Source organism: Sinohyriopsis cumingii, chromosome 16 (genome assembly GCF_028554795.1).
Source record: "Sinohyriopsis cumingii isolate HCF-2022 chromosome 16, ASM2855479v2, whole genome shotgun sequence".
Classification (NCBI taxonomy): Eukaryota; Metazoa; Mollusca; class Bivalvia; order Unionida; family Unionidae; genus Sinohyriopsis; species Sinohyriopsis cumingii.
Window position 1 is genome coordinate 13,554,975 of NC_142976.1, and position 72,089 is coordinate 13,627,063.

The 72,089-nt window shown below is 38.6% G+C and overlaps 1 pseudogene; it reads left to right on the forward strand.

Annotated features, from left to right (window-relative positions):
- The first annotated feature begins 25,712 nt into the window (after nucleotides 1–25,712).
- LOC149779966 (uncharacterized) lies at nucleotides 25,713–30,183 on the forward strand (annotated as a pseudogene).
- The last annotated feature ends 41,906 nt before the right edge of the window (nucleotides 30,184–72,089 follow it).

The following is a 72,089-nucleotide window of genomic DNA, read 5'->3' on the forward strand; positions in this document are numbered from 1 at the left end:
TTGTGAAATATGAAGGGGATTGTGTAAGTAGTGGACCTTAGACAGCTTAGACTCGTATGTTGTGAAATATGAAGGGGATTGTGTAAGTAGTGGACCTTAGACAGCTTAGACTCATATGTTGTGAAATATGAAGGGGATTGTGTACGTAGTGGACCTTAGACAGCTTAGACTCATATGTTGTGAAATATGAAGGGGATTGTGTACGTAGTGGACCTTAGACAGCTTAGACTCATATGTTGTGAAATATGAAGGGAATTGTGTAAGTAGTGGACCTTAGACAGCTTAGACTCATATGTTGTGAAATATGAAGGGAATTGTGTAAGTAGTGGACCTTAGACAGCTTAGACTCATATGTTGTGAAATATGAAGGGGATTGTGTAAGTAGTGGACCTTAGACAGCTTAGACTCGTATGTTGTGAAATATGAAGGGAATTGTGTAAGTAGTGGACCTTGGACAGCTTAGACTCATATGTTGTGAAATATGAAGGGAATTGTGTAAGTAGTGGACCTTAGACAGCTTAGACTCGTATGTTGTGAAATATGAAGGGAATTGTGTAAGTAGTGGACCTTAGACAGCTTAGACTCATATGTTGTGAAATATGAAGGGAATTGTGTAAGTAGTGGACCTTAGACAGCTTAGACTCATATGTTGTGAAATATGAAGGGGATTGTGTAAGTAGTGGACCTTAGACAGCTTAGACTCGTATGTTGTGAAATATGAAGGGAATTGTGTAAGTAGTGGACCTTAGACAGCTTAGACTCATATGTTGTGAAATATGAAGGGGATTGTGTAAGTAGTGGACCTTAGACAGCTTAGACTCATATGTTGTGAAATATGAAGGGGATTGTGTAAGTAGTGGACCTTAGACAGCTTAGACTCATATGTTGTGCCAATTGTGTTTCTCAGATTCTTTTCTAGCGTTGATAAATTGTATAGGTGTAATTACACCTGACATACCTTCACTCGCTACTTGTAAAAGCTAGAGTTGGTTGTAATTTTGAGTTGTCAGAAGCTTTCAGATAACGTACTCTTCAGTGGCACTGTTCAGCATGTTTGAGATTGGTAAGCTAACCTACCCTATTTACCATGTATGTTGGGACACCATAAATTAATTTTGAAAGTAATATTTTTGTGTACTATATGTTCTGGTACACATCATTTTTTCGCATCGTAAGTTGTGGGACACCTTTTAAATCATTTGAAAATTACATGTCGGAAAATGCAAACCAACTGAATTTTTTTTTAAAGCTGTGTACTTGAGATAACACTCTTTAATCCACTGCAGCATCACCTCATCAACACAACCCTTTTGCTTCACACATACGATCCATTCTTTCAGTGCATGAATATTTTATTTAGCTTTCTCATACCATGAAAAATTATCTTTGGAGGCAACATGTCACCTAAAACAGAAACTGCAAGGACTAAAGTTGGATTTTTTTTCAAATCTGCACCAGTCATGTTAATTCTCACACTTTTTACCCCCATCTTATCATCAGTCCGTCCAGGAATGCGATCAAAGTACGCTAGAATTTCATCCATGTTAATAATCATTTTGTCGGCAAAATCATCTGCTTCTCTTCTGGCCGTCACATATTCATCAAATGATTTTATTTTCTCCAAATCTAATGGGGTGATGTGGGGTCATCAGTGTCCATGCACGAACATTATATTGTGTCACTTTAAAATTTTTTCCATTGTTTCGTGTATTTTCAAAATTCCCATGAATACCAGTGAAAACGAACCAAAGGTAACTAAAATATATCAGCCATCTTAATAATTAAAATAAAAATTCCAAAAAATCAGCACACTTAAAAGAATCCAAAGTAAGCTTCCAAGATCAGCTTGCTTTGCAGTAAAGTAACCTTTGTATTGATATCCTTTATATAAAAAAAAGACAGACTTAAAAGCATCTAAAGTCGGCTTCCGAGGTCAGCTTGCTTTATAATGAAAATAACCTTGGTCTTTGATGCCCTGTTGGTAACTTCAAATAATGAGTTTACTGCTTTCTTCCAGTTGTGTTTATTCATCACCCAGGCTTCTATGTGCTTGGCATCTTTAGTTATATTTAATACAAACAGGCAGTGATGGCTGTGGGTAAATAGTATACACAGTAATAACTTACTTTAATGATACTTTAGTAACCCGTGCTACCAAATAGATTATCACTTGCACTCAAGTGTTTGCAAATAATGATTTTATTTGTGAGATACTGTTCTATAGCTCACCTAGATATAATTCAATTTTGGTTATTTTGCACCTAACACTGTGTCAGGTGTTAATGGCGGTTGTCTTCAAGATATCAGTTAATTATTTCCCTCTCATTTGTGATTTTGTTGGATCCACTTTTCAGTTGGATAACATATTCAAACCTTTGACCACAGCCAAACGCGATTTGTTTCTCAATGATCATATCAATGAACAATGCATTGTGTGTTATCAGACATAAGTGATACACGCAACAGCATAGAAGCCTACGCTACATACTGGTATATGGAATTTGTGGATATATTTTATTCTTTAATGCTCATGATAAATAAAAAGGAATAAATGATATCAATACAAGGTTAGTTTCTTTCTCTTTATTATCAGATAAGCGTTTTGTTTATTTTATTGGAATGTGGGGTGGGTGGGCGCAAATTCAATACAAATTTATTTCATTTCTTAAGTCTTGAAACATATGACCGAGGTGAAAAGGTTTCAACATAAGTTCTGGGACAGGAAAAATAATTATTATTTTATTGTGTCCCAATATATATGGTTGTTTTTGTAGGGTTTAATGCCATTTTTCAGCACAAGATAGGCTATATATGGCAGCCAGTATAAATGGTGGAGGAAGAACTCTGGAAAGAACCACCGACCCTCAAGAGGCTACTGGCAAGATCTCTCACATCCCCACACTGGCTAAATCCGAGAGTCGATCCCATGCAGACAGGTGAGATGTTGTGGGTTAAGGCAATCCATGCAGACAGGTGAGATGTTGTGGGTTAAGGCAATCCATGCAGACAGGTGAGATGTTGTGGGTTAAGGCAATCCAGTGTTTATAGTAAGTAAATAATATCTGCTACTATTACGTTGCCTAATTCTTCCAAAATGGGAAGTCCAGAGTTCAAGCTAAATATTCCCTCTTCCAATTAGTAATTGGAGGCCTACAATTAAAACTACACCTTCATTATCATATTTAAATGATTCTTAATTGTCATATTTAAATGTCTCTTCATTGTCCTATTTAAATGTCTTTTTATTCATTTTTTGGTCAGTTCAGTGCTTTTCTCCCTGGTTTATGTATTAATTGCTTTTAAAAATGTTTCTTTTGTTAATTTTGATATGTTTTTGCACCTTGCTATTTTTTCTTTTTCTATTTCTGAATTTAACCCTTTCCAGAATGGACAGAGTTCCAGTCAATCATTGCCGTTTCATATGTGATACAAAGCTGGTTGTATGTTCACATCATTCCATCTACCACTCACTGAAGTGTCCATTTAACCATAATGCATCATTCCATCTACCACTCACTGAAGTGTCCATTTAACCATAATGCATCATTATTTTATGTATACTCTTTTAAAGGGCAGAAATAAATAAAGAAGGTACACAATGCATCAGGTAGTGACAGCATGAGTTTTAAAAAAATGGTAAAAATTTAAGAAAAGGAATTTTGAAGCGCGAAGATCAAAATGCTGATCAGTACTGAAGAGACAAGTGATGGCAGTGATGTGCTTGCAGAATTATTTGAAAATATCTAGTAGACAATTTGGTGCTGAAAATCGACATCTTTCGAAGTGCAGACAGTGATCTTGACTTCGATGAAATGAATACAAATGTTAACTGGTTAGTGGAAAATTTGATTTAAAAACTGAATGTTAATGTGCAGAGATCCAAACGGTCAACAGTATTGACGTGGCAAGTAATGACAGCAATGTGAATGCCAATTTTGAAAGTACAGGCAATTCTTTGTGGGGATATTTACATTTTAGCCAGTGATGATAATGATTTTGACCATATCGAATTGGACTGATTGTAATGATGACTAATTAATTGATATTTTTGAATCAGATAGTGACAATGATGGATACGTTAATGGTTTTCAAGCTAATGGGACATTTTGAGTACTTTGCCGTTCATAAATATTGCCTATATAGTGAGGTTGGATGTGTGCATAATAATATTTTATCCTGCATTCCCGGAAGTGCACCACAAATTCTCCCAGCAAAACTCTGATATACTTACTGTATCAAAATGAACAGCTTTGTGAGCTTTCGAATAAGGATCTGTTCTGCTTGCTGTCCAATTCTCATGGAAAAAAAAGTAAATTTAATAAAATAGTAAATACCTTTTCATTCTAGATAGATTTTTGTTAGTTAGCATATAATTCTCCAAATTTCATACACTGACATATATAAAGGCAAAGTGAATATTGCAGATAGAAAAATTGCATTGAAAGTAAGTTAATTGACTTTACGTAACTTTAGTTTCAACTGAATTGTTTGCATTTGAAAATTTTCTAATATAATATATGACTGTAACGAAATTTTTATATCTTTAAGAATGGTATATGTTAGAAACATTATAAACAAACCTTGACCTGTAAAGCCAGATAATGTCGCTGCATTATCTTGTACTCATGTATCACAAACTGAACAAATTACTAGTTTTACAAAGCTGTCTGTCGGATTGGGCTTAAGTATAAAATTTGTTCATATTTGACCTGGTTTGGTGAATTGCAGGCATAAAGGGTCCTGTGGGACATGTCAGTTCACATCATGTACAGTTTCTGCTTGCACAGATGGTTGTCTGATATGCTGTCAAATGTTGGACTTGGTGGAAAGACGTTGCTCCTATAGAGAGAATAGGAAATACCTCACTTACTCCTCATCATCATAAGATAACCCCTTCCATAACCAGGTGGGTGTCTGGATCCCCTCCCAGGTTAGGGAAGTCAACTCCCCCTGTGGTGCAAAAGCAAGGAGCGATCTACATGGTTTGGAGACTGTTGAAAAGCCAAGGATTCTTCATGTGATGCCATCAGTGCCAGTGAAGGATAGATCCTTTACCCTTTAACCCACCCAGGGGAGGAAAAAAGCTTGAGAAAGATCTGGGCCTCGGCAGGAATGAGTACCAATCAAGCTGTGATAGATATGAGGCATGCTTTTTGCTGCCAGACTGTTCTTTGCCCAATAACCAATTGCCAGGCACAGATAAATGTCATCTTCATAGTCACTGGCATGTACTTAGGTTCATGATTCAGTTAGCAAATGAGGCAACACCAAATGTCATTGTTGTCTTTTGGCTTATTTGTCTAGTTTCTCATTGTATTAGTGTGATCGTTTCATCTTGATCCCCAAATTTATTCTGTCGACACACCCGCGTCTGATATATATTTAGACCTTCTCATCCAAAGGGTATATTCATTCAGTTTTCAGACTATGCAGAGGGTGAAAGAGTCAAAAAGAGATTCTCTTTCTAGTTAGATATTTATAAAGAGTAATTCGAAAGTATACTTTTGATAAGACAAAGGACTAATCTTCATGAGATGGAAGTCAAGATACCCATTATATGTCAAGAGAAAGGACATTGGGCTCCAGAATATCCACAACATCATAGCAAAGAGAGACAAAGAAAGATACCAGTTATCACTGTAGGAAAAAGGACATTGGTCTTCTAAGTGTCCTAAGAAGAAAAAAGCAGGAAGAGAAGGGGGAGGAAGAGAGTTCATCAGAAATAGAAAATGACATCTAGAAGACATTGGAGAGGAAAACTATGACAGTGAAGAGATTCAAAAGAAAGCATGTAAAAGAGAGAAAATGGACTTTTGTGATGAAAGAGAAGATACCAAACAAAACATAAGTGTCATTTGTCTTGATTTTCAAACTATCGATATAAAACTAGCGTTTTATTTTCACTGCCTTTCTTCTGTCCTTCACACTTCAAAGGTTTCCTACCTTGTTTTCTTTCCTCTTTGTTTTGCTGACGATTAAATACTTTTTGCTGCTTCTTTCTGTCCTTGTAAAACAAGTTCTCCAATTCTTCCCTGTCTCTTTCTGAAATCATCCACCAATGGTAATGATAGAGAAGGAGGTGAAGATGGTACTGCCTTTGCAGGCAAACATTCGACAGGATATCAGCCAAAGCTAAATAAAAGTCGTACCCTTCTGGAAGAGGGATGCTGTTATAGCTGCATTAGTATAAGTCATTGTTCTATCACTTCCAGTATACGAGGTATCCACAGCAGATGCTCTGCAATACATTCGCTTAATTGTTTCCACCAGAGGTATGGTACTCTAACTGCTGCAATGGTAAGCTGTACAAAAGCTCGTGCACCTATATACTGAATATGATGTCATGCAGTCCAGTCTATTGTGATTGGAAGAGAGACCCCACCCCCTGAATGAATTTTGTAATGCGCTTTGGATTGGTGGAACATTTCAATCCGTTTCGAATAAGCTACATGTACTAGTGCATGATCCCACTGTTTCATCAAGACAACTTAGATGTGGTCTGCTGTAGAACGGTTTGTGCTGGTTTCGAACTTGTTGTTTAACCGGAGTACTTAGTTTATGTGAAGGCATCTATTGTTATAAATCCTTGTTGGGTAGATTGTGGTTTTGAAAAAACATTTCTAAACTTAAATCATATCCATATTCCATAACACTATGTTTGATGAATTTTTCGCAGAGTATGTGTATCAACTCCATTAATAAGTGGATATGAGAAGAAAAAGCATGCATTAGATAAAAGTAAGACTCGGGTGAATATTAATGATCATCTCTTGTTCTAAAATACTTTGAAACGTAAACTTGGGCTGATGACAATCCAACATAGGTTGACCCACGGATCTCGCCGATCAACATCGGATTAATTCATACACACGTGAAAAATGGCGGGGTTTCTCTTTGGATTGCAAAATTACATAGCTCATAATGTGATGAAGCGTCAATATTATCCGGTTTTAAAGGAACCCAGTGATGTTCAGGAATAATATCTTTCAAGTTTCAGTATTATTCAGAAGCAGCAGAGAGGGTGAATAGACCTTTTGCTAGAACGTCATTTTTGAGAAATTAAAACTTCCTACGAAAATGAAAAATATAAGGCCAATAACGCCAAACCAAACCTTGTATCCAACCGAGAGTTTCTCTAATTGGTTTAGTTTATTTAGTTACTTTATCGCTGTCGTTAGTGGGTTTTTTTAAAGTATGTGCGCGTGTTCACCCACTGCGACGCTTCACTGAGGTCGCACCCCCTCTACTGCTACAACTGTGTAAGTAATTAAATCAGTATCTCATCCAAAAGTTGTATCAAGACTTATTCAACATCGTGATCGAGGAGCATGTAAATTTATTGTTATAAATCAGTGTGGAATAGATTGTGTTTTTGAAAAGAAGTTTTTAAATCTGACTATATCCATATCTCAGCTGCATCGGGTCTGATGAATATTTCGCAGAGTATGTGTATCAATTTCGTTAAATATAACTAAAATATTGCAGTTATCACTGATCACTTATGGTATTTGTGTTTATCGCTGAGTAACATAAATCATGTCTGTTTTTTTTTGTCTGCTCGAGAAAATATCCGAGCTGGATTTTATTGTTTGTCCAGCATCACATCTTCATATACTATGAGATTATTAATAAATCCATTGAGGTCATTCACAGATGGGGCTTCATCAATATCAGTGATAAAATCACTACTAGGTAATTTCAGTACCATCATCGTCGAACAATTTTGCATTTTCTTTAAAATCTTTAAGCACATCGTAGCATCTCTGCTCATCTACATGTGGTGCCACTAAATATAACTTATCCCACTTGAGCCATCTCATCAGATTAAGCAACAATTGCGTCTTACAAGACCCAGATGGACCTATGATAATTGCTCTAATAGAATTTTGTAGCGCTAGATGATGCTTGACTGGCTTTTGCATTCATGATGCTGAGAAATCAATGGTATCCATGTTGTACAAATATAATAAATAATATGGATTTCTATTGTGTTTGATGCAGAGCACTCACCCCCACTAGTGGATTAACAACAATAATAATGAAAATAATAAGAATGAAAAACATGCACTTACAGGTAAGTGTGTAAAATGTGGTACAAGCGAATACAAATTTATCTCCGGACACAAAGTGTCTGGTGGTGATATCGCTGCTTCACTGGGAAAATTACCAGAGCTCCATGGGGTAAGTATCCAGGAGAAAAACATCTTCCTGGATATAATTATTGTGGTCCTGGAACCCGACTTGATATTCGACTTCACGAGTAAGATCAGCCAAGACCTGGAGAGTATCCAATAAATGCGATTGATAAAGCATGTCACGTTCATGATGTAGCATATAAAAATAAGGATTTACAACAACGACATATTGCGGATGTGAAGTTGATTCCTCGTTAAATTAAATAAAAAATAAATCTCTCAGAGAAAATTTGCTACCTTCCTAGTAAAATCCACGATGAAAGGTAAACTAGTATTAGGGGCCGGTAATTTGTAGCAGGGACTTTTGACATGATTTAACTGCTTTCCAATTTTCTAATTTTGTACAGTCATGTTGATTAGAATCCACATTTCAAGAAATGTTCTGCTTCTGCAGTCCCAAACAATACAAGTAGAATCTTTATAGCACACTCACCCCATGGTCTTATGCACATTAATCATTTGGTTTAACAGGTCTAGCTCTATGGTCTATGTAGTGAGAACAACAGGCATTTGTGTTTATGCAAATTAATTAAATAATTATTTACAGGACTTGGTTTTAGATTTTGAAAATGCTAATGATATTAGAAACAATATGGTAGATTAGGTTTCTCTAATTAGCAAGAGTATCTTATACAAAGATATTAAAGAAATATATATTTTATACTTGAACTCAGACAATCTTTGCCAACCCTTACACATAAACTAGTTTTTTAACATTTATTTTTTGAGGGAGAGGTTGAAAGTGAGTGTGAGTCTGATCAGATATAATCATTTATGTTTTCAAATCAACTTCTAGGCAACTCATTAGTGAGATTTCAAATGTTTAGTTTAATGAATGAAACACAGATCTGTGTACCAGAAACAATCAAGCCAGTTATAGAAATATGATATCAGGATGTCTCCGCTAGGCGAATACATATTCAGAGGCAGACAATGTTAGAGGGAACTTTTGAATTTGGTACAGTGGAAATAAACCATTAAAGAAATATGTAGCCTCAGATATTTGCTTGTTTGCTCTACCAGCAAATTCCCCAAATTATCTGCCACCTACCCTACACAGCTACAACAAATTAATCAACCAGTTATTATTATAATGGAATCGATTTATTATTGCCCAAGAGGATATTGGAGGGGTAAAGCAGTGATTAACAAACTTACTGATGCAGCAAGTGTCACAGGTTCTGTTGCTGCAAATTGGTTAGTGCGACAGGCAATATGACAGATCTATATATCACCATCTAAACAAATTCAGTATGCACATTTTGATGTCAGCACTCATAATGAAGTTCTTCAAGCAGATTTTTTATTTTTATGTAACGACACCGTTAAAATTGGTAGACGTCAATCACGCACATATAATTACGCATTGACTTTCGTTGACGTTGCAAGTAGGTATAAAGACTGAGAAGTAGAACCACTATCAACTAAAGCAGTAACTGAAGCGGCATCTGCGTTTGAACGAATTTATCAATGTGGTGGTCTACAATGGCTACATTTACTACAGGTTGATCCTAGCAAGGAATTTCTTGGTGCAGTATCATCTCTGATGAAAAAACATAACGTCAAAATCGGACGAGAACATACCGCAATTCATCGCGATCAGGCAATTGTTTAACGATTTAATCTAACAGTTGCTTAGCGATTGTTTGGATATCAGTATGCGAAGGAAATAATTTCGAAAGACAAGAGTCGTCGTGTATAGGTTGCAAAACTACTAAGTGTAATAGCTGCGTTAAATAATGAAATTACTCGTGCAATTTCTATGAAACCTACCAATGCGATCACAAAAAACACATACCAATACAACGACATGACTCCTTCTAATAAACCCAGTAATAGGCAATGTGACTGTAAGATATCAACCTGGTGAACTTGAAGGTGGTAAAAACAGAGCAACTGATCCTATTTGGAGTGTGACGATACATACAATATCCAGTGTGGTAAGATCCACGGTTAGACATGCAATCTACAGATTAGATTCAACTGCTCCTCAACGTGGATTTGTACGCGAACAATTACAAGTAATTCCTGAAGACATACAATTACCACCGCATTCGCTTTTGTGAACTGGCGCCTCGACGTCGATTACACTCAAGACAGGTGAGCATTACATTTTTGCGTGTGTGACCAAGACTACTATTAATTCTATCAACAGTAAACTGTCTTGGATTATTATTTGAATACTGCCACAACATTACTGTATTACAGCTTGCACAATGATTATTCTGTTGTTGTTTTAATATATCATGATAAATTCAGATCAAAGTCACGATTATTTGTTTATCACACTGTTTATAACTATTATTTTCTTACTGCATCATCGCTGTTGCCATCCTGAATTTGATTATTATTTTCTGGGAAGTTTATTGAGATAAACAATTTTATGTCTGGTCACAGGATCATATATCGATGGTGCTGATGACAATTTTGAAATTTGATTATTTTTGTAATTAATATCTTTGATTTCAATGTCGGCAGATTAAGAACTACTAAGTCTCTTGTTTTATTCTCCATCAGCCCAACGATGCACCAGCTCCAATATGTAGTTTTTCTAGCAAACCTGTAATTTTTTGCATTGATATAAAATGAATCTGTGCCGACTCTAACAGCAGCATCAGAAAACCTATCATCGACAATAAATTAACGAAACATACGCAAGCATTGAAGATCTTAAATGAGTAATCTGCGGACCCTCGCCATCAGTGTTACTTACAAGTGTACCTAATTTAGTTCCTTCCGATAAGTTAACATAACTTCGACTTGTAAATGTGTTTCTCTCCGTTGTATCTGTAGTCATAAAATCAATTTCAGCATCATCTATAATTAATCTTGTATAATGTCGTTTATGATCGCATGATCCTCCATGCGTTAATTTACTAAAAAAAAGGTATGCCAAAATCTTTTGCGATTTTATTCTCAAAATCAGTTATATCAGGATTATCATCATTAGAATATTTCTTTTGCTGTGGTAACCAAACTTGTTTTTGCGAATTATATAATTGCTTCACTTACTGTTAACAATAATGATAGTTTTACATCAAGCATATATCGTAATAAAACTATTAGTGCCCACATTTTTTCTGATAAGCTTTTGCCAAACCAGACATAACAAATCGGATGAAGATTTTCGACAAACTTAAATGACTTGATACAAGGGAATCAAGTTAGGTCAAAGTCCAGTAATGGTCCGTTTATTGCAACTCTGGTAATTTCATGTGCTGGATAACCGAATCTCTTAAAATACTCAGAACGTTATCCCATTCTGAGAAAACCTCCAGGATAACATGCAACCATATCAACTAAAATAACATCATTATAATCGTATTTAGTGTTTCATAATCCGCCGTGTCCATATTCGATACAACTGAATTTTCCTTCTGCGCAAAATGAGCAGCAACTGACGGAACGGTAAAACAATAATTCATTAATTGTTCGTCATCGTCATGGGTATATTTGAACGCAGTATTTTTCATTTCAGCTTGGGAAGATTCTGTGCGATAAATATCTCCATTCGGTCGTACAAACTGATCATAGTTTCCATCAACAGAACTTTGAAACAGCCACACGTGGATATAGGATCGCTTTTACTTATATTTCTGACGAAATCAAACATATCATCGTTATACAACTTAACAGCTCGATTTCGTTGAAATATTGTTATATCCGATGTCCACGCATGCGCATTATGATCAATAATATTTATCGGAGCTCCTTTCGATTTATATTTCGATTCGTACAAAAGCTCTCCGGTTATTGTTTTTACCATTATTAAGAATTTTAGTTTCTTTTCCAGGATCTTTAACTCATCTGATGCCCACTCATTTATTTTTTTACGTCATAGATCCGTTAGTTTATTTCCAGTTATCGCGTTTGTGAAGTGTTCTGTAACTCGTTCGGTTACACAACTTTTTTTCGAAACTTTCATCGGTTTGAAATCATGAACGCTAGGTTTATCATTTATTGGATATATTGCACAAATAACTACAGGATACACTCGTTCAAAATACGGTTCATTAATACCAGTCAACATTCCTGGTTTCGAAGTTTGATTTACCGTAACAGTATTTCCAGTGTGAAGACGGACAGGGTCATGTTTGTTACGGATAATCCAAGTATCGTTTAGCTACGCAATAAATTTTACCTTTGGAAAATATCTGTGATTCTCGAGAATATTATTAATCGACGCCGCTCGTTGGTCATTCATTGTAGTATTGTAGCATTCGGTGCTGCGCATGATTCTGAATGTTGAACACATGAGATGCACCATCACCGCGAAATTCTTTCTTGTCTCACGAATATTTCTGATCAGAGTTTTCGTCAGATCAAATAGATCTCTCGGCAAGTCAATGGTTCTTCTGTCAAGATCGAATATAGCTTTAGAAGGTTCGATTGTAGATAATCTCTCAAACTCTTCCAAATTATAATTAAATTATAATTAAGACAAATATAAATTTAAATTGAAACCTATATATATATATACAGTTGCGAGTGCAATATGGTGGTAAAAGATACAGAGAGCTGAAATGATATCATAATAAAAAAATTAACGCCAATGAATCTCCCATAAAACAACACTGACGACTATCTCGCCAAATTTTCAAAACAATTATTTAGACAAATAATGTTATTATATAAATAGAGCAAAATGAATGTGTGAAACATCCTATTATCAAAAATTATGGGGCATCTCGTTGTGATGTAATTAGGAACTGTCGACTAAAATAACCAGTCGGTTTTGTCACTAATACTGGTTATCTCAAATTTACTTTCGGGGAAGAACTTTATTTCTGTCATAAATTCGTTTACGAGTGTTTTCACGGATTAATCAAAAAGGGTCTTTTGATCGATCACATTAATTCAGATCCGAAAGATATCTCCTTGCGCAATTTAACAGTTATTACACAAAGTCAAAATTCCAAATTAGGTGAAATTAGTATGCATAAAATAATTGCAAGGAGGCTTATAAAAACTGTGAATGTGGAGACTGGTGAAGAAATAATATTTCAATCAATGAAAACAGCTGGAAAACATTTTGATCTGAGTATACTATGAAGTGTCGAATTTCGAATTACAGCGAACTTTAAAGTTGAATGCATTGAGTATTAAAATCTTATCGCATTGAAGCCAGAAAAGTCTTTGTTTAGTGTGACTTCGACCTTTATCATCTCCCCCATGTCAGTGTAAACTTAAAAGGGACAACATTCCGACTCAGTAAAATTGACTGGGGTATCTTAACACGGTCCTTAGAAAGTAAACATTTGAGCTACCAACCCTAACCGATTGGTAGGGACCTATGTCCACTTATCATTTTGTCAAAGGGAAATTGTCATGCACAGTCGTTCACAAATTCTGAGCTGTCTAAACCTGATGAAAGGAATTATTTCTTTGGGAAACATTATTGACCTCTGCTACCTTGGGCAAAATAAATTAGGGCGTACACTTTAGAGCAATCAGACTTTAAAGTGACGACCTTAGTCGAAATTCTTTAGTCTGAAAATTTCCTAGAAGAAGAAACTTAGTCTCGACTCCGAGGAAAGCATAAAGAGATTAGTGCTTTCCTCTTGAAAAAAGAAAGCGACCAGATGGTCGTCTTGTAAAAAGAAAGAAATATTTAGTGCTAGGAGCACAAATTCTGAAAGAGAACATCAATAAGGTATGCAATGTTAGTTTCACGTCATATTATATTATTTTATAGTTTGTTCTATGCAGGTGTGTTTGCTATGACTAGGTTTTCATATTATGTATCATTTATTCAATTCATGGAAATGTGTTGATGCTAGAGTTTTATGCAATTTATTTTATTCAATTTCATGGAAAGTGTTGATGCTAGAGTTATTATGCAATTTATTTTATTCAGTTTCATGGAAATTATTATGCAATTTACCTTTTAATTATACACTTATTAGTTCATTGGTATAATTGATTTCATGGGATCAAAATGTTCATATGTGTAGGATTTCATAGGGTTATATGAAATAACTTCCTTTGTTTGTTAGGACGATACAGATCATCGCGAGTTGACGATAATTACCTAATTATATCTGATTTTTTAATGCATAGATAATTTTGTAGATTAAGGATTGCTGTAAGTTACATATAGTGAATTTCATGCAATAGTAATCGAACATGTAGTAGCATAAATAAAATAATATTTGGTAGACGTTCACGTGGTAATTTAAGACTTGCTGTTGGAAGCGAGGTCAATATGCTACCGTACTAAGTCAGAATTTACGCGGTGTGCGGATAGCAACATGCTTTGAATAACGCATTGTATGTACCTCTAGGTGGGGTTTACAGAATTATGGGGTAATCTTGTCTTTTAAGGAATATCTTTCTGAGAGAAAGACGGAACAGTCTGGAGTCAGAAGTGCGGGGAAAGAAAGAAGGACGAGGTGGAATAAAAGGACCAGGAAGTCCATGAAGGGGCAAAGCATAGAGCTTAGGAAGGATGAACTAGGAGACATTGATATACGGTCAAAGTGAAGGAAGGTGATGCAATCAATCGTGGGCACTGCGCTCTTTTCACCTCTCGTTATGATGATGAACTAAATCCAAATTAGACACACCTGTTAAATTCTATTGATATAATCTAACTTGAATTGGAATTGCCGTTATTAATTTGTTCTGATTAAATTTGTTATTTCCTTGTCAAAAGGGGGCTCGTATTGCTTTATTTCACCCCAGCATTCTCGCTCAGTTCTCTTTTGATATTCCATTCTTCTTTCACTCCCGCCGGGCTATAATATCGAGGGAGGTCATCCATTAGATAACGCCAGCCAAATCCAATTAACCACCTTTCTTATTAAGAGAGCGACGTTACACATATGTTCGGTTCAACGCATCGCAGTTAATATTACTATATCAGCATTTTCGAAGAAATATAAACAAAAAATATTTCAGTATCTCAAATTGTTAGATATATACACTCTGTATGAAGGGAAATAAATTTGTCTGGTAAAAGCTAGATCGATTAAAAAGTTATCTCGCCTGTATTTTACAATAGTATTCGCTTATAAATAAATTACTATTTTTTGGGTAATTTTTTCCCATCGTGTTGCAAATAATATAACCAAATCTGTATTTTCAAAGAAATACAAACAAAGGTATCTTACTTCAGAGTATAACTCTATTGTAACACAGGGAAATTCAACGTCAGTGACTTTATTTCAAGACAGAAATTCAACGTCAATGACATTGTCATTGGACTAAATCAAGGGATATAACTCTGACAGATTAAGGTAGAGTCTGTGTATCTTATAAATAATTTTTATTTTCTGATGAATAATGTTTTTGGTTGGCTTTTGCGATACGTTATCGTTATTTTTCTGAATGTGTCAAGTTTCTTTTTTCCTCAAGATTATGTCAGCGATAATATTTAAGAAAAACCAACAACGAACAAGCCACGCCCATTTTTGAGCTACTTTTTGATTACCAAGTATTGCTTAGCTTATATAGTATAGGTAGCGTTTTAGCAATGGGGTCTATCCATTGCTCGACTTTTAACACACAAAAATACACCAACACACCATGTTACCACGTTGTGGGTGCTCTTTTGTACTCCCCGGGATTGATTATGAGGGAGGGTGTGCAGAAATATGTTGAACGTAGAGATGGCCCCGTATATGCACTGTACCGTCTTTAGAATTAAGTTTTAGAATAAGTTAGTGTTGTGCCGTCCTTAAAATTAAGTTAGATAAGGTATACGTTGTGCCGTCCAAAATATGTGATTATATGTACTGTGCCAAAGAACTAAGATTGTATATACTGCAAATATGCTACTAAATATACTGCGTCGCCATATAATTTGCTAGAATATCGTTTGGATAGGAGTTTACATGGGGATTGTGCCATCCTTAGATCTAAGGTTGTAAATATATATCCATCTGAACTTGCTAGAATATCGTTTGGCAATCTAGGAGTTCACATGGAGGTTGTGTTGTGTAATATTTCGTATCACCCTCCTAATGTGCAAGAATGTCGTTTGGCAATCTAGGAATTCACATGGGTGTTGTACTGTCTATAAATTAAAATAGTGTTGTGTTCACATTTTTTTATTTTAAATAAATTCTTATTATATAATTATTTTGAAAATATTAATGATATTATTTCTGGAATTCAAAAATTAAAACGTGATGGTATAAAAATATCGGATGAATTGAATCCCGAAGGTTTTTTTTTTGTTTTGATTTTGAGTCATTACAACAACGACAATTAGGAAATGGATATACACTACCAGCAGAATACCGATTCATTAAGCTGATTCAACAAGCTATGTTCCAATCCTTGGCGACAGTCTCTTTCACGCGCAGTTAAGAAATGAAATCACAATTATATCATGAATAACAAACAAAAGAGATTGTGAATACACGCGTAAGACAATTGAAAAAATTATATCAGATCACGAAAATGAAAACGCTGTCAATGACCTCAGTGATTGTGAACGTGAAACTAGTAAAACGTCAGTTGAGGGGATTGTGGAAGTAAACGTTATAGCAATAGCGAGTGTTTCAGCTTCGTCTGGTGTAACTGATTATGATAATGAAAACAATAACAAAGTTACTAGCGATTGTAAAAGTGTTGACAACAAATATTATTTATTCTGATTCAGATTTATTTTTGTTAAGATTATAACATGTATTCTACTTCACATTTATTTTAATTCTGATGATATTTTTTGATTCAGAAATATTTTTTGTATTTTAAAAAAAATATTATGGAACTTTCTGTTTTCAGTAGGATTTTCATTATTTTGAATTTCATTTACCCCAGCAAATTATGAAATCTGTCATATAATTATTACTTCAAATACCATTTACCTCATCAAATTATAAAATCTAACTGATTTTCACAATTCTGAGTACCATTCACCCCATCAAAGTCGACAATAAGTGAAGAATAAGATTAAAATATTTATTCTAATAATAATATTTATTCGGATAATAATATTTTTTCAGATTATAATATTTATTCGGATCAGAATATTTATTCAGATTATGATATTTATTCGGATTATAATATATTTTTCGGATTCAGATTTATTTTGTATTAAGATTGTAATATTTATTATGTAATATTTTGCTTTTAGTCGGATTTTGTCAATTTTGAGTATTATTTACCTCAACAAATTAGACAATCTGACTGATTTTTACAATTTTGAGTACCATATACCACATCAAATTATAAAATCTAATTTATTTTCACAATTTGAGTACAATTTACATGAAATCTGAATGATGATCATTACAAAAATAAATTCTGTTATAATATATTTATGAAATTGTAACTATTTTTATTTTTATGTTTTTCATAGGACTTTTACAATTTTTAGTACCATTAACCCCATCAAATCTTAAAATCTGACTGATTTTCGTTATTTTGAGTATCATCTACCCAATCAACATATAAAATCTAACCAATTTTCATTTTAAGAATAATTTACCCCATCAAATTTTAAAACCTAACTAATTTATTTTGAGTAACATTTACCTAAAATCTGAACGAGAACCAGTATTTTAAAAAAATTCTGTTATAATGTATTTTATTTACCCTGATTAGGAATCAGGACTGAAAATTAATCATGAAAGTGAAGATTAATGATCTTACATATAGATTTAAATTCAAAACTTTATGTTGCAAATCAAGCAAGTGTCCAACCTGGTCAGTAAGTTTGAAATGTATCCTTGATAATAGCGGATTATAACATCGCAGATAAACCAGATTAATGGGTTCTTGTACGATCAAATATCCAGGAGGTACTTGAGGTGTATATAAAATAGATCCCTGCTAAGCCTCACTCGAATTTTCAAGATCAAGAGCTGAAATTCATGATTGATTTGTTCCATTTGATATATACCTGTGGGAATATCAATAAGTTGCCAATCTGGAGTTCCATCCGGTTTATTTTAATTTGCAAATGCCAGTGAATTATTTTCTTGTGAACTCAACGTATTAATTTGATCTAATATTTGGCTGACAATGATATACTCGTAATTGTGCTAGTGCTATTTCTTTCACTGGAATTGCAGTCGGAAAATTTCCGCTTAACTCGGGATTGGTTGAGCTTGCTGATATCACTGGTCAACAGTGAAATCATTACTGACTTGAAAAGGCCCTAATCTGTAGTATTTTGGTGTGCCGAACACGAATATAACCGTGAAAAATTTGTATTGGCTCTCGTTTTGAAGATATTCATATACCTCATTTTCTATGTTTCACTGTGTAAATTTCTCCAGTAGGACTGCAGCAACATCCGGAATAATGATGTAACATTGCATAATACCATCATGCTCGCATCATCCACAGTTGATTGCATCATTTTCTGATGCAATGCAATACTAATGCCATGCGGCTGCTGAAGTAAGTTGACGTCAGCAGTGTACTATACATGTGTAGGCCTATTATACTAATGCCAGGCGGCTGCTGAAGCTGACGTAAGCAGTGTACTATATAAAGCCCAATCAGATAGGTTCAGCATTTAAAATATTTTAGACATTGTGCGAGACAGTTCAAGCTACTGTTACATAAAACTTATTATTTTATCCATTTACGTACAATAAAGAACAGTAATGCCTCGAAAGTGTGTTAATACCGCGGACAATTTTTGCTATATTTGTGGGGAAGTGACATTTGCCAACCAGAAGAAAAGTATCAATTCTCAAGTGAAGAAGGCATATCATCTTTACTTCGGATGCAAGGTTGGTGACCAAGACAAGCCTTGGGCTCCGCATATATGCTGTGCTACATGTACAACACAGCTTTCACAGTGGTTGAATTGCAAAAGGTCATCAATGCCGTTTGCAGTCCCAATGGTGTGGAGAGAGCCAAGCAACCACCTAAATGACTGTTACTTCTGCTTGGTTCCTCCTCTTTCCGGCGGAATAACGAAGCGAAAGAAGTCGAGAATAGTCTACCCAAACATTCCGTCTGCATTGAGACCAGTTCCACATGGTGAGGGACTTCCTATTCCAGAACCTCCAGCAGAATATTCTCTTGATTCATCTGACGAAGACAAAGGTGAGTCGACCTGTTCTTCTCCTGGTCCATCAGCATGCAGTGATCCAGATTTTCACTGTGGTGCATCATCAACCCCACACAGAATAACACAGGAAGAACTAAATGACCTGATTCGTGATTTGGACTTATCAAAGAACAAGGCAGAATTGCTAGGATCAAGACTCCAACAATGGAATCTTCTAGAAGAAGATGTCACAATTACTGCATATCGAAAGCGCCACCAGCAATTGGAGCCTTTCTTCAGAAAGGAAAGTAATCTGATATTCTGTTCCGATATTGAGGGCCTCATGAATGCTTTAAAAATCACTCATGACCCACAAGAATGGAGACTATTTGTGGACTTTTCGAAACTGAGTCTCAAGGCTGTGCTTTTGCACAATGGAAACATTCTTCCATCTATTCCAGTAGCGTATGCTGTCCACATGAAAGAGACATATGATAACTTAAGGCAGCTACTGAATTCCATTGAGTATAACAAGTACAGCTGGCACCTCTGTGGTGATTTGAAGGTAGTTGCCCTTTTAATGGGACTGCAGCAAGGATATACAAAATACATGTGTTTCTTATGCGAGTGGGATAGCCGAGCAAGGGAAATGCACTACATGAGGAAGGAATGGACTCACAGGCAGAATGTAGCCATTGGAGAGAAGAATATCCAACACCCAGCTCTGGTTGAGGCTCAGAAAATCTTGCTACCACCCCTTCACATCAAACTAGGTTTGATGAAGAACTTCGTGAAAGCCATTGACCGGACTTTGCCAGCATTCCGATACCTGCATGAAAAATTCCCTCGACTCAGCGAAGCAAAGATTAAAGAGGGAGTTTTTGTGGGTCCTCAGATTCGAGAGCTTTTCAAAGATGACCGGTTCAACAACTTGCTGGAAGGTGACGCGAAACAAGCATGGAATGCTTTTCGCCTAGTTTCTACAAACTTCCTCGGAAATGTTAGGGCAGAAAACTATAAGGAACTAGTAGAAGACATGTTGATGAAGTATAAGAAACTTGGCTGCAATATGTCTCTAAAGATTCACTTCCTTCATTCCCATTTGGATTTCTTTCCTAGCAACTGTGGTATTGTTAGTGATGAACACGGCGAACGTTTTCATCAAGATATCGCAACAATGGAACAAAGATACCAGGGAAAATGGTCCACTACAATGCTGGCTGACTACTGCTGGACACTCCTCAGAGATGCTCCCGAACAGCTGTACAAGAGACAGGCGAAGAAATCTAAGATGTAGTCAATGACTTGATTTTTTATAGGTAGGCTATTACAGTTGACCTTTTACTATTGGAATGCATTTCGTTATGTAAACATTAATTTCTTGCAGATTACAAAAAAACTAGAGCCAATTTTGCAATTTGACTGTCATATTCGTGTTCAGCACATAAAAATTGATAAGAATTGACTAATTTTATTTCAGTAACATGACTTTTGTAAAAATTTGTTGTCCAGTGTATCATCATTGTTTTTGAGGGATTTGTATTAGAGATGATCTGTTGCAGTAATTCTTGCGATGATGACATTATTTATAACTCCTGATTTTAAATCACGATTTTAAACCCAGATTGTCTAAATCGGACGTAGATTTTGACACAGTCGTAGCCTATTTTTAAATCTTAATCATCTCTGTGAACTCAGTATCTGATATTATTCCATCGATAAGGCATGATGATATCAACGAAGATAATTTGTAGTATGCTAGCGTCGCTGTGTGCAACTTTATTGTATACTCATGTAATTTTGTATTTGTACATGTAGATATTTTTGCGATGATATTAAGAACACCATCAATTGTTGTTGCAGCTGAAACAGAAATTTTTAAAATTACTGGTGATGTCATTGTTATTGTTGATATCAATACTCCGGTTCCAGCGATAACAGAGAACGCCGAATACAATTATGTACACGACAATTACAAGTCTTTGATATTTTTTTAAAAACTTTTACTGCATACTCGTCAACGATATTTTTCAGTTTGGTTTGCCACTCACATACTTGATTGTATCTGTAATGTTGAACGTCGATTGGGGAGTTCGTTAAATTTTAAGTAGGTGGTAGTTAAGCGACTAATTAAAGGCACCAATAGTACAACACGGGGTTGCCGTTTTCTTCGGATTCCACTACAAATGTATGTTACTTCATCGTTTTGATATAGTACTACTAACAATACAGAAGGTCAAGATTGTTGAAGACGGCGTAAAATTGAGGTAACTGCCGTAAATTTTTATCTCCGATTGCTGAGAACCTGTATATACCGGTAACCTCAGCTCGATGTTTGATGGATTTATAAAGCGGTGTCCATAATGTAGATTCAGTCGCTACCGTTTATACTACCCAGTCGGTAATTTTTTTTATGTCAGAGAGAGAAATGTCGAAGACTGGTAGACTTCCCAAAAAATAATTGATGACTCTATTTATGTTTCTACGAAAATTTTAAAACAATTGTACATGATTAGAATATTCAGATCTAAATGTAATCATTCCATGATTAATTGCAATAAACGAATTCATCCTCGGAATGATGATATCATCGCCATATTTCTTCGTTGCAGTGTCATCACTTGATTCTGGTTCTCCAAGACTAGTAATTTTATTATTAGTCATATTGAGAGAACCAGTCATTGTATCACTTGAGGTTAATAAATAATCATTGATCTCAGTTCTGATCCTGTTGTTGTTGCTGTCTAGATATCTTGCTGTTGCCACATCATCATCTGATTTTGGTTCTCTCACATTAATAATTGTATTTTTACCCATATTAAGATCGCCATATATAATATGCCCAATTCTTCTCAAACGTGCAGCAATTTCTCCCATGATTGAAATAATTGATTCCTCCGAGTTTTTAATTTTACCGTTTTTAGTAAATACCACTAAGTTATCTTCGGTCGTATCTGGAAATCGCAGAATAATATCTTTCAACGGGATATTGCTCGTCTTAAATCGTACTTGTTTATCTTGAAAAACAACGACTTCATTTGGTCCACATTTGCAAGACTCAAAATATTAGCGAGTTCATCATTGACCTCGTCAAGGGTTGCATATTTAGATAAGTCGCCTTGAGGTTTGCCATGATATTTACTCTGAGCAAGACTCAGAGAAGCTCTTCCGTAAATATCTACCATTATACTTTAAGATCTGTTTAAAACGACGGTGGATACCGTTTACTTGTATATTTGTATATATGAGTACAGCAATTATTTCACGGCCACATATTGGCGGATCGGTTATTGTCTGTATTGGCAATGTTGAATACCAGACTGGAGTATTTTGAAGATGAGTGTTCTCTGCTGACATATTTTAAAAATTCTTTTGGTGGCGCCAACCCATAAGAATCGAAATAAATAATTCCACGTTGATCAATCGAGTATGCAATCCAGTGAGTAAAGGGACCAGATCTTCCATCTAGATTAATGATACCGGTTGCAACATGGCTTGGTTGTTATGGTAATTGGTCACGCATAAAAACGGCTCTGAAGTGTTTTATGTTTCATTTTTCAACAGCACCAATAAAATCAAAATTGGACATAGGAAGGAGACGCTTTACTTCCAAACAAGTGTTTCTAGAAGTATCAGACCTTTTTCATACCAGTGAGGGGTTCCTGGTAATCTTAGAACCTTTCCATTTTTTAGAAGCATTTATTCCTTTTCCTGTTGCTTTCTTTAATGTCATTCCCGCAGCAGTTCCAAATGCACTAAGTGCAGCTGCTTTTGCAACAGCTAGGGCCACAGCAGCTATTAACATTGGTATAGTTGCAAGAAGCGAAAATATACCACCCGTCTTGACTGCGTTTTTAGTAGCACCCGCTGAAAGATGAAGTTTAACGCCGTTTTTTTTTTCCTTTGGCTTTATTGAAGTGTTTGAGTTGACGTTCTGACAATGATAGTTTATTTTGAATACCTTTGATTTGTTCCTTTGTTAGTGATATTTTTATCCTACAGTTCTTTCCTGATTTCAATTGAAGCTTTAAAATCTGACCTGAAGTCAAACTGAAACTAACATTATAACATCATGAGCGATTTAATTACATGTTTTCCACTGTGGAATCAATAACTCTCATTCGTCCACCAACATCTTCAAGTAGCATTGTTTTGTCTGAGAGTATAACAGCGATTGCTCTGTACTCAGCAATAGCTCCTCTTGTCACACGAGCTCGAAAGTGTATATCAACGACAGATTGTCTAAATAAATGCAGGTGTTCGAGCGAAAAGTAATAAATCGGATACAGTGTTGTAAAATCTAGTTGTGATATTTGTTGACCAGAATCAATATTTTGATCACGTCCCATAAATGTCATCAAACGAAGATATACATGTGCAAAATGATTATTCTCAAAATTTAATAACACTTCCTCAGATGGCACTTGATATGCATTTATTCTTAAGGAAACTTCACTAACTCCAAGTTTGTCAAATATCATTGGACTGTGTTCTGGAGAGTTTAATCGTGTAGTATCTTGGAAAGCAATAACTATATGTCTTAGTGCAGAAACACCTTGCCGTGATGCTATATGCCATGTGAATAAACCGTTAACTACGCTTTGAGTATTGTCTGTGATCAACGTCAACCATGACAATGTTGATTTACCGGCCTGACTCGTAAAAGAAATTAACCTTTGTTCTTTGTCGATCGATGGTCATTACTGGCACCCCAAATGAAAGTTTGAATAATATTACTTTACCGGCCGCGCCACCTTTGCGCCGGATAGCATCATTATCATTACCCTTTCTCATAAGTACAAATGTATGCTTGGCCCCTAAAATGACCTTTCTGACATTTCTGCAAAATCCAAAGATATGTGACAATGGAATTACACACGAAAATCTTTTACGTTCACCCTGTCACAGAATTAGGCAAAGAAATAACTTGGTTTTGTCTTAAAAACAATTAGACTATTTCTCCTTGTACATGCGTACAACGTTATATAGGGTGAATGTGTTTTTCCAAGTAAGCGACTGTATTAACATGTACCTAGCCACAGATTACTTGTGTCAGGTATCATGACTAACATGATATGCACGGGTATTCTACCCCGACTTGTACTCACTCTCCTATGGATTTAAGTAAGACGAATCTCTAAAAACCACACTGGTCGTTTTTGGATCACGTCAAGGAGTATACACTCTCCTTTTTTCTCCAGCCATAGGGGTAAGTGTTAAATTTACATTCCTTTTATTTGATAGGCGAAGCTTATTCGGTTTGTACTGTGTTATCGCGTAATAATATGTTTATTACAACGCAGATTTAAAGTATTATCATATATCTAGAGATTATACAGAAACTATTATGTCCAATTTGGTTTTATTGTAGCTGTTTCTGACTGTGTTTGAAGATGTTTCTGACTGTGTTTGGAGATGTTTCTGACTGTTTGAAGATGATTCCGACTGTGTTCGTAGCTGACTGTTTGTAGCTGACTGTTATAGTAGCTGACTGTTATGGTAGCTGACCGTGTTTGTAGCCGTGATTGTCTATGAAATGTGATTGTGAATATGACTAGAGCGGTCCGAAGCTGTACGAAGCCGTCTAAAGTTACTTGGAGTCATCTGGAGCTTCCAGAACAACGCTGTCTGTTGTGATAAGATTATCGTGAATCTTTGTTGTGATAAGATTATCGTGAATCTTTGTTGTGATAAGATTATTGTGAATCTTAGTTGTGATAAGATTATTGTGAATCTTAAGTTGTTTCAAAGATTATTTTGAACCTTAGTGGTGTCAAGAGTATTTTGAATCTTATGTTAAGATTATTTTTGAATCTTAATATAATTTTGTTCGAGATTTTGTGAATATCTTGTTGAACAAAATACCGTTTGAGGGGTATGTGCAGTCCATGAGGGTTCTTGGATCTGCACTTCATTTTATTTAATATTTGTTTTGTTTATTTTCGATTGTATTTTTACATCATATATTTATCATTATTAATTCATTCATAAATTTCCATCTTTCCCACATTGTGTTTGTCTTGTTTATTTAGTCCAAAAACCCACTCGGTTACAATTCTGCGACGTGACCGAGTGGTCTAAAGCGCTCTTCGTTACGGATCATTGCCATCTCACCTCTGTCTGCGGCGGTTCGAGTCTAGGATTCAGCCAATATGGGTATGTGAGAAAGCTTGCCAGTAGCTTCTCGTGGGTCGGTGGTTCTTTCCGGTGTTTTCTCGGGTTCTTCCTCCACCATTAATACTGGCCGCTATGTATAGCCTATCGTGTGCTGAGAAATGGCGTTAAACCCCACAACAACAACAACAACATTTCTGCGACAATGGTGTCAGAAGTGGGATATTTGGATTAAGTGAATCGTCATTACATTGTTTGTGAAAGTAAACTCTTATTGTTTATATTCGTGTGTGACCTTCTTGAGAAGATAATTAAGTAGGTTTTTATTTTGTTTAGTAGTTCTAGGTCTGTGGGTCTAGTATAAATACTTATTCATTTTTGTTTTGGTTGCCTTCATTAGGAATAGTTTCGTTTGCTAAATTAAATTTGTTTTGTTACTATTAATCATGTCATCCCTTAAGGACTTGGTCGCCTTAGGCAAAGAACTTGGGTATGAGGGAGAAAGTTTAACGGAATTTATTATGGAAGAACAAGCCAGGGAGAGGGATGAAAGGGTTAGGGCGAGGGAATTAGAAAAGGAAGAACAAGCCAGGGAGAGGGATGAAAGGGTTAGGGCGAGGGAATTAGAAAAGGAAGAACAAGCCCGGGAGAGGGATGGAAGGGTAAAGGAGATGGAAATGACCAAACAACTTGAAAGGGAAAAAAAGGAAACAGAGGAAAGGTGGGCAGAATTAGAGAAGGAAAAGATAGAACTAGAAAAACAGGCCGAAAGGGACAGGATAGAATGGGAAAGGGGAGCTGTGAGGGAGAAGATAGAGTTAGAAAATCAAGCAAGGTTAGAAGCGTTGGAGGTAGAAGAAAGATGAAAGCAACGAGATCATGAACGTAAGGTAGAGTTGGCAACAGCTAGAAAAGGAGAACACGATTCTGCCTCTAGTAAATTAAAGAGTCCCAAACTACCCCCCTTTGAGGATGAGAAAGATAACATGGATAGTTATCTTCATCGGTTTGAGCGGTATGCCGAGAACCAGAAGTGGAGTCGAAATGACTGGGCACTGCATCTCATTGCTTTATTAAAAGGTAAAGCGCTGGATGTGTACTCGCGACTTCCTAGAGACGATGTGTTTAAATACGACGTTCTGAAGGAAGCACTTCTAAAAAGGTACGAGCTGACTGAACATGGTTTTCGTAAAAAGTTCAGGTGTAGCAAGCCCGAGAAGGGAGAAACCTTTGATCAGTTCATCGTTAAAATAGCGAACTATTTTCAGCGGTGGATTGAATGCGGCAAAGCGGTGAAAACGTTTGAAGGGTTGACTGATTTCTTGCTCAGAGATCAACTATTGAACACAGTGGGGCGGGAACTAGGTCAGTTTCTGAAAGAGAGTCTATTCAAACGTACAGGATACGGCTAAACAAGCCGATTTCTATGCCGAGGCTCATGGGGGAACCCAGAACGTGGTTTCAAAAGATTTTAAGTCTGGAAACCAGTCTACGAGACCGATGCCTAGGGAGCTTGTGAAATCAGCTGAGGCAAGTAGGTCAGTTAGGGACACCGGTCGTCAGGGTATACAATGTTTCTTGTGTAAGGAATGGGGTCATATTCAAGTAAAATGTCCTAAAAGAAAGGGATTTATGCATAAGGTAGCCGTGGCTATACAGAATAAAAGTGTATCTGATAATATGGTGCAGGAAGAACCAGGTATTCATACACTTGGCACGTGTCTTTTTCCCGAAGCGCGAGTACCAACCGCGAGAGGTTTCGTGAACGGTCGAGAAATCGTAGCATTACGTGACACAGGTTGCACGGCTGTGGTGATCAAACGTAGTCTCGTGCAGGATAACCAAATGCTCGGGTGGGAATCCCCATGCATGCTACTCGATCAAATGATCGGTCGCATTCCCGTAGCAAGGATCACGGTAGAAACACCTTTCTTAACCGGAACTGTAGATGCCCTTTGTATGGAAAACCCTATTTACGATCTGACGATCGGTAATGTTGAAGGTTCTCGTCTTCCAACCATGGCAGATTTCAGGATACCTTTGGCCCAGGCAGTCGAAACGCGAGCGCAAACCAGGCGAGAGGAAAGCGCGTTTCAGAAATTAATAGTCCCTGAATCGATCTCCGGAATTTCGCGTGATGAATTCAAACGAGAACAAGAACGTGACGAATCCATCAAGATTGTCATTGAGAAAATCGCGTCCGGCGCAATTAGACACTGCAAGGGTGGGGGCAGCTCGAGATTCGTTCGTAGGAACGGGCTAATTCATAGGGAATTTATCACTCCGGAGGGTAAAGGTATTGGCAAGTGGTCGTACCCCAGAGATACAGATCTCAAGTACTTAGGGTGGCCCTTGAGTCTAGCATAGCAGGACACCTAGGTAAGGCGAAGACCACCAGTACAGTAGTCGCTGAATTCTACTGGCCTGGTGTTAATGGCGATGTCACACGGTTCTGTAGGTCTTGTGACGTATGCCAGAAAACCGTATGTAAGGGAAGGGTTACAAGGGTACCCTTGGGACAGATGCCATTAATAGATACACCGTTTAAAAGAGTGGCGGTGGATATTGTAGGCCCAATACAACCAGTTACCGAAAGGAAGAACCGGTATATTCTTACTCTTGTGGATTACGCAACCAGATATCCCGAAGCTGTAGCGTTACCAACTATTGAAACAGAACGGGTGGCTGAAGCATTGGTTGACATCTTCAGTAGGGTAGGGGTGCCAGACGAAATCCTTACGGATTGTGGTGCCCAATTCACCTCCGACCTCATGGGTGAAATAAGTAGACTGCTATCAATCAAACAGCTGAACACTACCCCATACCATCCGATGTGCAGTGGACTGGTAGAGAAATTTAATGGAACCCTAAAAAGTATGCTACGAAAGATGTGCGCGGAACGTTCGCAAGACTGGGACCGTTATTTGAACGCGGTTCTGTTCGCGTACCGTGAAGTACCGCAAGAAAGTTTAGGGTTTTCACCCTTCGACTTGCTGTACGGAAGAACAGTTCGAGGCCCGATGCGGATACTACGCGAACTGTGGACAGGTGACGTCGCGAGCGAGGAAATAAAAACTACATACCAGTACGTGTTAGATCTGCGAGAGAAACTGGAAAGTACATGCCGGATGGCACGCGACGAATTAATGAAATCGGGACGTAGATATGCCAAGTATTATAACCGCAGAGCGCAAAATAGGAAATTTCTTGTAGGAGATCAGGTTTTATTGCTTCTTCCTACTAGCACAAATAAATTACTAGTCCAGTGGAAAGGTCCCTACGAAGTTAAGGAGGTCATGAATGACATGGACTACAAAATTGACATAGACAGTAATTTAAAGACATTCCATGCTAACATGCTTAAGCTGTACATCAAGAGACAGAGCGACAATGTAGAAAAAGGGGTCTTGAATGTCGTTTGTACGGCAGTCATCGACGACGACTTGGGAGAATCAGAACACGAGGTTCCCCTTGGGTGTTGCAAGGGAAGGGGTAGATGAAGTCGATGTGAGTGCAGAGTTGACCAAAGACCAGCGTCAACAAATTAATGCGCTTTTGGTTAAATACTCTAATGTATTCACCGACAGACCAGGTTGTACAACCTTAGTAGACCTCAAAATTAAACCGAATACATCTGACCCCATTAGAATCAAAGGTTATCCGGTACCATACAACGCACGAGAAGCTGTGGACGAAGAGGTGAGTAAAATGTTAGATCTGGGGGTGATTGAACCCTCCAACTCGCCATATTCTTCTCCCGTAGTGCTAGTCAGAAAAAAAGATGGGACGAACCGATTCTGTATAGACTTTCGGCAGTTAAATAAAATCACTGTGTTTGATGCAGAACCAATGCCAGATATGGAGGGTCTATTTGCGAAGTTGTCGGGCAACCGATGGATTTCCAAATTAGATCTGTCCAAGGGATATTGGCAGGTTCCCATTGTTCAAGAGTCCCGTACATTGACAGCATTTGCGGCCCAGAAAAGATTATATCAATTCAAGGTAATGCCACTCGGGTTAGTAGGTGCCAGTGCCACCTGTTGTCGGTTGATGCGCAAGTTGCTAAGGGGTTTAACAAGCGTTGATAGCTTTGTAGATGACATATTTGTGTACACGAATACTTGGAGTGAGCACGTGTCTGTCTTGGGGGAACTCTTCGATAGACTCCGCAGAGCGAACCTCACAGTCAGACCCACTAAATGCAGTACTGGCTATACAGATTTAGATTGTTTGGGTCATAGGGTCAGTGGTTTGGGTCATTTGAAACCTCACCCCAAGCAAGTGGAAGCGATTGGGAACGCACCTAAACCGGACAATAAAACGCAAGTTCGTTCGTTTCTAGGTCTAGTAGGGTTTTTATAGAAAGTTTATGCCAAACTTTGCAGTCATTGCTAGCCCACTGTCTGATCTGACAAAGAAGGGGCAACCCAACAAAGTAGAGTGGGGACCACCACAGGATATAGCTTTTTGCACGCTGAAAGAAAAAAATAATCAGTGCACCTATATTAATATTGCCAGATGTTAGCAAACCCTTCATTTTAAGAACAGATGCCTCTGAAACTGGGTTGGGAGCAGTTTTACTGCAAGAACAAGATAATAATAAGTTACCCGTAGCTTACTTGAGTAGAAAATTGCTACCCATGGAGAAAAACTATTCAGTTATTGAGAAAGAGTGTTTGGCCTTATTGTGGGGAATTGGGAAGTATCATGCATATCTTTTTGGGAGAGATTTCGTTCTCGAAACTGATCACCAACCCCTATTGTATTTAAACAAGGCCAAGGTCACTAACGCTCGATTGATGCGTTGGGCGCTGACACTACAACCATATCGCTTCCGTGTAGAGGCAATAAGAGGGGTTGAAAATATAGGGGCAGACTACTTGAGTAGGGCATGATTGGAAATTTGGATAATTTTTTTTTATAGAAAATCCAGATTGCGGTATTACCGGTGTAAATAGTGTAACATATCGATAGTAGTTATTTCTCTTTTATTCTGTGAGGGTTTTTATAAAAAAAATGTGTGCATTTTTTTTTTCTCCAGCCATAGGGCTGTTTCTGACTCCATTGTCGCAGAATTGTAACCGAGTGGGTTTTTGGACTAAATGAACAAGACAAACACAATGTGGGAAAGATGGAAATTTATGAATGAATTAATAATGATAAATATATGATGTAAAAATACAATCGAAAATAAACAAAACAAATATTAAATAAAATGAAATGCAGATCCAAGAACCCTCATGGACTGCACATACCCCTCAAACAGTATTTTGTTAACAAGATATTCACAAAATCTCGAACAAAATTATATTAAGATTCAAAAATAATCTTAACACAAGATTCAAAATACTCTTGACACCACTAAGGTTCAAAATAATCTTTGAAACAACTTAAGATTCACAATAATCTTATCACGACTAAGATTCACAATAATCTTATCACAACTAAGATTCACAATAATCTTATCACAACTAAGATTCACAATAATCTTATCAAAATTAAGATTCACGATAATCTTATCACAACAAAGATTCACGATAATCTTATCACAACAGACAGCGTTGTTCTGGAAGCTCCAGATGACTCCAAGTAACTTTAGACGGCTTCGTACAGCTTCGGACCGCTCTAGTCATATTCACAATCACATTTCATAGACAATCACGGCTACAAACACGGTCAGCTACCATAACAGTCAGCTACTATAACAGTCAGCTACTATAACAGTCAGCTACGAACACAGTCGGAATCATCTTCAAACACAGTCAGAAACATCTTCAAACACAGTCAGAAACATCTTCAAACACAGTCAGAAACAGCTACAATAAAACCAAATTGGACATAATAGTTTCTGTATAATCTCTAGATATATGATAATACTTTAAATCTGCGTTGTAATAAACATATTATTACGCGATAACACAGTACAAACCGAATAAGCTTCGCCTATCAAATAAAAGGAATGTAAATTTAACACTTACCCCTATGGCTGGAGAAAAAAGGAGAGTGTATACTCCTTGACGTGATCCAAAAACGACCAGTGTGGTTTTTAGAGATTCGTCTTACTTAAATCCATAGGAGAGTGAGTACAAGTCGGGGTAGAATACCCGTGCATATCATGTTAGTCATGATACCTGACACAAGTAATCTGTGGCTAGGTACATGTTAATACAGTCGCTTACTTGGAAAAACACATTCACCCTATATAACGTTGTACGCATGTACAAGGAGAAATAGTCTAATTGTTTTTAAGACAAAACCAAGTTATTTCTTTGCCTAATTCTGTGACACACCCAGCAACATTAATTTACGTGTTCTGAACCCTAAGTTGAAATTTGGGTTGTCTCCATGAACCACCGGCGACACATCAGCGTCAGCATTGGCGGCATTGTTCTACGTGGTCTTATATTATACGGTCTGCCATCAGGTTGGTCAAAATTGACCTTGGCAAACATAATTGATGGACCAGCTGATCTTGTATAATCATCTGAATATGTTGCTAGACCTAATATCGTTGTGGCAACGTCAACATTATATTGAATTCATTCAATCTCTTTTTCATCAATCATGTATATAGCAATTCTGAATAACGCCATGATACCATTATTAACAAAACAAACTCTGATATCAGCTCCGTATGGTGTATTAGCGACTACATCTGTTACAAGTTCTCCTTCTACTTCAATAATGCTTCAGCGGTAAGAAATATCTGCTTGTATCATCAACTTGCAGCTCAGTTCGACAACGCTGATTTGGCTGTCGTGCTTCATAAGAAAAATACTGATAATCACGCACAGATTCATCTTTTGAGAACGGGTGCGTCCATGTCAAACGTTGGCTCTGATACACGTTTAAACATTTTATTATATATATTTTCGTCTAAAACGAAGACCATATCTTGCTTTCAGACTTGAATTATATTTTTGTTTCGTTTTCTGATAGTAGTATACCAGCCAACTCTGCTAGTTTTTTTTGTTTTAATTTGCAGCCTGATTTATTATTTTACCAACGTTTGCAGGCATAACTTCATAACTGGCTGTGGTTTTCGTCGTATTAATCGTACTAGTCTATCCTTGATTGCTGAGAATGCTTTACTATAAACATCACCAACAATGCCAATACCTTTATCACGAACAACATCAATAGCTTTCATTGATAATTGTTTTGCAATAGGTATTGATTTTGGGATCATTCTTCTAAATAGATCCTGAACAACATCACCGAGTCCATCACTGTAGATCGCTTTATAGCTTGGTAATCGCGAATTTATCACGCTGACAATGATCGGTCCACGTTTGTCATTATGTATGATCATCTTATTTTAGCCATTATATCTAATTGTATACCCTCAATCACTGTGATAATCATCAATGATTTCATCAATAAGAGACCGATAAAAATTAATGTCCATGATACCGCCTGTAAATAATCGTTGACAGATATCAGCTGCTTCATTAACAATATCTGTGGAATTATTACCGGCTCGTTTTCCGCCAATCAGAATTTCTGGTCTTTCAACATCGGCAAGGAGGATGCTGGGACATGGAATAAGAAGACTACTTCCTGAGTAACATTACCACTTGAAGTTCTTTGTTTTGCTTCTTTCTTACTTGGCGAACGTAATTCCTTCCTTCGTCTAATTTCTTCAAATCCAAATATTCTTCTTTTTGTTTCCTTGCTCGTTAAACCTCTTTAAGTTTCGACTTTATTTCTTTTTCCTTTCCTTTCCTTGTTGCTTTTTCAAGTTGCTGATCCATTTCTTCGTATCTTTATCTCCTTCCTTGCTTTACTTGTTCAATATACTCACATAATTTCTGGTTAAAGAGGGAAAAACTATAAATATCTTCCCCAGATCTGATTTGCGGAGTATTATTAGCGGTGCGATATACATCCCTATTCCAAACGGAATCTTTTAGAGTTTTAACATATTCGGGTTTTACATACGTATCTCTATCACGATATCCATACGCGGCATTATTAAGTACTTTGTATGGGTCTTTGATAGCGGCAATACCTTCAGGCGTTAATTTATCTGTAATGTTAATTCTGACTCTTGGCAGAGGTTGTGCTTGAACTTCAGGTTGTGGTTGAGAAGGTTGCTGGGGTGATGGATGAGCTGCTTGAATACGGCAAACAATATCAACAGGTAATGTCTCAAGAGCTTTTTGAGCCGCCTCAATTGCTGTAACAATTTTTTTGTTGGTTCTACAATTTGTTTAAATAACTGTTCTGTACCCTCAGCAAATTCCACTTGCGACTCCTGACGCGCTTATAGTTTCTGCTTGACAGCATCACGAACATAGATATATTTCTTAATTGCCTCAAGTCGCTCTCTAGCTAATCTAGCTTTGCGAGATTCCATTATTGATATAATAATTATTTAATTACGCATACACTACAGCAGCAGGGAGGGTACGACCAACAGTGAATGTCCGGGTGGGTAAACAAAACTCACATTCAATTTTGTAAACAAGAGCGACTAAAATAAAGTAACAAAATGAGCTAACCCAATTAGAGAAGATCTCTGTCGGTTAGAGGCTTCGGTTTGACATTACTAGCCTTGTATTTTCTTTCTTCATTTGAAGCTTTATTTTCAAGGATGACTTGTTCCAAAATTGGTCTGTTCACCCTTCTTGCTGCTAAAGCCGTGTGGTATGTGTTAATCAACTTTAGTTAACAAATCCAACAGCCCTTTTCAGTGCCACCCAAATATCTAGAAAAGAGAGATACTAATCTTAATCCCACTACCCATTTTTTCTTTTATGTTTTGTGTATGTTTGTATTTATATACGTGTATGTTGTTGACAAACTAAAACTTAAAATCCCTTTCATATTTCTTATTCCATACAAACTATGGACTAGTTTACCCGTCCCCATTTTAGTATTTCCATTCCTTTTGACCCTTAAACATGTTTGACACCTAAAACATGTTTAACCCATAATACATTTCCCATATTAAACGTATGGGCGCCAATCCAATTAATATTTTACCCCCAGGAGGTGATCCCATACAAGTCTATGGGTGACTATCTAATTATGATATGACCTCCAGCAAGAACACTATGCGTATACAAGTCTATGGGAGCCTATCTAACTCTGATATGACCTCCAACAAGAACACTATTCATATGCAAGTCTATGGGAGCCTATCTAATTCTGATATGACCTCCAGCAAGAACAATATTCATATGCAAGTCTATGGGTGCCTATCTAATTATGATATGACCTCCAGCAAGAACAATATTCATATGCAAGTCTATGGGTGCCATCTAATTCTGATATGACCTCCAACAAGAACACTATTCATATGCAAGTCTATGGGTGCCTTTCTAATTATGATATGACCTCCAACAAGAACACTATTCATATGCAAGTCTATGGGTGCCTATCTAATTATGATATGACCTCCAACAAGAACACTATTCATATGCAAGTCTATGGGTGCCTATCTAATTCTGATATGACCTCCAACAAGAACACTATTCATATGCAAGTCTATGTATGCCTATCTAATTATGATATGACCTCCAACAAGAACACTATTCATATGCAAGTCTATGGGAGCCTATCTAATTCTGATATGACCTCCAGCAAGAACACTATTCATATGCAAGTCTATGGGAGCCTATCTAATTCTGATATGACCTCCAGCAAGAACACTAATCATATGCAAGTCTATGGGTGCCTTTCTAATTATGATATGACCTCCAACAAGAACACTATTTATATGCAAGTATATGGGTGCCTTTCTAATTATGATATGACCTCCAACAAGAACACTATTCATATGCAAGTCTATGGGAGCCTATCTAATTCTGATATGACCTCCAGCAAGAACACTATTCATATGCAAGTCTATGGGTGCCTTTCTAATTATGATATGACCTCCAGCAAGAACACTATTCATATGCAAGTCTGTGGGTGCCTTTCTAATTATGATATGACCTCCAACAAGAACACTATTCATATGCAAGTCTATGGGTGCCTATCTAATTATGATGATGCCTATCTAATTATGATATGACCTCCAGCAAGAACACTATTCATATGCAAGTCTATGGGTGCCTTTCTAATTATGATATGACCTCCAACAAGAACTCAATTCATATGCAAGTCTATGGGTGCCTTTCTAATTATGATATGATCTCCAACAAGAACACTATTCATATGCAAGTCTATGGGTGCCTATCTAATTATTATGATGATGCCTATCTAATTATGATATGACCTCCAACAAGAACACTATTCATATGCAAGTCTATGGGTGCTTTTCTAATTATGATGTGACCTCCAACAAGAACACTATTCATATGCAAGTCTATGGGTGCCTATCTAATTATGATGATGCCTATCTAATTATGATATGACCTCCAGCAAGAACACTATTCATATGCAAGTCTATGGGTGCCTTTCTAATTATGATATGACCTCCAGCAAGAACACTATTCATATGCAAGTCTATGGGTGCCTTTCTAATTATGATATGACCTCCAACAAGAACACTATTCATATGCAAGTCTATGGGTGCCTATCTAATTATGATGATGCCTATCTAATTACGACATGACCTCCAACAAGAACACTATTCATATGCAAGTCTATGGGTGCCTATCTAATTATGATGATGCCTATCTAATTACGACATGACCTCCAACAAGAACACTATTCATATGCAAGTCTATGGGTGCCTATCTAATTATGATATGACCTCCAATAAGAACACTATGAATATGCTTGCCCATTGTTTAATTAGAAAATATATCTAACCTCATTGAATTTCAAATGGGAATCGCAAAGGCACTTGAAATATTATAGGATATTTGAATTATATTAATTATTTCTCTACAGTCAATGTTCATCTCGATCGCTTTGTTGAAGTAAAGGCAATTAATTCGTTTACTTCAAACAACAAATAGATAATATGTAAGATGTATATAATTTAGCAGGACAAAATGTTTTTGACAATTTTTAAAGGTTGTAAAATAAAATAGGTTTTTAAAAAAATTTAAAATTTAAAAAACTAAACTATCGTGATATTCTTTAAAAGAAAATAATCATACTTCAGAACGTGTTGTAGATTTATAGTGTTTTAATGTGTGTGTATCTTGTACAGTCCAACAATGCACTATCTATATATTCAGTGCGCTAAGGAGGTGACGACTCGTCAACAATATGTGGAATGTGACTGTTGTCATCAATGGCAACACAGAACATGTGCCACAGGTGAGAATAACTTATACATTTTGTTACCGAAATATTTGTTTTCATTTTCAAATGAAAATAGTATGTACTATCATAATTACATATTTAAAAAAATACGTTTTAGTTTTGCAGTAGATATGGACAAAGCAAGGGATTAAATAAAGATCGAAACAACATAGTAGAAACATGGTACAAATTATCTTTACTCTCTTATAAGCTGCTAAAATTGTATCTACAGACGTGCAATGATTATATGCGTCTGAAGGCGTGTGTCCGTGTGTGTGTCTTTCTCTCATATGAAAAATAAAATAAATGCTGAAAGAGAGAAAGTGAAACAGAGCAAAATAAATCTGAGCCCGTATTCATAAAACTCCCCAGCTTGAGTGCACATACATACATACATACATACATACATACATACATACATACATACATACATACATACATACACTTGTCCGGCTCTAAAATGTGTGTTTCTTTGGTTCTCTCTTCATTTTATATCTCTGAAGTTGGATTAATTATTTTATTCATTTGTGCATAAATGATTATATACAGGTAGGAAAGGCATATAGGGACTTATTTTTTACACGTGGAGCTATTTTTCACAGAATTTAAGTATAATGAAAATGTCAAGTAACTGGGGTTCCCCAAGGTTCTGTGTTAGAGCCTTTACTATTATTTTTATGTTAGCGATAAAGCAGACGAATTCAACTAACAAGCAGTACTATTTGCTGATGATACTTCTTACTTCTGTTGCGAATTCTTCTACAGACACGTCACAAGTACAATGGATTATAAACAATGATCTTGATATAACTCGCTGCATGGACTAACGACATGCTTTTTCATATATATATATATATATATATATATATATATATATATATATATATATATATATATATATATATATATATATATATATATATATATGAGTATTTATTTTGAAGAGGAAATTACTTGTTAAATCTATTGTCGGTTGTATTGTTGATTTGGGTCGAATTGTCTTGGGTCGAAATGTCCAATACCCCGTAAAGTTAATATGTACTATTTTTGTAAATCATGGGTTACGTGTGGAGTAAACAATGGTGGATGAGAAAAATTGTCCCTAAAAAGGTAATATCGGTTATATTAATAATAGATCTTTCTATATAGCCAATGTTTGTCTTAACCATTGTGTTGAGGTAATCTTAGTCATTTTAGGTTAAAACACCCTTTGATATACTATTACGTTTGTTAATGTGGCTGACCATTATTAAATTTGAAAATTCTCTTATCTCCTTGATATTCAAATGGGAACAGCAAGGTAGCGTAACGTAATATTTTATAATTGAATCATAGCTGAATCACTGTGTTAAAGTAAAGGTAATTTGGCAGTTCTTGGTTTCAGATTGGTTCTATGCCCAGATTAGTTCCATGCCCAGATTGGTTCCGTACCCTATCAGATAAATCTTTGCAACAGACCTAAAAACAGACTTCCAAAACAAAGCTCTAATTTACATTGAACTAGGATTGATCATTGTGAATCTTGGTAAAATCACAGATGCGTGATAAGCGTTTGTTTCATATTGTATTCACAGAGAGATGTATAAATAATTCATTCTAAGAATCTAATGGATATTGAAAATTTTATGGAAAAGATCCTATCTTATAGTAATAGTATAACAAATTATTTCTGCTCTCTATATCACATATGTAGTTTGAATACTGCAACCTCCCTATCATGGATAATATAGGTAGCTTTAAAACTATTCCCTATACACCAACTTTTGTGTTCCTTTGGTACATATATTCTAGTTTAATAATTTTGTTCTTAAATGTCCAATGTACAAAAACTTGAAAAGATATGATATTCTTTCAAGAATCTTCATCGACGTTAATTATTTAAAGTTTTAAAAATAAACTTATGCAAAGATCTTATTACAGTTACAATATCTTCGATACTTGTATTGTATTCCTGGCGAAATCGTTGAAAATTAGAGAACCACTGTGTTATTTGTAACATAATGTCCGAATGCCTTAGTAGCAGATTTCATTTTATTCATAACAAACTAGATCTAAATAATCAACTTTGCTTTGAGGACAAATGAATCTAAATTTTACCAGCGATTTTCTAAAGATGTATGCCATATGAAAGGAGATGAAACTTTTATATTGATGGTAACACTCCAATTTTGATGATATACGTGTGTCTTAATCTTTATAAAAACGCATGAAACAAAATCGTTCATCAAGCATCTTGTGCATTCGTATCATATTTCCGAATGTCCTTTCACACTCTAGCAAATTTTGCTATTGTTGTGTGTGTGTGTGTCTGTGCGTGTGTGTGTGTGTGTAGTTGGTGTAAACTGAGGACATTCATGAGATTACACACCAATGTACCGAGGACACACCTCCAAGCTAGGACGTCCTCGGTTGGAAAAATGGTAAATTCTTGCTTCTACCAACTATTTTAGCCTAGGCTGACGAAAAATCATGATTTGTAGGAATTTCCCCGTTTATACGCTTGGTGCTTGTTCGCGATTTTGGAGTGTATCTTTCTTCCAAAGCTGACCGCTCCGGTGGCCTAGTGGTTAGAGCGTCCGCCTCGGATGCGGGATGTCGTGAGTTCGATCCCCGGCCGAGTTATACCAAAGACTTACAAAAATGGTATTAACAGCTGCCTCGCTTGGCGCTCAGCATTAAGAGGTTAGTGTTAGGACTGGTCGGCCTGGTGTCAGGATAATGTGACTGGGTGGGACATCATGCTACATGTCTGTAGCATGATACCCCAGTGCTAGACATCACTATAAACTGCCACATTGCAGACATTGTAGCGATATGACTGAAATTTGTTAAAGCTACGTTAAAAATCCAAATCACATCACATCACTTCTTCCAAAGCTGGAGATACACACGCTCGAATCCATGTCCTCGACTGCCTGTTGGAATACTTGTCGAGAGATCTCCGCTATCAAAGTACACGTTGCAGAAACGTATTATCTCCTTTTAGACCCAATCATCAAATATCAACTACTTAGCTAAACTGTAAGAAGATAATCTGGTACATATAACAGTCCCTGATATTTCTTTTTAATATGTCATGCATGTGAGACAACTGCTTTGGGAAACTCACGATACATTCATATCATACACGTCCAATACATGCATATAAACTACGACATGTCCGAAAGAAGTATATCAAAATGCTATTGAAAATACGCAAAAATTCATTGTAGAGTTGTACCAAAATTGCCTAATTATCTGACCCATCTGTAAAGTTAAAACGTCCTGTTTGTGGCAAGATTTTACACACGTAAAGCTATAGAAAAGACATCCTTGATATGCAAAATTTATTTTATCATTATTAAATGAGCTATATCCGCCCCTATTTCATCGTTTGCCTACTTAGTATACAAACAGGAGAGAACATATGTGAATCAAGTGAAATATCCCGCTAAGGCGAGATCGAGTTATCATTAACCGAATTTGGAAGTTACACGCACATAACTTCAGTAAATATATAGAAAGATAAATATATTATATAGAGGTCAAACATTTATCATCAAGGTGATCATTAACAAAATGAACCATTTAATTACAGCAATATGTTTTTTATTATCGCGCTCTTAAGACCTGCGACTTCACGTGCAAGCGATCATAAACAGTTGAATGCATTCAATGTTCTTTTAAATGTATATGCTTCCTTCAGTTGGTGATTTGATGACTTTGCTAAACATATCATGAATTATGTTTGTATCGATAGTTCTGTTGTAAACGAAGTCTTATTAAAACAACACACAAAATGTAAACACAAGGCGTCAATCTATATTGTTTTTTTTTTCCAAATCGAAAGAGGGTTTTAACAATAGCCAAAATGCTCAGGGTGTTCTAGTGGACCAGCTTGTATTTATAACTTGAAAGAACATTTATTTAGAGCAGCATTATACTGTAATATTCTTACTCATTTAGTCTTTTTTCAGTATTTTTACACAGAAGGCGACGCGGGGAAAAAACTGTTTAAAACTTCCAATCAGCGATACAAAACACCTTTACAAGGTACCTTGTATTAGAAAATGTATTAACTAAGTGCTTTGAAGGTGAACCGTGAGAATGAGAGAGAGAGAGAGAGAGAGAGAGAGAGAGAGAGATTCGTACGATAAGATATTACTCTATTTTGTCAAAACGAATAGACATCGCTGAGCAAGGCGAATTTCCTGCCATAAATGCTCAAATCCAGCCAAATGGTACTGTTACAATCCAGGGGTGCTTGCTTGACACATCGGTGTCAAACCCTGGCGCGATTCCGCTATAAGTCATACGTTTGCCCCAAATTTCCATAGACTTCTATACAACTTGTAAATTTGAAAGCCCGAAGTGTCCATCCTATACATAAATTTTTCGCTAACTGATGAAAGACCACAGATCTCAGAACTTGCCAAATATCGATCAACCGCACATCTGCATGGTTTCTCTTCATCGACTTTCCGTACCGTCACCAGTTCACGCCGCAGAAACTATACAACCATCCATCAACATGGGGAACTATTTTTAATATGCCACCTTAGGCCAGTCAATGTATGGTTTCAAGGCAAATTTCGCCAGTACAGCTGCATCAGATTTTCCACCATGGCGACATAAACGGTATCTGCCGAGTCCCTTCTTGTTTATTCCTTTGTGAAATTTACCAGTCTCCTACCGTAAACACTGCCACTGTAGTCACGCCACCAATGTACAACACTAGGTTTTAATAGGGACTATGGTACTCCAGAGACACTGGCGATTTTGACCCGAATTCACCAAAAGTCAACCAAAGCATCATGGAAACTCACTAACACTTCACATCGTGACGTTTGCTCCTACTAATTGGCTAATTATTTCTGGCCAAGGAATATTTCCATTGCACCGAGTTCCAATGATCAATAAAGGTATCACACAAATCTAATAATTCCTTACAACGGGGATCTATAACCAAATGAGCATACTCCAAATTTATTACATTATGATCTCCAAAGCGTAGGATTAGTCCTTAGCATGTTATGTCCTACTAAAGTCTAGTTGCAGGAAAATCAGTCAATCATTAAATTCATCAGTTTTTCGATAACAATATTCTATAATAAGGTAATTTTCCTAAAGACGAAACCCTTATGGGGGTTAATGTTACTTAATACTGGTATGTGATTTGGATTTGATTTTAGCGTAGCTTTAAAAAAATATCGGTCATATCGCTGCGATGTCTGCAGTGTGGCAGTTTAGAGTGATGTCGAACACTGGGGCGTCACGCCGCAGACATGTACCATGATGTCCCAGGCAGTCACATTATTCTGACACCAGGCCGACTAGTTCTAACACTAACCTCTTAATGCTGAGCGCATGGCGAGGTAAATAATAATAATAATAATAATGAGGACTTTGTATAGTGCCTAATCTTTAGAAGCTCTAAGCGCTTTACAACATTAGACAACACCTATGACATAAAAACATATAATGATGTGATTCCAAACACAAACACCATGAAATTAGAAAACAGAAAAAACATGCTGAGAATATTTAAGGTAGGAAACATTATTAGGTCTTTAAGTTTGTTCTTGCAGTGGAAATAAGTGAGTTTTGAGAGCACTCTTGAATGGGATCACTGTGTCTTTGTGTCTAAGTTCAGTGGGCAATTCATTCCACGTTGCTGGGCGCTGGTATGCAAAGGAACTCTGTCCATATGACTTTGTTTTCATAGTCTTAATAATGTGTATGTTGGACTAGAGTCCGTCAGTGAAACGTAGCACAGAGATCAAATTTTGTGTTTGATTCTGGATCGAATGGATACCCAGTGTAGGGTACAGAGCAGAAGGGAAGTGTGCGTCAGATCGTGGTACTCTAAGTATGATCCGAGCAGCTGTGTTTTGAACTTTTTGAAGTTTTTGGAGTAGATATTGAAATGAATCAGACAGAATTGAGTTACAATAGTCCAGTCTTGAAAGTACTAATGAACACATAAGTGTTTTAGTGTCATCAACTGAAAGATATTTGCGATTTGAGCTGATGCGTCTCAGCTCAAGATATGCAGCCTTGCATATGTTCCTGACATGTTGGTGCAATGTGAGAGGTAGCTGTTAGTCCCATTTTTATGTCTTTGTTATGACTCGGCATTGGTTCGAAACCGCAACCTCCCGCATCCGAGGCAAACACTCTAACTACTAGGCCACCTGAGCTGTCTTGTTTATTATTAAGACTGAACTAGATATGAAAACATTTTCTCGTTGGTCATTATGTACCCATGTCCACGGTCTCTGTGATTTTGTCAAATAGTGTGCGTCCTTAGTTTGCATGGATTATACAGAATATTTGTGTGAACGTGAGCGTCTCGCTTGCATTACTAAATTTCATATTCCTTAGAATTGATAATACAGTTCCCTCCTTGATACTAAATTTCATATTCCTTAGAATTGATAATACAGTTCCCTCCTTGATACATCATCATTTGATATTGATTTACTGCCTCAAACAATCAAAGAAAAAAAAAAGAAACTCCAACTTGATAACTTTGTTTTATTATGCATTTCTTACATATTACAGAACCTAAAAATACAGTCAACATTTTAGTCATCGAATCCTTCAAAGTGTGGTTCGAGGTCATCGGTGTCACTATCGGAGTTATCAGCAGAGCCCTGGTAATAGAGATGACGGCGAGAAAATCGAAATACTTGTAGCGGTCCTGGGCGTAGCATTCGAGAAGAATTTCGTTAGTGTGATCTGCTTTTTAAGTTTCATTTTTTTCTTCTTCATACATTTCACGGTAGCGTCGTAAAAGTTCATTCATTTGCCGTTTCACTTTCGTTAACCGTTAAACTTTCGGATCCGTACCCTCTAGTTCTAATATATCCGCATTCACTTTCGAGAACACACCAGCTAACCCCTTTACAGTGAACTTCTTTAGTACTTCTTCCATTATTTCCTCTTATTCCTCTTCCAACTCTATTAAATCTTTGTTAGCTAGCTCTCCCTCGGCATATTCCACTAATTCTTCAATATCTTCCACGTCAACATCTAAATTAAGCACGTTAGCAAGTTTCACAATTGTTTCATGCATGACATCAATATGCATGTCTTTGTCAAACCCTTCGAAATTATTTACGAAACGTTTTAGGCATTTTTTCCATATGACTTGCATATACTTTTCTGTCACTCCCTTCCAAGCTGATTCAATGTTTTTTATACAGTGTTAAAATGTTTTATCATTTCCAAAAATCATGTAGGGTTACTTCATGACTTTCTGTTGCTGCTACAGCTTTGGAAAAAATTTGCGCAAATATAACGCTTTGAACATAGCTATAGCCTCCTGTTCCATTGGGTGTTGGATATCAGTCGTGTTTTTAGGCAGATACACTACCTTTACATCCGGGTGTAGATCGTCAAGATGCTAGGGGTGGCCTGGGGCATTATTATAAAGCATGAGAATAATATTAAAGGGAACGCCCTTTTCCAGACAATAATGCTTGACCGCGGGTATGAAGCAGATGATGCACCAATTCTCAAATAAAGCTTGCATCATCCATGCCTTCTTATTCGCTTGAATGTAAATGGGCAGCGTGTCCTTACTAACCTGCTTCAATGCACGTGGGTTCTCAAAGCGATAGATGAGGAAAGGCTGTAACTTGAACCCAACGACAATTCCTCCCAACAACAACGTGACCCGGTCCTTAAAAGCCTTGAAACCGGGCATTGTTTTAGCTTCTTTGTGTATGTAGGACCTTTCGGACATTTATTTTTTTTTTATAAAAAAGGTCCGGTTTCATCCACATTGAAGATCTGTTCCGGGCGGTAGCTGCTGTTCTCGATAATTTCATCAAATCGCTCAACAAATTTTTCCACTGCCTCTACGTCCGCGCTTGCCGCCTCACCAATTATGCAGGTTGAATCTCCGTTTGGGGGAGTACATGACATCCATGGCTGGCTTCCCGAGTACCTTTCCTCCTTTACCACGCTCGGACAACGTACACGTGGCAGTATGTGGAACGATTTCCACCCGCCACAAGACCAGGTGTCCTAATGTGACGTCATCGCTGCCGACCAATCGTAGCGGGAGTCACATACTGCTTGGTTTGACACCTGGGGCATTTCAATCCAACTAAGAAACACGAGTGTGTGGTGTGACTATTCCCACTCATGTTTATTAGCCTTTCAGTCAGGTTGTTAAGGACTAGTTAGTCCTACATCTGAGTGGCTAAATTAAAAAGTACTCTTTGAGTACATAAAAGCCCCAGGAGTAATTAAAAATCACGCAGTACGTGAATAAACAAGTGGTACATGTTCAAAAGAACGAAAACCACTATAATCCAACTAACTAACTAATCTCCGAATGAAACGTTGAAACCATCCATGGCTTGCCGTAAATGTTTCCGTCCATTCTTCGCCCTCGAGCGCCTTCAAAGTCTCAAAGATACCGCGTGCCTTGGCTTGAATAATTAAAAGTCTCATCAGCATTCTTTTTTGAATCTGGTCGTCCAACCAGATCGCCAGTAATTTCTCCATCTCATGAATGAGGCCTTTCCGCTGCCTAGTTATTATGGCTTTAAATCCTGTCGATGCTTTCACTGCCTCTTTCACTCTATCTTTATCCTTCAAGATCGTCGAAACGGTCGAATGCGCCAGCTCCAAGTCACACGCTGTAACCTTTACACCAGCTTTATAGTCGTTTATGATCTTCATTTTTATCTCAAGATCGATAGCTTTCCTTCGATTCTTGGCGCTTCATCCAGGTGTACACGTACTGACCGACTGCGGAAACGAGACTGACTGAGAAAGGGGTTTCCCCGCGCTAGAGAACGGATCGTTAAGTGAGGAGACACTGTACTTGGCTCATAATGGGCTGAAACGTCTATATTATTTGGTTTTAATGGAACCAATATCTATCAAGATTCGGTTTAATTCAGAAGATGTGGCATATACTACTCCACGCATATAACGGTGGCACTGAGGCTTTCACATTTTCCATTTCCGTTTCAATGACTAGTCTCGTTGCTGTGAAGTCATTGGTTGGACGTGTTAACTCAGCACATGTGCCTCATCAGCCAGAGATATAGCCCGATACTCTTCTTTGTCTTGTTTTATATTTAAAATGGCTATTTACTACATATTTTAGAAATACTGAATACAAAATTTCGAAAGAAAAGTATAGGATGTCGATTTGATTCGAACAAAAATGCAACCATAACGTCTGAGATCAAATTTATTTTGAATTTCGTCCACTATTAGTAATGGCAAAAACAAATGTAAGCAAAACATCAGGAACTTTGTCTTATTTTTTTACGCCCTACTTAATAACAAAACAAGGTTGAGAAATTATTGCTATCTTACAAAATCTGCACATTTTACAGCTAGTATTAGTGTTTGTTTATTGACCAACAGTGCGTGTACTGGGAATATCTGTACTACCGGGCAACAGATGAAAATAAAAAGAAGAAATCCATGTGTTTATTGTTTTATTTAGTGTTCACCCTTGTATCAAAGAACGAGTTGCCTCACTTTTTCCATAGCATATGTGTACACCAATCATAGCCGAGGTCCTCTGTGAATGACTTAAATTAAGTTTTAATGTTTATTTGTTGTCTTTTCGATAAAAGGATTTCATCTGCAATAAGTCAACATTTTAATTTTTCTATGAAGAATCCCCAGGCTGTAATGATTCAAACGTTCTCTTCGTAATAATTTATTAACTTAAAGAAACTACTGTGTAAGTTCTTTTACAACCGTTTTATGAACCTTGTTTTTCATTCTCTACATTGCGAACCTGTGTTCCTGGCTACGAAACAGCTGCCTTCGGTAACTACTGAGCCAATTCAAATCCCATGTCTTAGTTGAATTTGTGCTGCGGATGAACAACACTTCTTTTATCAAATCCCTGTACTCAATCTGGCTAATCAAAAGGAAAACAAATGTCATAAACGTCTCTTCCTCCCTCTCAGACGTACTTCTAATTTTTCGATAGCCGCCATTTTAGTTTAACTATCACGAGAGCTGATCAATATGAGAGAACTTTCATAGACGAAAATCAAACCCCATGTGTTTGTTATATACGTCGAATTACTAAGTGGCGTAGTGATTTTTTATCCTTTGCTTGGGGCTAGCGCCAGAAAAAGAGATAGCAATGTAATAATAGCAGTAAGTAATACAACATTAGCATTAGTTTTAATCAATAGAACTACATTTTGACATTTTCCTGTGTTACCACGTTAAAGTTCCCCAAACATTTTGTCATTTATGTTCTTGCATGCACTGTATAGTTCTGGATGGCATTTCATAAACTCTATGCAATGACTCGTAAATTATTTGAAATTTGTATTTCATGTCATAATACAAAAACATCCTAATATGTTTTTGTTTAACAAGCATAAAGAACACAAAGACGTTAAAAAAAACACGTGAAATATAGTTTAAACTCATTTGACTTTGTACAACAAAATTTAACTTTAAAGATCTATTAATGACTGATTATAAAAAAGAGACTTATCCTTTGAAAGAAGTTTTTATCAGACTATCATAAGTCAAATTCACACGATATAACGTTTGGGGGATAGTTTATATAGTTGTGCTCATGGGCGCCCGCAGCATAGGTCAAGGGGGGGGGGGGGTCACGTTCCGACAAGTTAATCATGCAAATGAAGCTGAAAATATGTCACATGATTCTGTTCAAAACGCTTAGTAAATATTAGCTTTAGTTTCAGATTGCTTACTATGCTAACTCGCCCGGCTGTGACTGACCCCCCCCCCCTTCAAAAAATCCTGCTGGCGCCCATGGTCGTGCTCATGCATGTACTACATAAACCTGCTTAGTGAACTGGACAACTTTTAACAAGACGGTAAGCAATAGGAGGCCCACTTTGAACTTTTTATTAGCAGCTGTCAAGGTTTAGAGCATATATATATATATATATATATATATATATATATATATATATATATATATATATATATATATATATATATATATATATATATATATATATATATATATATATATATATAATTGTGTTTACTGGAAACATTACTCACTCTTGCTTTAACATCTTTAAGCAGAACCAGTCTTATTGTTGCGTTCAATTTTTCGTTTTGGTGGATTTTTATATTTAGATTATTATTCACTGGAAATACAAAGTGCTCATTAATAAGATTTTTTTGACTGGAATACTAATTTAGAATTGTAGTGTATTCAGTCAAAAAAATTTTGAAATCATATTATTGAGATACATCATAAGAATCTTAGCACATCGTTACAATCCACATCAATGGCAGATTAGCACGTTTGAGACTACATGCACATCAACACATTCAGTATTATAACTTATTTGGAATTTTGACTTGTGATAGAAATTTTAGGACTATTTGGGATTTAATTCACAATACTGTAAGTTCTTTTTTAATTTTCATTTTGCATTAAAGGGAAATATATTGTTTGCTGAATTTAACAAAACTTATTCGTTTTTGCTCTTTTCAGTTACATCGTTTAAGACCATAGAACCGTAATAGTATACGCTCATGCGTGCCTATTCTGCAGTATGTTAAAAGAAAAAGAAAAAAAAAACTATGTTATAGTGTGGTACTTTGTACACAAAACCACACAGTGTAGGATACGTAATGATGTGAAGCTATATTCCAATTATTTTTAATTATACATAAATCAAATAAAGCAATATAATTAAGTACCAGGGATAGAACTAAAATGGATTTATGATTTACATGCCTAAGTACGATTGTCAAATTACAGTAATTTGGAATAAGAAAAGTTGACTATCAGACTAAACAATCATGATGTTGTAGCGTTTTTTGTTCAGTTATAAATTGACATAGCCATGTAGATGGATATCAGTATTTTATTCACGAATAAATCTTTAGTTATTGACATTGTTGAAACATTTTTGGAATGCATAACAGCTGTTAATTTGATTTGGTCTGTCTGTCCCTAGAGGCTTGGTAGCGGTAAAACCAGCTCAAGTTGACAAATGAAAATGGCAGACATAACTGTATGATGCATATGCAGATAAGCTGATTAGATTTTCAGGCCATTATATCAATTTTTCATTATTTTTTTTTTTACACAGCTTTGCTAATTATCCACACTCGATTTAGACAAATTAAATGGAAAAAACTTATGTAGCTTGTTTGCAAATTTCCCAAATGATTTTCGGGCCCTAATAACAATCTTAATGTCGTATGTTTGAAAAATAAAAACACAATTTTGGAGTCTGACAGTTTTGAAGAAAATCTTTCCTAGCCTCCTTAATACAATTAGGCGAAAATAATTGAAGTTGTCAAATTAGAGGGTTAGATACTTTAAAGCCTGTTCTTGTCCCATAATTAACTAATTAAGTCATGTTTTGGCCCAGGATTTACGAGGAGTGATCTATAAAGGATAGTTTTGGTCCAGAATGTACAACGGGTAGATATTATAAGGCTTCTTTTTGTCCCAAATATTTAAACATTTTCAAAAAAGTAGTTGTTCTGAGAATACCATGGCAAAACATTGATAAGCATTTTAAAAACTTGAAATTGCAATTTATTTTTTATATTTTTTAAATTATTTAGATATGACGTCATACGCACTGCTCAAATTAAATGTGGTGTCTTTACTTATGTACATGTAATCTTATTAGATTTTCATGTCAGTATATCGATGTTTAAAATATTTATCACGTTTTTTATTTTTTTCCACTTACACTATTTCATCTGCATTCGGGTCGTATGTGTGTCACAAACATAAATCTAGTTCATGTGATTGTATAATCTTCTAGGCATACCCGGCATAAAGATAAAAAAGTGATATTCAGACACAAAAAATTTCATTATGCCAAGAGCTTAGCGCTATTTAGCTAATTCTGTCCCATATGCCAAGAATTTGGCGCTATCTAGCTGTCTCTATCCCAGATGCCAAGAGTTTGGTGTTATTTAGCTGTCTCCATCCCAGATGCCAAGAGTTTAGCGCTATTTAGCTGTCTCTATCCCAGATGCCAAGTGTTTGGCGCTATTGAGCTGTCACTATCCCCGATGCCAAGAGTTTGGCGCTATTTAGCTGTCACTATCCCAGATGCCAAGAGTGTGGCGCTATTTAGGTGTCTCTATCCCAGATGCCAATAGTTTAGTGCTATTTAGCTAAATCTATCTCATATGTCAAAAGTTTAACAAGATGTCAAGAATTTCATATTCAGGTTCAATAATATTTCGATTTTTAAGTCTATACTGACTAATTTAAATCTATTCTGACAAATTTGACGCTGAAAAACTGACCATTTTCATCATTAGTCTTTCAATAAATAATGTTTTTAACTTTTACCAAGCATGCCATGCATCAAAACTTGTATCATGAAGCGTGTGTGTGTGTGTGTGTGTGTGTGATTTATGTGTGTGTGCATTGGTGTTGGCCCATATAAGGTAACAAAACACGCCATAGTATATTATGCAAGTAGTTAAGGGGGGTAGTTTACGGACAATGGGAATTAGCATTACAGACCCCCCTTGGGTTAGATTACGGACAATGGAAATTTAACATGGCGAAAAATCGTGGGTCAGATTACGGACAAGGGGAATTAACATGGCAATAAATTGTGGGTCACTCTACGGACAAGGGGAATTTAACATGGCGATAAATCGTGGGTCACTCTACGGACAAGGGGAATTTAACACGGGGAATAGTTTGGGCTTGTTTAGGGACAAGGGGAATGGAACATGGGATTTTTTTTAAAAAAAAATTTTTTAAAAAAGGGGTAGGCAATTCAAAGACTATCTCTTTTCGAGAAATATGGCTGGCCCTGAAAAGGGCCTTTGGGTTTTCTTCTTCTTCTAATTTCTTCTTTTCCTCCACCAAGTTCTTATTTTATCTCCTACACTCTTCTTCTCTTTCTTTTTTTTCTTCTCCTCCTCTTCTTTCTTCTTCTCTTCCTCCTCTTCTTTCTTCCTCTTTTCATTTTCTTCTTCTTTTTCAATTTTTTCGTTCCAATTGCGTATTCTTATTCTTTCCTCTTCATCCTCCTTCTCCTCCTTAATCTCTTTCATGACACCACTAATCTTGTCCTTTGCTTTCCTTAAGTTATTAATTTCCATCTTCACACGATGGGGACTATAGGAATAATGGTCTTCAACCAGTCTTAAAAGCATCTGTTCCATTATTCCTAAGTTGTCTAAAACGTCGTGCAAGGTTTGTATTTTGTCGATTTGGTTTGACGCCATCTTCTTTTTATTCTTTGCAGAATGGTTTGAACGACGAACACTGTGGGTTATTATAGTGAAAGCGCGGACGTGATGGAAAACATCCCCCTAAAAAACATAAAATGGATCTTACCTAGATCATGACCCAACAACGCGCGAACGTGAAGGAAAACATCCCCACTTTTCTCATTTCATATAATATAACCCAAACTATACTCTCCACGTACGCTAAGAAACAATAAAGAAACCCATAATCTACTATTCACACAAACTTACTTTATTAGTTACTAACACAAACACACAATCACATACACTTCCACTATTAATAAAGAGTTAGTGTTTATTTTCACACTACTCTACCTACAAACATTGGCAAATCGATCGTTATTTCTTTTCTAGAGTATTGGGTAGCCCTGAAAAGGGCTGTTTTGTTTGGAACTTCATGGACACCTGGTTAATGGTGGCAACTTCCAGGCCTAGCGCCACATACACATCTTATCCCCCAGTTACTTTTTACCTTTTGGGGGGAGAGAGCAGAGGCAGGATATGTCGCTTCAGAATCCCAATTTTCGCTCTCTGGGATTTTGAAATTTCTTCTCTCCTTTTCCTCCTCCTCTTCTTTGTTTCTTCTTTCCTCTTTATATCTTCTTTCTTCTTCTTTATATCTTCTCTCCTCCTCTTCTTTGTTTCTTCTTTCCTCCTCTCTTATCCTTCCCTCCTCGACAATGGCTTCCGCGGCCAGTTCATTTAATATGCGCCTGGCATATTCCAGATGCACATGAAGCTCCAACAGTTTCTCAAGTCTCGTGTTCATTTTTTGGTGTTGATCAATCAACAAGGGTAGCTGGACTGCCGAACGAGTTTCAATTTATACTGAAAGCGCGGACGTGAAGGAAAACATCCCCCTAATAACATAAAATTCATCTTACCTAGATCATGACAAAAAAAACAACAACGCGCGGACCTAAAAGAAACACTCACTCACTTTTTTATGCTACCCATCACTATTTTAAAATTTTTTTATAAATCACTTCAATAGACTATCCACATACGCAAAGCAATTCAATCTAACTCCAAATATACACCTCAAACACTAAGAAAAGATATCATTTTAATCTACTATTCACACCAACTTACTTGAGCTCTTACAAACACAAACACACCAACACATACCCTCACATTTTTAAAAAGAGTTAGTGTTTATTTTCACACTACTCTACCTACACATTGGCAAATCGATCGTTACTTCTTTTCTAGAGTATTGGGGTAGCCCTGAAAAGGGCTGTTTTTTTTTGTTTGCTATGGCATTCTTTTTTAGTTTCTAAGAATGCGATGTCCTCTGAGGATAGACTTTCTGGCGATAGGTCTGCTTCTTCGGAAAGAGAAGAAGAACTCTTTGGTGTCGATACGGCAATCGACAAAGCCTCTGTCAGGTTCAGGTTGCTGCTGCTGCTGTTGTTGTTGTTGTTGTTGTTGTTGCTGTTTTTGAAGTCTGTACTTCTCTGTCCATTCTTCTTTCTCCCTGTTCACTTCTTCTCTGAAGAGCTCTTCTATCAGGTCTTCAGTGATTTTTAACATTCTCACATTCTCTATTTCTTCTGGCTTCGGTATCAGACTGTGTCTGACCCTATGCAAATTCACGTAGGCTTCGTTGAGCTTAGCTAGTTTGGAGCACATCTTCGTAGGAGGATGAGTCGACAATGGATGGTTAGACTGGAAACAACCCCGGTTCTTAAAGTGAAAGCGCGGACGTGAAGGAAAACATCCCCCACACGGTTTTCGATTCGCAACGTTCAGTGATTGTCATGAGAGGGATAGTAAGAAATGAAAGAGCATCAATTCAACATTCTTATAGCTAAACAAAAGACAAAAGCATTTTTTCAAAACACAACATTTTTTATTCAAAAATCACTTAACACTAAACAACAACTCTAACATTTTTAACAATAATCCAACACTATAACATCAAACAATTTTTTCAAATCACAAACATTTTTTTCTCAATGGACAATCTACTTTAAACAGGGCTGACAACGTTGTGAATGAAATTGTGATTTCCACTGTTGGAAATCATTAGGCCATTGATGGACACTACGTTTCCTAGCTTGAGACAAAAGATAAGCATAATGGTCACAAAACCATCGATCTACTTTCACATCGTTTCTAGCAGAAGAATGAGGATCGAAATGAGTCACTAAATGTTCTAAGGAATAGCCCAGGCTGCGATGATGCAGAAAATACACACAGTACTGTCCACACACCAAGGAATCTGTGCCTTGTAATTTCACATTATTGAATCGGGTGGTTTGAGCATTTCTTCTCATAAAGTCGATGATATCGTCTTCCAAAGGGGGCAATCCGTACGAATCGAAATATTCCACACATCCTTCTTGAGGAAAGTAGACGGCTACCCAGTGGGTTCCTGGGAGATGACTGTCGTCCGTGTTGATCACGTAAGCTTGATGGTCTTTAGGTTTGCGATGAGGGAGTTCATCTTTAGCACAGACGACAGGATTCCAAGAAGCCGTATACGAACTGTGGTTCAGAAGGTAATAAAGTTCCCAGGTATCCATCTGTGTTGTTTTTTTCTTCTTCACAGGTAATAATAAGTCGTCAATTCGATTCTGACTTTTTGCTTGAAAATGTCTGACGAATAAACGGTTATTCGTTCTGTTTCCTCACTCTGATTCAGGAGAGCTTCGATACGATGGATCTCTTGAGTGGTTAATGGTGGACAAGAATGTTCACGCAAGTCTTTATACCACTGGTGCAACACGTCTTTGTTCGAGATGAGACTCCAAGCTTCGTCCAGATACTCGTCCAATTTTTCTTCTTGACTCAACATCAGGCATTTATCGTGTTGAATTTGACTGGGATGATCGTTTTGACATCCATAACAATTTTTCTTGATCAATTCCGTCATTTTGTCGACCAAGTGTTTGGCAAAACAGGAGACTAAATGGGCTTCTTGTTCTGACCATCTCGATTTCATCATGATCACTTCTTCTTTTTCTACGGTCTCCTTACATTCCATCTCCAAAGTTTCTCCACTAGGTAAAGAGAGATAACAGTTTTCCATGGTTTCTAGTAATCTAGGATGACTTCTCTCAAACTGTTGATTTCTATCGTATTATCAAATTCTGCATACAGGATGACGTTCACTGTCGCTGGCAGAGGATCTGCAAACTGAAGTTCCACACGAATCTGGCCAGATTTTATAGGGTGGAAATGTCCCTCGTCGCTGCCTTGGTCTGGAGTAAAATCGAAAGCCCACAAAGCATAACCTCCTGCGTAATCGTCGTACGTAATGCCGTGACTGGTGTTGGTTCCTAACTGTCCGGTGGCTTCGTACAGGGACAAGTACGATCTCAAGTAATTCTTCTTTGTGGGATCAAAGTCGGGTTCGAAAGGTCGGGTACACAAGGTCTTGCCATCGCGACTGACTTCGATTTTCTTCACGTCGAAGTGATGAAAGTTGAAAGGATTTTCAACGAAGGCTCCGTTGAAGGCTGAATTCGAGACCATACCAAGGATTAAACGTTTGGGTAACTGTCCTTGGAACAGATGATCTTCGATCATGGATCGCTGTCCAGTGGGAATGGTGAAGGTTTTCACTTCCACGCGTCGTATGGGATACTTGGCGGTCGTTCTGCTCAACGTCTGACTGATGTCGTTTCCCACTTTAGGTAACACTTCCACACGGCGTACGTAGAGTCTGGCTTCCTCGATTTTGCTTTTAGGATTGCCAGTCTTAGTAGCATCAGCATCAGCCAACAAATGGAAAGCGGCACTGCTGCGATTCAGTCTCAAGCGGATATTGACCCCGTTCAGCAAATATTTCTCTTGCAACCACATGTCCAAATGCAAACGATCCATCAGTTCTAAACTCTTTCCACCTAGGATTTTCTTTTGTCTTTCCTCAAAGCCGTCATTGTCTTTTTTTAATGTGTTAAACTCATTTGCGTCGTCAGGTTCCCACAGCACACAGGCATTGAGATGAGTATCCTTGGCATCTATTCCGTACGTCAAGAGATTTTCCAGGTAGGCACGGTAAGGGTAAGTATCCATGCTGCTGCTAACCAGTTTGTTGTTCAAGTACAAGTCCACTGAGCTGAACAAGGAATGCATGAAATTGTTGACGGGAGCTATATTCTCAGTGTCTTCTACTGCACCATTATCCTTATCTAGAACTTTGACTTTCAGGTACAAGTAACTGCTATTCAGATCGATGTAATCTTCGGGTTGTCCTTTGATTTCAAACTCGATGGGAGCGGAATCGGTCAGTGAGGAGACGGGATGAAATTCCACCCATTGGGATTCTTGCATCGTCATCATGGTGGGGGGCATGGCAAACAGATCCAGTTCCGTCTTGGAACAAGCGCAAGACTCTCGGTGCATCATTTTTTTCTGTGTTTCAATAATCGAAAACGTCTAAGTCTCGAACGGTTCTTCTTTTCTTGGCCTTTCTCGCTTGAAGTCTGGTGAAAGGGTGTTTTCTTCTTCGTCGTCTCTTTCTGCCTTGTCCTTGCTGAATGCTTGACTCGGTAGCGTGCAGGGCATTTATAGGTGTGTCTCGTCGGCCCAAAATGTCTTTACCCGTTTGCAGCAAGACATTTTTGCCAGCCCTCATGAAGGCTTCTTTAGGGTTTTGTTTGTCGATGATGACATTTTGGAGAAATTCTTTGCCTTGCGTCAGTGCCGCATCTTTCAAGGCGTGCAATCCGCGTGTCACCATCGGTTTCAACACAGGGGCCACCGAACGAAAGGCTGTATTTAACATATCTCTTAAACCGTGTCCTCGCTGTCGTGCAACCCCTTGGTACACTGGATACATGACTTACGAATCGTGAGAGAACCGTTTTCGAAAATGGAGTTTCACCGTGACTTTTCCTTTGGTGAATGGAATATTTTGTCCCAAATCTCCTTTTATAGTAATGTTGACCGTGTCCAAATACGACTTGCTGACCGGCAAATAGTGAGGATGGACAAATTCGCGGTGGACGTGATAAGTGTTTCCACCTTCCTCGTCAGCGGTCGTGGCAGAATCCACTTTGAAAGGAATGACACGCAGTAACGGCACGGAGGTGTGTCCCACCACGTTGTATTCCACCACATCGGAATACACAAAGATCAAATTCAGTCCTTGGTTCAGTTCTACCGGGAAACGAAAATACTTGGCAAAAGAGTCGTTGTCATGAATGACTGATAATTCGGGGCTTTTTTTTTGTTCTCCTATCTTCCTCATCTCCGTGTCACCGCCCAATATGTCAAACAATTCAGGACAAAATAAGAAAGACATGAATTTTTTGGACCCCTCAGAAAATTTCATCAGAAAGCGACGAGCTATTTTGTGGTATTCCAGGGTGACACTTTTTTGGACATTCCCCAAAGCTTTATGGAACACGCCATTAAACCTGGAGGCTATGGCGCTGACCAAATGATGACCACTGAAATAATAGCCTGGGAGAATGAACAAGTTGTAGGTGGTTGTTTTAGTTCTGTCATCAGAGGTTTTATTGGTATATGTGCCAATCTTATCCAACTCATCTTGCAATTGTTTGTCATGAACTTCCACCTTAAACCAATTTTGCTGGGCAGTGATATTGAGGACTTGGGTTGGGTGAATCATTTCCACTAAAGCCACTTCCCAATGGGCTTCGTGATCTAAGGGGATGGCTTGAGGTAATTTGGCCGTGTAACAGCACAACGTGTTGTTGGGAAACACCTCCATGGAACTGTCACTGGGTAAGGTTAAGTAAAATTGGTTTTGGTGACTCTTAATTCTAGAGTTCTGTGGCTGTCCGAGGGGTTAGTGGACGTCAGAGGCGTGTCTCCACCCAAAATGGGGTTCTGGTTGTGGTTGTTGGAGTGGTGACTGGCACTGGCACTGGACACAACGTTCCCGTTCGAGGAGAATTTCAGGGAGGGATTGGGAAGCAGGTAACCGATGCAACTGCTTAATAAAATGGTCCACAATTGTTTGTCTCCTTTTTGCAAACTCAAATTGGCGATGGCTGCCCCGATGACACAATACACCACGAAGATTTGGCAGAAAAAGACGATTTGCGTTTTAGGCACACGTTCTCCACACCACACCCACAAGGGTTGTTTTTGTAAATCTTGCACAGAAGAACTAGGGGAAGGAGGATTGGTCGACGTAGCTGCGTCTGATGTGTGAAAGGGCATGATGGTCACTTCTTTTTATAGTCGATGACTTGCGAAGCGTCGATCCAAGAATCGAAACTGGGTGGATATCCTTTCCAACGTACTTTGACTTCTTTGACACGTCGTTTGCCCACTTTACGGGTTCTGCGTTCGAGAATGCTTTCGATGTCGTACACGTCGTCTTCTTTTTTGGTGACACGTTGTAACTCGGGCAAATAAAACGTTCCTTTGAGCACTTCTCCGTTCATGTCTTCCAATTTATAGACGGCAGGATGACGGCCATGCACTCGTCCAGTGACGCGAAACAATTCGGTCGTCCAGTTAGGTAAGTAACCTTTGTCGAAAGTGCGTTTGGTTTTGCCAATGCGCACCCAATCTCCTACGGCCAACTCTCCACTTTTCTTGGGGACAGCCCTCGTCGGGGACGTACCGAACAGACGCTCAAACACCAACACTTCATTGTCGGGAGTCACGTCTTGCGGGGCACGTCCGATGCTTCGATGGTAAGATTGGTTGTACGCTTGCACCAGGTGCGGTAAGATGTCGATGTACTTCAGAGTGTGGTGATGCGTAAAATATTTCCACATGCGTTCTTTCAAAGTGCGTTGAAAACGCTCCACGATGCTGGCTTTGGTTTCGGGATTCTCGGTGGTAAAAAAATGAATGTCACGTTTCTTTAATTCTTTTTGGAAAGCTTGGTTCAGAAATTCGGTGCCTTTGTCCGTTTGCCATCGAAGAGGGTGACGGCCACTTTGTTTCAACACTCGTTGCAGGGCTCGCACTAACTCGCTGCTGGATTTGGAAGTCAAGGGCACGACCCAGGCAAATTTGGAAAAGACGTCGATGACACAAAACAGATATTTGTAGCCACGATTGTAGCTGGCCAAATGAGAGACATCGGCTAAATCGGCTTGCCATTGATGATCGATGCCTTCCACTCGGGTGCGACTTCTGGCAAACTTGCGTCGAATGGGTTTGTGCAAAGTGTAGGTAGCTTGTTCTTGTAACCATCGTTGCACTTGAGGTAAACGGAGACTTTTCAGTTGCGTTTTGGCAGCACGATACAATTTTTGAACTCCTGCGTAACCTGCAGGATGGGAGGGATCGTAGTAAATGCTGGCTAAGACTTTTTCCATTTTTTTTGCTGTGTTAATAAGTCACCCACTCTTCGGTGATGCTACTTTGGGTGGGTCGAAAGGGTGGTTTGGAAACGGATTTACGTGTCCGATGGGCTACGGGAGTAGAAGTCGAAGGTAGTGGTGGTGGTGGAGGTGGCAATGGAATGGCTTTGGTTTTCTTTTCTTTTTTCGCTTCTGGTTTCCCTTCTTTCTTTTTCACTTCTGTCGAAGGAGGCGTGGACATCATCTTTTTAACCCAAGCTTTCATTTCTTCTCGTTGGGGTGTGGGGGACGGGGTCAACAAGGATGCTGCAATCTTACTCGAAATGGGAGCTGCTGACGGTGTTTGAAACACTTCGCGCATCTCTTCTTCCTCAGGTCTTTGTGGGGTAGCATCTCTGGTGACCCTTGGGGATGGTAGTGGTGGTGGGGGTAATGATGATGGTGCTGGACTTTTCATCAAGGTCTTAAAATCTTTTAGAGTGGGTAAAGCTGTTTCGTCTAAAGCTTTCTGGTGAAAGAGTTGCAGTCTTTGCAAGAGTTGACCGTACTTTTGCGATTTTTCTGTTTCGGACAAATCTTGGCGATCCATCAAGGATTGCAATTCGTGTTGTAACTGGGACATCTCGCTCAAATTGGGATTGGGAGGTAAATGCGGGGTGCGTTGTTCTTGCCACCGATGGTATTCCATCCATCGTTTGTAAGGCACTAAAGCTCGTTTTCGTCCTTCCATGGGTTGTCAGGGGTCGATTCTGAGATCTTGGGACTTTCGAGGGCCTTTTTTATCTTGCTCCCACCAGTCCTCCCAACATGGTTCCCAAGACTCCTTTCAGTATGGGGCCTAACAAGAGAGGTAAAATGCCTCCACGTTGGACCAACATCTTCTTTTTTTGCCGAATGGGAATTTTCTTTCGAACCATTTGGCGAAGAACGTGACGATGTTTGCCTAAGCATTGTTTCTGGTGTTTGGACAAAGGGATCGTGCCTTTCAAAACGTTCAAACAACATTCGCACACGGTATCGATGACCTCTTTGGAGGCCGTTTGAATGAGTTTTTTTCGTAGGGGTGAAGAAGCTTTGGACAGGACAGATAACATGTCCCCATGTTTAGCTAAACGTGGTGGCAGTCCTTTTCTTTTCTTTCCTTGGGGTTTTCTGGAGGGTGACATTTTTGCTTGTGGGTTCCGGGACATTCACCGAACAGACACTAACGTCGATGACTTAACGCACACCCTTTTATCTTTTTTTTGGGACTATCGCTTTGTCATAAAGGTGACAATGTTTTTCCCAAAATCACCAAGGAATCCTCCCCTTTGTTGACGCCTCTTTTTCTTGGAACGACTGTGTCTTTTCTTAGGGTAATGTCGATGCTTGGCTAAGCGCTTTGTCGGATGACGCGTCTGCCTTTGTCTCTTTCTTTTGTGGCTTCTTGGAGGTGACATCTTTTTTACAAGTTCACTGATACCCCGACTTGGTCACAGGCTCTTTTTATACTGGAACGCGTCGCCACTGATTGTCTTTACGTTTTATCAGTTTGAGGACAGGCATGACACGTCGTGCAGGGGTACGCAACGGACTAAATCGAGCCAGTTCTTGCTTGGACAAATCCAGTAAACTTTGTAACATGCCCGATCTTTCTTGGACTTTGATTTTGGGAGAAGGTACTTTGTGAGCAGCAGCCACTGCCACTAAATTGGAGGGTCCTGCCACTGGGGAAGTTCTTTTGGGGGTCATCAACGGAGATGTTCTTGGTGTGATCAACGTCTCCAAGTACTCTTCAGTTCTGGGTGTCATCAACGGAGAAGTGGATGAACGTGAGGATGCCGGAGACGCAGTCACTGCTGTGGCAGGTCGTGGTTTGCGAGTGTAAGGTTGCGTCCTGGCCGAAGTGCCTCTCTTGCGACTAGTTTTCTTCTGTGGACTTTTCTTTTTCTGAGGACTTTTTCTCTGTTTCTTTTTCTGGGGGCTTCTTTTTTTTTTCCGGGGTGGTGTCTGGTAAGAGGAGGGTCCTGCCACTGGAGAAGTTATTCTTCTTGGGGACCTGGTCTTTTTCTTTTTCTTCTTGGGGCTTCGTTGGACTTTTGTCTTAGGGATAACTTTGGGGGCATTAGGATCCCATCTTAAGAGTGAGCGAATGATGACCCCTCCTAGAGTACCGCTCCCTCCAGGTTTCAAAATGATTTGTTTTTTGGTTTGAGTGTCAATGCGGGGATCGGCCAGTTGGACCAAAGCGACTTTGTTTCGATCGAAAAAGCGTTGGGTTTGATGAGGAATCTGAATGATTCCTTGGAGTAATTGACGTGCCGTCACCGTGAACCATCGTAAGACTTCTTTGAGACTAGCTTCTAAGACACGGGCTCGTGTTTGTGGATCTTTTTCTCGACTGATGCCATACAAGGCACGAATCAATTTGACGGGAAGATGCGACTGAAGGGACGTCATGTTCACACTGTGTGAGACAGACGAAAAAGGGTCTGAGGTTTTTATAGATTTTTTGATGGGGAGTGAAATGAAGTCGAGGACGGAGACGTGTACAGGACAGGCCCTCCGTCTTGGCACCAGTGGTGAAACAAGTGGGTACGAAATCGCAAATCCTCGGGGGTCGTAGGTTTCAAATCGACGAGTAAATAGGCGTGTGGCGTTTGAGTGGCATCGTCGTACGCCTGAGTCAGCCAAGGCGTTCCTAACTGTTTGGCTAAGACTTGCACTTGCGATTTATCTCGAGGGCTTTTAAACAAGACCACGTAATGCGCATTGAGACTGATGGTGCGATGGGCTTTACTTTGTTGAAACAAATTTTGGGTGATGTAAATGACACTGGCATTACGGTGATGCCCTTTGCGCGTGAACCACAATTTAATTTCTTCTTCGTCTTCTCCTAACATGTCGTCGAAAATGACCAAATGGGTTTGACGGGAGTCAGAGACGATGCCGTCGTCTTCTTTAGGAATGCCTTCCACAAACACGATGGAATCGCCTTGACTTTCTCGCAAGAGGCTGTACGCCGATTGCCACTCTTTGTAACACCACACGATCCGTTGAGGGGGCCGATCGATCAAATGATGTTTATGTTCGATCAAACGTTTGACGAATTCGGTTTTGCCTGAACCGCTAGGTCCAGCAATGAGCATGTTAAAGGGATGGCGAAGATACAAAGCCTCCCAACTGGCACGATCTAAGTGTTCGTCGATGACTTTGACAGTAGAGGAAGAGGGAGCAGAGACAGTGGAGGTAGCCATGGTGTGAGAAATGTCACTTGTGACACGAAAACGAACAAGACAAGAGTTTATATACTTTTTCAGAACACGTTTATTGAATGTTTTTTTATCAAACATGAATACGAAAGACAAAAATACATAAAAGCCAAAGGCTTAAGTACAAGGATAAAAGGCACATGATAACGATGAACGTGGAATAAACACAAGTGTCTGTACAACAATCACATCTTTTGGGTAATGTTCTAACCAGTTCAACAGGGGGTAAGGTCACACAAGTGTCCTCCCGAAAGGGTCTTTCAGGTCTGTCCACGACAGTCCTGTCCTGGGTGACGGGTTCTTCTGGCACCGTCACTAACACGGGTTGAAAAGTAACTTTTTTCCTTGAACAACTCTCGTGCATACTGGGCCACTTCTTGGGTCCAAGCCTCAGAATCCCATTCTTTCCAGGCACGGACATCTGTCCAATGGGGATGTAAGTCACAAGCTACACATACATCGTCATACACGTCTTGGGTAGCTAAAAGTTGACGAATCTTTTTTTCCCGTAGAGGTCGAGAAGTATCCAGATGAAAACGCAAGGCTTTGAGCAAAAGGAGTTTTTCGTGACCATTTAAGGCCATGGAGGTGGTAAGTACTGATCGTAAAGAGTCCACAAAGAATCGGCTGGTAAACGAAATCCCAAAAAACAAGTCACTAAGACACACACCACTTGTCGTCCCAAATTGAATGGATACAGTTCTTGTAATAATCGATGGTAATGATCCACGGTTTGAATATGGTCATTGAGTTCCTTCCACGGAATCTGTTGGATGACATGTGACATAAGTCGTGGCATGGCAGCCTGTTTTTATAGTCTCTTTGTTTCGGAAACAATACACGTACTTTCTAGCCAGAGATCTTCGTTCTCCAGTAGGGAATCTAAATCTTGCATACTGTAACCGAAACTTCAGAGTTCGTTTAGAAGTTTCCTCTTCCTCTAAGTAGATTCCACGTAAAATATGTTGATAATCCTTTAACTTGTCTTCCTCAATGTATTGCTGTAGGTGAATCTCGAAGTAACCAAAATAATGAACATTTCGATCATTCACTAACTCAAAGTGTTGAACAAGGTCTGACCACTGAAACAATTTCTGACGAATCAGTTCTCTTATACCATTCAGGTACCAGTGGTTAAAGATCTGGTGACGTAACGGATGCAATTGTTCTTTACGTTTGACTTGTATTTTCACCAGCTCTCGGTAAATGCGTTCTCTCAACTCCACAGGCAAAGCACGAATGTTCTCTAGCAAAGTATCCATGAATAGGTCATACTAAATCCTCTTTGGTCTGACACAAGAAATGTACTCTTTGCACAAACATGGTTTCACTTCAGTGTCAAATTTAAATCGTTGAGTCACTAATCTACACATTACAATTCGTTCAGAAGTTTCCTCTTTCACTAAGTTGACATTGTGTTCAATATGTTGGTAATTCGTTAACTCTTCCTCTGGAATTCGATGCAGTACGTTTACAATGATGTAACTACAATCGTCCATACCAAACCAATCCTTTTTAAAACTAGAGGATCGTTGATCAATGTCTGTCCGATGGAACACTTTCAATTGAATCAATCCTTGTATAGCCTTCAGGTACCAGTGGTTCAAACACCGGTGACGTAACGGATGCAATTGTTCTTTACGTTTCACTTGTATTTTGACCAGCTCTCGGTAAATGCGTTCTCTCAACTCCACAGGCAAAGCACGAATGTTCTCTTGTAAAGTATCCATGAACAGATTATTATGGTAAGAAGTTACTTCAATGTCTCGGTCCCACTAAAGGTAAGTAATGACAATTCGGTGACCATCGAGCATGTTCTACGTAGGCCGAATCTTGCGGTTCCCAGTGGTGAAGTGTCACATCGCAACTGAAGCACCTGACTTTATCTCCTTCGCCCAAGTAGAAAAATCCGGCTCTGGCTAATTCTTCGGGGGTCGGTCCTCCCAGATACTTTGGCCATTTTCCTTTGAACGATTGAAGACGATTTTCAAAGTCGCAGTATTCCGACAAACGCACAGGAAACGAATATTCGTTTTTCACAGGTTCGTTTCGATGAGGGTTGAGTGACATGGGTAGGAGTTTGCTCAAGGCTGGATGACATCCGTAGGGGGGTAGACGTGAAGGTGAACATTCCCCTTTAAACCCGGTAAAATGTCTAAGAGGACGAGCGGCATCACTTTCGCATCCCTCAGGTTTGACACGCACAGCATCACTTTCCATGACAGGGGCAGTGAGAACAAAGTTCCCATGATGCTTAACGGCATCGCTCAGGTCACAACGTACAGCATCGTATCCATCGCAAGGCTCACAATCGCACTCGTCTGCAAACTCCGTTACGCAATTACAATGGTAACCACATGGACAATCGCAGTTTCCTTCTGGACATTTTCCGTCGCAATGCATGGGTCTTATCCATCCAGTATTAGTCACACTAGAGGAAGATACAACTTTTTTACAATCCCCAAACTGGAACGATGTCTCTTTCAAAGTATTCATCTTGTTCGCTCGGTCTTGGTAGTCCCAATGAACTATCGATCTTGCCTAGGGTTCCTTTTTATATACAGACCAATACCGACGTGACCGTACGGTAAGGTGAAATGATTGGGAAGTCGCACTCGCTTCTGGTACACGATTTGATAAACTTTTTCCAAAGGTCGACTGACGATGTGGTGAGTGGGTAAACGTACAATCTTGTTCGGTTGGTAAGTGGTCACTTTAAAGTTTCCATCCTCTTCCGATTGCAAGGCTTCTTTCAATACCCCAAAGTTGACCACTCGACTGGTACGATGATTCAGAGTCAGTCCTTTCACTTTGCACGTCGTGTGCACTTCTCCTTGTTTGTCCCGGTATTCGTAGCCGTAATTTTTGGGACCGCCACTGACGAAACTTAGAATCTTGTCGTCGGGATGCTCGTCTGTCCAGGCTCCTAAACGGTCTCCTTCGATGTCAGGGTGATGTTGAATCGGGTGATGGATGTAAATGCAACTGTCCGTGTCAAAGTACAGGACGCGTTCTTCTAACAGTTCTAAAGCTTCGTACAATTTTAAGCGAGCATGCGCTGTCACGTAAGCCGCAATGATGACGTTTCCAAAAGGGTCGTCTTGTACAAAGTCCAGATCTTCTTCGTAATTGACCAAGATCAAATCCTCGCGAACGACGTCCACGTGTTTCATGTATTTGGTTTTGTCGTGAATCATCTGGAAGTAGCGGGAAGGTTCTGTCAAATATTCCGTCTTGGGTAAACACGGGCGTTGTGCCATTTTACCCCACAAGCAATTTAACATCACTTTGGCAAACGATCGCCTGCCTTCGTTTTTCTCGATGTGGTCTAAAGTGATGCCTTCTTGTTCGTAATATTTCTCTTTGAATTTTATTTGGTCTTCGGGAGTGTGACACCAGGAAGGATAGCCGCTGGCTTCTTGCTTCAGTTTCAAAAAGGCATCCACGTAGTCGGCGAAAATGCCTTTCTGAGTAGGGTCACCCTTGTGGTAATGTTGTGTCTTGGGAAAGTGGCAAATTTCGTATACTTCTAACAGTTGGTATCCCATGTCCAGAGCTTTGAACAATTCTACGCTGACCCAGGTTCCCGTCAAGGCCCGTTCTTCCTGGCTGTGCTGACAAGGTTGGTCTTGGTTGCACGTTTCGGCACAAGTACGGCACAAGGGAAACATCAGTTTGCCTTGACAATGGTAAGGTAAGACGGGATGGTATAGGTTCGTGGGAGGCAAAACTTTGCACTTGATCAAGCCTTCGTATTGTCGAATGTTTTTCAGGTCGATGTGTTCCGTCGGCAATTGCGGGTGCCCTACAGGAAAGCGACAATATTTGCACACGTAGGGATACAGCGAACACACGTCCAAGTATTTGATTTCTTCTCCTTTCTCTTCGTCGGCTTGGTACAGCAAACAGGTGGCATTGGTCCTTCCTCCGTACAAACTATCCCTCGGGTTCAGCGGGTCCATGAACTGGTAACTTTCCACGAGGCGTTTAAACTCGGGATCGGTTTTCAAACGGTGATCGTATTCGTGTTCCCACATTTCCACCACTTGGTATCCTTGCTGTTCTAACTTCAGGCGCCGCTGACAAGTGTTCTGGTACAAGTCTTCCATGGTTCGTTGCAAAAACTGATTTTTAGTGCCACGGTCAGGGTAACAGACGGGACATCCGTGAAATAAGCAACCGTTAAACTCGTACACGATCTTGGGGTTTTCTAAGTCCCAGCCATCGACCGAATACGTTCCGATGGTCTTTTCTCCTCCTCCGTTGCGGGCATGCTGAATCCATTTGTCTTCCTTGTCGCACAAGTAATGTAACCAACGTAGGGCTTTGACCGAGTATTGACGCTTGACATAGTTGGTCGTTTGAGGACTGATGACAGCCACGGTGTTTTCAGGCATGAATCGTTGGCGGTACACTAAGGAACACGCTTTGGCAATGGTGCAAGCTTCTTTCAAAGGATCGACCCCTCCGTGTTCCATAAACAGTTCTCGAAATTTTCCACAGCAACGCCGTAAAATGTCCACGTCGGAACGACAATACTTTAGCATTTCTTCCTGAAAGTCGAAAGGGTCCGAGGCGTGAGCCTGGTACCAAGCGTAGAAAGCTTCTCGTTGTTCGGTACGCATGTTGTCGGGGTCGTAATAGTGAGCCTCAGGTAAATGGGGTAGAACGGCGTGTTGATTGGCTTCCGTATTGAAAAAGTGTGGAAAGTACCCTTTAGCCATTTCTGTCATTCCAAACGTTTTAGGCATTCGACTCAAAGGCATGGCCAAGTAACTCATCGAATCTTTAAACTGTACTTGTCCCACTTGCATGAAAATGATTTTGGCTCCGTTCAAAGTAACTTTAGGACGCTCGGTGCCTTGTTCCGTATAGTACCTCAAAAGAAACTGTCCATCGTATCCGGAGAAATTGTGAGCCATCACCGTGGCATGACGATGACAATCTCCGTAACGTTCGATATCCTGTTGGCTCCACGTCTTGTCGACGGGGTCTAAGACCCATTGGGCAAAATCGGCTAACGTGTTTGGCCCCCGAAAGATTTTTTCACGTCCTCCGGGAATCTTGCTGCAGTGAGGGCAATGACTGAAGATAGGTTCTTGAATGCACTTCTCGCACGCTCGATGAGCCACGCAGAAATTAGGAATGTGAATGCCGGTCTCTTGCATGCATTCGAAATCGAAAAAGATGAAATTGCCTTTCTTCTTGTGACCGTCCTCTTTCTCTGGTGGGGGTTGGTATTTTTGCACGTAACATTGGTGTTCCAAGTCCACGATGTGGTGACAAATGTGACATTTTTTCTTTCCTGAACATACGTGTGCCTTGGTATTATTGGTACGTATGCCTTGTCCACACGTAGGGCACAATCTCAGCAGTTGACAAGCGCATTTCTTCTGTGAACCTTGCGTCTTCAAATGTTGTTGGTAACAGGTAGGGCTGACAAACGTGCGCAGACAAGTTGAACAAGGCACTGGTTCTTCGCTCAGACAGGGTGGAGAGGCCAAACATCCTGTGCATTTCGATCCGCAATGCTTGTGTTGCTCTCGATTGTTATAACCATGGTCACATTTCTCACAGTAATAACTGTATCCCAGGAATCCAGTGATAGTGGTAATCGTATCGAAATGGTCATCGTGATAATAGACATGAATGTATTTTCCGTCCTTAAAGTCTTGCCCTCGAAACAACAGAGGTCCGCGCACTTCTTGAGGGTGCACTTTCAAGGTGTATCGTGGAGCTAGGACATCTTGCAATTTTTGCATCTCAGGAATGCCGCAGGGTGTGTCTTTGGGCAGTCCGGCTTGTTGTAACAGGAGTTCTGCTTCATTTCGTTGTTTGGCTCGGTCGGAACGTTGAATAGTGTCCCAGGTTCTTTTCCATTCTACCGTGTCGTTCTTGCTGGCATAGGTTCGTCCCACCACGATGGCACGGGCTAAACACATCTGGTCATGAGGGTTGTCAATTCGGACGAGACTCTTTTTGGTGTTGCGAAGGTCGTCCACCAATAACATCTTTTTGTGTCCTGTCCCTTGAGGAGGAGAGACGTGGGTCATGTCCAGTGTGGCTTTACCATCGGTGATGTCAAACTGATCATTAGATTGTTGTACGTGTTGAATCTTGTCCATGACTTTGGAAGCAGTCAATTCTGCAGGGGTGCTAAACTCGATCCAAACAGGGGATTTCAAACCGTCGTGTTGTATGGAAAGTCTCAAGCGATCGTCTTCTTTGGGTTGACATTGTCGCTTAAGTGCAGTGAGCAGAGAATCCCACACTCCGGTGATGAACCCTTCTGCTTTCTCTAACGGCACTTCGGACTTGAAATCTTTAAACTTCACCGTGTATTTGTAAGCCGTGGTTCTAAATTTTCTAGAGGAGCGCTTTTCCGTCTCTCGAATGGAATAGTATTTTTCAGGGTTGACTAAGGGTGGTAAACTTGGTTTAGAGGTTTCAAATTCTGGTTCACTCATGTCCTCTTCAAAATCACTGGCATGAATTTGTGCCAAGATTTCAGCCCTGGTACGAGGCGATAGATCACGTTTCTGCCTCTTACTTCTTTCTTCTTCTTTCTTCTCGAATGAATGGGATCGTTTCATCTTGAAAGCAAAAAGTCAAATGACTCAAGTTCAAACACCATAAGCTACTTTATAGTCATAGCAGACCAGCGTATATAAAAGGGTGTGTGTCTTGTCCTTTCACTATTCATTTCACTCTCAAGCCGAGCACAACGATGGAAGAGACTAACCAGATGGAACGTTTCGTCAGAGCTTTGCGAGGGGTCATTAGAAAATTCTCTTCAGACCAGCCTACGGACTACTCTCCTTCCTTTAGAGATAAAAGTCAAGATACTTGCTATATCTGTCAGAAGAAAGGGCATTGGTCTTCAGAGTGTCCAGACCGTGAAAAAAGAACAAAAACAGGGACTAAAAAAGACAAAAGTCAAGATACCTGTTATTATTGTAAAGAAAAAGGACATTGGTCTCCAGATTGCCCAAAAAAGAAACAAGAGGAGTCAGAAGAAAAGAAGGATTCTTCAGAAGAAGAGAGGAATTCTTCAGAGGAAGAGAGGGATTCTTCTCAGGAAGAAAGAAGACAGGTGAAGAAAAAGAAACAGGAGAAAAAAAGAAGAAGGGAAGAAAGCGAGGAGGAAGAAGAGGAAAAGAGTGTGACGGTGAAGAAATTCAAAAAACAGAGAGACTAAACAAGGAGAAAAGAAGAAATCAATGAATTTTTGATTAAAGTGTTGTGTTGTGAATTGTGAATTGGATTGTAAAAAATGGAGAAAAGAATAAATGAATGATATAAGGTAAGAGTCTTTGAGTTTTGATTTTAAAATAAGAAGCTACACTCACGCACTCATACACAGACACGTACTATAAGGGTAAAATGGGTGGGGTTTATTTTTGAGTTATTGGCAAATTGAAATTGTATTTCTTTTCGAGAAATGTGGGTGGCCCTGAAAAGGGCCTTTTTTCTTTATGGTGCAGGGGTGAGTTTAAGCAATCAATTTTAACTGCCTTAAGCCTTTGCCACGGCCAAGGCCTACTTCTGGACTGCGTAATGATGATAATGATTGGGTTGAAATCACTAAGGGTGGTACGGTAGGCTTAGTCACAGGGTTGACGTGTTTAGCTCGGGAAGGTCGTATTCTCTTCGGTCGTGATAAAGAAGTCTGATACATTTGTTTCAGACTTCTTAACTCCGCTAAAATGTCCAACAGTACCGTGACCGTTTGATTTTCACCCTCTTGTTTCTTTGCTGCTACTTCTTCTTGCTGTTGTTTTTTTCTTACCTCTTCTTCTTGTTGCTGTTGCTGTAAGAGAAAAGCCTGTTCCGCTTCCTTTTGTCGTTGTATAAATTTCTCCAATTCTTCTTTCTGTCTCTGTCTAAAATTCTCCACTTGCGGTAATGAAGAAGGTAACGAAGGTTCCGGAACAAATTCTTGCGAGGAGAGAAAATCGACAAAATCCCAATTCACCTCTTCTGAAAGTAAGTCCGGGTTCCCTTGGGCGGTCTCCCCTGCTGGTGCACCCCATTGGATCGTTTTCTGAGTTTCCGTCATGTTGAATCACTGTCGCATAGATTGACTGCACACAAGCGCTAGCGAATCTATATAGACTACGTGACGTCACAGACTGCTCTCTTCGGATTGGATGCGGGCTGACCGAATTCTGTAACGCGTGTTCGGATTGGTGAATGAACTCAATCCGTTTCAATCCTTTCTGTCCCTATAAATAAGCGCAGTTCACTGCATTGATTCACCTATTGTAGGAGCCTCAACATGTGGACCGACGTTGAATCTTCAACCCTTGTGTCAACAATGATGTTCAGGACGGACATGCTCATGTATGTCCGATCCAAGTGGACCGTTGTCCACAGGACCAGCAGCAGCCTGTGGATAAGAAGAGTCTATATAGAGAGACAAGGTTGCCTCAAGAGGACTCTGATGTACGGCCCTGCTGTAAGACGAAGTTTGAGGACAAGAAGATGTCGCAAATGCCCTTTATGTTAAGGGCATATTAACATAAACCAAAGGCCCTTTTCAGGGCCAGCCATATTTCTCGAAAAGAGATAGTCTTTGAATTGCCTACCCCTTTTTTAAAAATTTTTTTTAAAAAAAAAATCCCATGTTCCATTCCCCTTGTCCCTAAACAAGCCCAAACTATTCCCCATGTTAAATTCCCCTTGTCCGTAGAGTGACCCACGATTTATCGCCATGTTAAATTCCCCTTGTCCGTAGAGTGACCCACAATTTATCGCCATGTTAATTCCCCTTGTCCGTAATCTGACCCACGATTTTTCGCCATGTTAAATTTCCATTGTCCGTAATCTAACCCAAGGGGGGTCTGTAATGCTAATTCCCATTGTCCGTAAACTACCCCCCTTAACTACTTATGCACAAGGCATTGAAAGAGCTTGCTTTAAATGATTATTTACAATACTATTCCCGTTCAAATCTTTCTACACTTTCTCCTTCTCATGTCATACTATCACTGTTGACTGTTGAGTAAAAGATGGATGGAAAGTTGCCTTACTGATTCTATGATAAGTGAAAAGGTCAAACAGTTTACATCTGCACGAGTGCCAAACCCACATTGATATGACATCAGACTTGTTTACTTCACTTTCACAACTGATTAGATCAATCAGATTGTTATTAATTTTAGTACAAGATGCCAATGAAAATGTGACAAATCTCTTTAAATATACAGGAAGTAAACATCATGTCGGAACTAAATGGAATCTCGCGTTTTCATTGGTAGAAATCAGAGGTTTTTTTCAGGCTCACTTTCAAATTGTTTTCAAAACTTCTTTGTCGATAGTGCATGTCAAGGGCTGAATACAATTCCATCTTATTTGAACTGATTCAGCACATAATAGTTGTACACTCCCAAAACAGAGGTATCGGGAAACAAACAAGACATCAAATAATAAACATTTGTCTACAATATATGATTTTAACGCGAAATTGTTTTGACGATGGTACCTTTCTTGCACTGTAATCGGCTGAACACAGTACGTTAACTAGCTTATGCTATCGTGTCGATGGAACGTCAAATTGTCTAAATAATGCCAGCTTGGCCACTGAGTATTTAATAATATTTTCATGGAAGCGCTCATAGGCATCGCTGTTATAGCCAATGAAGTCTTTTCACATTTGAATATAAGAGAACATGTCATCTTTATGATAATTATATTTTAAGTATTACATTATTAAAATTAATTTTACCCCCATCAATGCACCCAAAAAACTCAGTAAACAAGAAAAACAAAAGTCTACATTGTAATATTATCATTACGCTACCGTTTGCTATTGCGTAGCAGAATTTGCCTATTCCTTTAATGTCACCAGGATGAACTGGATGAAGGACCTTCACAGAAGATGGTGTTCCTGAACTGAAGCTAGTTTTTCTCCGTCTATTATAGAAGTGATGAAGAAGGATCCAGTCTCTAGGGTTGTCTCCAAATATTCCATGCCTTTCCGGCGGTCCGGCTTTTCTTGGAAAACTTTGCATACGGCCACCGCTGTTGATAGGATCATCGCACTTCTTGGCCGGTTTCCTGGTCAGTAGTGGATGTTAGGAAGGGATGCTGTTCGACCTTTAAATCATGAGATGTTACGGAGGAAATGAGCTGTTTGAAGACGTTACGGAGGAAATGAGCTGTTTGAAGATGTTGCGGAGAAAATAAGCTGTTTGAAGATGTTATTGGCTTTAGACTCTGATACGTTACGCTCTTCACTCTATTTTTATGCACCATGATCGATTTCGAAAAAACTTGAAAAACTGAACCTCCATGCTGCAGATTATACTCAGTCTATTTTGAAACATGCCGTATTACCCTTTAAAGAGAAAATAAACATGATAAACCGTTTTTTAATTTTATTATATCATCAACACAAGCTGCCCAGATTATGTAACGGACCTGTCTCCATTGTATGCAGAAAATATATCAGCCTGCAATTTGAAAAACTGAAGCAACTTTCTTTAATATAGGACCTTGCCTATCTACTTCTATTGTTTCAGATTGGTAGTGCCATCGAAAGACAAATCTGCTTTTATATTCGCAGTTAATCGATTACTCACCTAAGAAAGAGTGGTCACGTTTATAATAACACACTTTGAAGGTCTGTGCTCAGAATAAACGATTAGGAAATTATGTTGAATGACGTCTTACTGCTTTTACCTGTTTAGTGCATAATCCAACACCTTGGCATGGCCACTTTAGCAAGAAATGCAGGTCATTACAACGACAATTTACATTTAATGATTGTTAAGATAAGTGGTAAATGTGGATACTGCACACGTGATATTGCATGGCCATACATGCAGCATGTTATTGGAAACTGAACTGCAGGCGATAACGAGTGTCTGACAAATCTTTCCAAAGCTATTATGGTCGCAGTTTATCTAACTAC